The sequence below is a fragment of the Lactuca serriola genome, chromosome 4 (genome assembly GCF_051521515.1).
Source record: "Lactuca serriola cultivar US96UC23 chromosome 4, Lser_US96UC23_V15, whole genome shotgun sequence".
Classification (NCBI taxonomy): domain Eukaryota; kingdom Viridiplantae; phylum Streptophyta; class Magnoliopsida; order Asterales; family Asteraceae; genus Lactuca; species Lactuca serriola.
The window spans coordinates 139,716,885-139,788,973 of record NC_136411.1 but is presented as its reverse complement, the minus strand read 5'-3'; the positions used below and the strand labels follow the sequence as shown (position 1 = coordinate 139,788,973).

Genomic DNA, 72,089 nt, shown 5'->3' with positions numbered 1-72,089 from the left:
AAATTTATTTGGAAAATTTGGGTCATTACATTTTTGGAGTTTGATACTTGTGAATTTCTTGGATTACCGGCTTCCGAGAAGGAATCATTCCGTCAAACAAATCACAAGAAAACAAAATATCATCGGTTTGAACTCCAATCGAGCAAAAAACTTTTTCATCATGAGAATCAACTTGAACTTTTTTTCTTGAACATCAAGAACACGATGATCATCATCAAGAACATGTTCTTGCGCTCCACGACAATTTGCATAATATTCAAGTTTATTTCTTCCAGGTTTACATTCAGCAAGAAAAATTCCTTTTATGACTTCACATTCTCTCTTATTTGTTCTTCTTTCTTGATACGTTGTAATCAATTGGTCAAACAAATATTTGGTTTGATAAATTGGATGACCAATGAATTATCCCTTCTCATTCTTTTCTCCATTTGAAATGAGTGCATCTCCACTTGGCAATCCATCAGTCAAGCAATAAAGAATAGATTCAAAAGAAGTGTGTTCGTATATAAAATTTTCATTCCGAATCAAACATTTCTCCATAATTGCTTCTTTTCTTTTGAATATGAACTTGGGTTTTCTAGAGAGAGAAAGTAGAAATCAAAGAGATCTCTAGAGCGACAAAGTGAATACGAACCAAATTCTAGTGAGAGAAAGTGGTACAAACAAGTATTCTAGAGAGAGAAAATTGAATTTTGGATCGAATCAAGGAGAAATTCAATTTCTAGAACACCAAACACTCTTTAAACATGAAGCTCAATAAGAACATGAAGAATCACAAAATTGAGATTGCCATCATGGATCAATTCTTGATTGAATCAAGAACACCCGCTCTGATACCAATTGTAGTAGTGTTGATTATGATGGCATGTGCGAAATTAGAAAAGATCTAGTGAATCATCATGTAAACTATGAACACATGGAATACATAAATCTTGTTAAGCTCTCATTAGATCTAGAAAGAACATACAAATTAGTCTTGTAAAAATTCTCTCTCTAGTCTAACACTCCAAAATGATCATTACATAAATGAGTGCCTCACACTTCCTTATAAAGGAAAGATAACTCATTACACACATACAAAGGAGTAAAACACAAATACATCCAAGCGTGACTTTGCACCCTAACAATCTCGATCACTAATTTTGTTGTTTATTTGAGCAATAGATAATCCTAAGCTAGCCTATCCCTCTCTATAAACTCTAATCTAAACATCTCAGTGAACTACTCCCAAGTCACAACAACTCTCTTGATAGGAGAAAGGGCCTTGGATACCAAGCCCCACCAATCTTTCGCTCCCAAGTGAAGAAGATTTAACATGAATCTAACCTTTAGGTTATCCGGACAAGAACATGTATAGAAACATCCATCCACATATGAAATCCACATTGTAGGAGCAATTGGGTGCTTGACACCATCAAACTCCATAGGTTTTGTGTTGTTGAAATAACGAGAATTAAAGTCAAAGGGCCTTTGTGTTGGGTTTTGGTATACTACAACATCCTATGGTGCACATACAACCCTAAATACCTTGGACTATGTTTTCACTAATTATACATGCAAATGGTTTCCAAGGTATTACTCTTACAACTAGCATGCATTTAACATAAAAATATAATATACTAGTTAGCATGACATACCTTTTTATGGAGCTTGAATTCTTGGTGTATTTGGCCTTAAAGAGCTTAGCCCCAATAGTGTGGAAGCCTAAAATGGAATCACAACACACCATGACAAATGATGAACTTGAGAGAGAATTCCATGCACACAAAAGACACCATGAACTCCAAGAAGATACAAGTGGCAATTTTGGGCAATGAATTATCTATTTATATGTGGGATTTCTAGGGTCATGGTATAACCCAAATCCATACCCGTGGGTTTTATGATCCATGGTTCATGTAGCCCAACTCTTTATGTATCCATACATAAACTTGGTCCAACATGGATCATAAGCCCAACACCTATAAATATAACTAATTATCATAATTAGTCCCCATATATTTAATTAGCCTATTTTGACCACTAAATTAATTCCAAATTAATTCTTGATCAATACTAATTAAAGCATATGATTTCATATTAATATATTATTACTTATAATATATTAATAAACCATAAATAACCTTATCTCAAAAGTCCATCCTGACAAATTTTCCTGATGATATACGACCCAAATGGACCATGCTATTCTCGGGTCGAATACATAACAATAATAGTTATGGGCTTAGACACCTAATCCAACAGTCTCCGACTAGGATAAGTCTAAAACTATTATTCAAGTATGACTCCAAGATCCCGACTAGCAATCGTAGCTCTTAAAGCCGCTGTCAAACTCTGAACAAATCAAACGACATGTCCATTAGATAAGGGATCATATATTCCTCCATTATAGATATCATATGGACTGAGAGATGGATTATAATCATTATCTCTGTCCATTTGTTGTCTTATGATTTCAGATTTATGACGACTAACTAATTGAACAAATCAAATCAGTCCAGGCCCGGCCGAGCACTTACATTTGTCATCACCAAATCATCGAGGGGCCCACATATATCGCTTTTATCCCAAAGGTAAAAGGAATGGATAAACTTCGAATCATATGGCTTCTTCTACTACTTGTTGAATCATACAAAAAGGCACATTTTATAACATCGAGTTACTGAATGTGTTTTCGTGCAATCAATGTACAACCAACTCATAGTAACAACTCATATCTCTAGGTCTGAAGAATATAGGATATTATCGTCTCATGATCACTCGTGATAAAATCCATGAAGTGATTCAAATGAGCGTGGGTTGAATCCAATAATCGAATCCTTATTCCAGGAGTACTCATGAATGTTGTAGTAACTCTTACTATGTCCACTACCTTGGACATCTACAAACCCGATTCATGACAGTCTTGCCTTAATACCTACTTCCAACGTATTATCGACTATGGATGGTTTGAATAACCTAGTCATTCGGAAAGAATAACCTAGCTATTCTGCAAGTCCTACTGTAGTGAGCAGCAAGGTGTAGGATAGTCAATCTAGTATAGATCTATACACAAATTCAATGCTCTTCTTCTAGGAGACTCTGGATACAAAACGGGACATGACAGGTGATGTCATGCCCCGTTACGTGGCTCACATACTCTTATAATGTTCTTGTATATGTATTGTATGTACTAGCTGTATTGTATGTTCTCTCTCTATCTAGTATGTATGTATGTTCTCTCTGTTTCTCATAATAGTATGTTCTCTTGTATAATGTATAGTATGTACTAGCTGTATTGTATGTTCTCTCTCTGTCTCGTATGTATGTATGTTCTCTCTGTATGTTATTGTTTGTTTCTCATCATAGTATTTTCCATTTGTTTCTCGTTATAGTATGTGTTGACTCATGTATGAACTGACTCATTGTATGTTTCATTGCTCTAGTAATAGTATTTGAAACTTCCTAAACTATACCTATTATAGTTACTAGTAATGTTGTTTGTATGTATGAACATGTTTGTGTTCCTTTTCTACCCAAAGGTATTGAAATGAGAAAAGTAACTTTTATATCTATATACATATACATAATACATAACTAGGATTCAAACGACCTTCAGACAAATAACCAATACCCTAAGTCCACAACCAAACAAGGAACAGGAAGCAAGGCGAGCTATCAGTCCTAAGTCCTTTCAATCCTACTTATATAACTATATATATATATATATATATATATATATATATATATATATATATATATATATACATATTTGACAAAGTATAAGTTTAAAAGAGTTTAATAAAAGTATTTAACATGTAAAAGAGTTTGCAAAACAGTTTCAAGTAGTTTGTTTGATAACACAGTTTGAAAAGTAAGCAAATCCATATGTTTGATAGTTATTAATCACATGTGATTGATATAATAACTATAATAGTTCAACTTTGTATTCCCCCCCCCCATCAAAAAAGCATTTAAAATCATTTAAAAGGTTGATTAAGGGCTATAAATTCACCTGTAGTGAGTGGTTTGGATGAACGGATGGTATAGGATGCTAAGTGTCAAGTGAAGACTTGAGCACACACACACGGATCCTATTTAACATATAATGTCACATATATGTATTTAATTAGTCATTTAAGAACTAATTAACCAAGTTAAGATTCCCTAGGACATGGAAAACACTTTGATTCAAGTGCTATAAGTACCAAAGGGTTGCATCTAAGGGTTGTATGGCCTCACATTGGAGTTTACTGCCCAAATGGTAACACCATGTGAGTTTACGGCCAATGGTCATTTCCCCCATGATTTTACGGCCGTAAACTCATGGTAATTAGTACCATTTTGTGTTTTAATGTCTTATAAGTCAAGGTTAAGTATCCTATGATCAAGTCCAAGCCTTAGGAAGTAATAGTGGCACAATTGTACCACCTTTTAGAGTTTACGGCCCATGGTTAATTCCCCATGAGTTTAGGGCCGTAAACTCATGTGTGCTTGATTCTTTTGTTTGTTTAAGGTCCTATACTCCTCAAGGAAGTGATCTAGACTTGTATCCAAGGCTTAGGAAGGGACTAGGGCTCATAATGGCCATTTCATTAGAGTTTATGGCCCAAGGAGATTGTCTTGGCCGTAAACACTTATGATCTTGTGTTTCTTGATGTTTTCTAGTTGATTAACAAGTGTATCAAGCCTATAACAAGCTAAGGTAAGAGTAATTATAATATAAAATCTTGTAAGGGTGTTTAAAGTCCAAGAACACTGGTATGTGTTCTTGGTGTTCTTGGTGAAATGAAGAACACTTGAAGATCTATCAAAATGAAGCGATTTCATGGATGAAATCAGGTACAATCACTAGATGTTGTAGTATATCAACTAATCAAGGAAGGAAACACTTACAAAGTTGAAGATCAAGAAGGAGAATCGGATGATACTTGAGAGAGAATGAGTTCTTGGCTTGAAAATGGTAAAAAGTGAATAAAATGACTAAGTGTCATATTTATACTCCTTAGATTTTATGTCCGTAAACTCAAACCAACTCTAAACAGCTTAAAAGTTAGTAGAAACAATTTTGAGTTCTATGGAAGTGAATGGTTGTACATGATAGAAATTTCGAGTTGTTACATCATCCCCCTGTTAGAGGGAATTTCGTCCCAAAATTAGAGTTTAAGCAAATCAGTAGTTACAAATAACTAAGTAAAAAGATGAGGATACTTCAGTTTCATCGGATCCTATGGCTCCCAAGAGAATTCAGGTCCTCGCTTGGCATTCCAGTGAACCTTCACTATCGGGATTCGGCTTTGCTTTGTTTGCTTGACCTCTCGGACCATGATCTCTACAGGTTCTTCCACGAAGTTGAGACTCTCGTTGATCTCGATTTCGTCAAGTGGGATTACAAGAGTCTTGTTGGACAGACACTTTTTCAAGTTCGAGACATGGAATGTAGATTGTAAGTTATTGAGTTCGCGTAGTAAGTTAAGTTTGTAAGCTACCGGGCCGATTTTAGCGAGAATCTCGAAAGGCCCTATGTATCTTGGATTTAGCTTTCCACGCTTTCCGATGCGTATCAAGCCTTTCCAAGGTGAGACCTTCAATAGAACACGGTCGCCCACCTGGAATTCCAACAGTTTCCTTCGTTTATTTACATAGCTTTTCTCTCGGTCTCTAGAGGCTTTCAATCGTTCACGAATCTGAACAATCTTCTATGTCGTTTCCCGAATGATCTCCGGACCAGTGAGAGTGCTGTCAGGAACTTGTCCTTTAGCTAACTAGGTGTCACCCACCTCAGCCCAGCACAAAGGGGATCTGCACTTTCGGCCATAGAGGGCTTTAAATGGAGCAGCCTTTATGCTCGTGTGATAACTGTTGTTGTAGGAAAATTCGACAAGGGGGTAAATGAGTATCCCATGCTTTCCCAAAGTCGATCACACAGGCTCGCAACATATCCTCCAAGGTTTGGATAGTTCTCTCATTCTGTCTGTCAGTCTTTGGATGGTAGGTTTTACTCATGCCCGGCTTAGTTCCTAGGGTACTTTGTAGCAACTTCCAGAACCTCGAAGTGAATCTACTATCTCTATCAGTGATAATGGATATGGGGACACCGTGCAGTCGTACAATCTCCCAAATGTAAGTTCTTGTTAGCTTCTCCATCTTGTCTGTTTCTTTGATCGACAGGAAGTGTGCGGACTTGGTTAACCTGTCTACGATTACCCAAATGGTATCGAGACCACCCGTTGTCTTTGGTAGCTTGGTTATGAAGTCCATCGTGATCCGCTCCCACTTCCATTCTGGTATCTCCGGCTGTTGTAGTAGACCTGAAGGTTTCTGGTATTCAACCTTAACGTTGGTGCAAGTAAGGCATTTACTTACAAAGGTAGCAATTTCTGCTTTCATGTTAGGCCACCATTATAGCTTTTTAAGATCCAGATACATCTTATCTAAACCTGGGTGGACGGAATATTGAGTGTTGTGAGCTTCCGTCATGATCAAGTCTCTAAAGCTACCATGTTTCGGTGTCCAGATCCAATCCATGAGATATAAAGCTCCGCCACCCTTGACTTCCAAGTTCTTATCCATCCCTCAAAGGGATTCACTTGCCACATTTTCAGATTTTAAAGCGTCGAGCCGAGCTGCCTTGATTTGTGTGGATAAGTGTGAATGGATAGTCATAGTCAAAGATTTGACTCTATGACTAGAGTATTCCTTCCGACTTAGGGCGTCTGCTACTACGTTGGCTTTACCCGAATGATATCGAATTTCACATTTGTAATCACTGAGTAGCTTGACCCACCGACATTGTCTCATGTTGAGCTCCTTCTGGTCAACTATATGTTGTAGGATTTTGTGGTATGTGAAGATAGTGCTCTTCGTACCGTGTAGGTAGTGTCTCCAGATCTTCAGAGCAAACACAACTGCTCCTAGCTCAAGATCGTGAGTGGTGTAGTTGACCTCGTGTGTCTTCACTTGTCTCGAGGCATAGGCGATGACCTTACCTCGTTGCATTAGAACACAGCCGAGCCCTTGATTTGACGCATTGCAATAGAATACGAAGTCTTCTATCCCTTCGGGGAGGGATTGTATTGGTGCGGTGCACAAGGCTCACTTGAGCATTTGGAACGCTCTCTCCTACTTCTCTTCCCAATCAAAGGGTACGCCCTTCTGGGTCAGTGTGGTAAGAGATTTCTCAATTCGCGAGAAGTTATGAATGAACCTGCGATAGTAGCCAACGAGGCCTAGAAATTGACGAATTTCGGTAGGCGTCTTCGGTGCTGACCAGCTCTCAATGGATTTGATTTTGGAAGGATCCACGTGTATTCCCTCTTCGTTAACCACGTGCCCTAAGAATTTGACTCTTCGGATCCAAAATTTGCATTTTGAGAACTTCGCATAGAGCTTCTCCGATCGTAGCGTTTCTAAGATTTGTCGCAGATGTTGACTATGCTCCTCCTTACTACGAGAATAGATAAGTATGTCATCGATGAAGAAAATGAAAAACTGATCCAAGTAAGGACGAAACACCCTATTCATTAAATCCATGAATATCGCGAGCATGTTGGTTAATCCGAACGGCATCACTACGAATTTGTATTGTCCATAACGAGTTCCGAAGGTTGTCTTCGAAACATCCTCCCCTAGCACTCGTAATTGGTGATACCCAGATCTCAAGTCGATTTTTAAAAAGAAGTTCGCCCCTTGAAGTTGATCAAATAAATCGTCAGTACAAGGCAAAGGATAACGATTTTTGATGGTCAGTTTGTTGAGCTCCCTATAGTCGATGCACATACGAAACGATCCGTCTTTCTTCTTGACGAACAAGACTAGAGCTCCCCAGGATGAGAAGCTTGGCCTTATAAAGCCCTTGCAGAGCGGTTCGTTAAGTTGACCGGACAGTTCCTGCATCTCTGCAGGTGCTAGACGATAGGGCAATTTAGCTACTGGGGTAACACCTAGAACTAAGTCGATTCTGAACTCGACTTGACGTTGCTGAGGTAATCCTGGGAGTTCTTCTGGAAAGATGTCGGGAAAATCACGTACTACTGGAATGTTCTTAATGTCTTTCGCTTCTTGGCTTACATCGACAACATGAGCGAGGAATGCGCGACATTCCTTTCGTAAGAATTTCTGGGCTTGAATGCTCGAGATGAGGCGAAGGTTAGTGTCGGGTTTGTCATCGTAGATTACTAGAGTTTCGCTAGACGACAGATTAAGGCGAACTGCCTTTTCATAACACATGTTGTCGGCACGATTGAGACTCAACCAATCGATGCCGATAATGACGTCGAAACTTTTAATTGAGACCGGCATGAGTTCGATTGAAAATGAATGGATATCTAGAGTTAGGGTACAACCTATGTATATACAGCTAGTACTCTTTGTTCCCATTATCCATTTCTACAGTGAACGGCTCTTTAAGTGCTCGTGATTTTTGCTTAAGTAAATGAGCAAATTTTTGGTTCGCGAAACTCCTCTCCGCTCCACTATCAAACAGAATGCATTCATATGAGTTATCGAGGAGAAACGTACCAGTGACCAGTGTGAGGTCGGTAACCGCTTCCTCATGGCCTATAGCCAGAACTCTTCCCACTCCGCCAGCGATCCCTGCCTTTGGGCAGTTCCTTTTGTAGTGGCCCACCTCGCCACAACCGTAGCAAGCCTGAATTACACCAACGCCGGGGACTTGGATGATTGGCTTCGCAGGAGCCTTGTAGAAAGGGGCAGTGTTCCCCTTCATATTGCAGTTAGAGCACTGCATTTCCCGGCAGGCCTCGATGTGGTGGAAGATGCATTTGTTGCACCTGGGCAAACTTCCAGTGTACTGCTTTACCGGAGCAGCAGCGGCAGGTGCTATTGCAGCATGTACTTCCACGACCTGCTGTTTTTTGGCAGCCTTCTTGTTGTTCTTGTCATCCCAGAACATCCGCTTGGAATCAACGGTTTTGTAAGGTTCTGAGATGGCTAGGGTTATTCTTGCGGCCGGGGTATGGACCCCATGATCAATGAGCCGTTATGCCAACCGCTTGGTGCTATCGAATGTAGTGGGGTTTGAAGCTAAAACATTCCCTTGAAATGGAGGCACCAACCCCCAGACGTACTTATCTATTTTCTTTCCCTCTATGTGAACCATGTTGGGACAGAGGGCCACCAGCTCGCTAAACCTGGCGGTATAGGAAACTATGTCGGATCCCTTCATGGTTTGGCTGCACAATTCCTGTTCTAATTTCTGGATCTCGCCTCTCGGGCACTATTCTTTAATCATTAGCTCTCTAAGAGCTTCCCAGCCTATATCATTATCCACCACTAGAGATAGTGACTTGACATGGCTATTCCACCATGTTAGGGCTTTTTCATCGAAGGTGCAAGCAGCAAACTTAACCTTGCTCCCTTCTGGACAGGAGCAAATTTCGAAAACCGATTCGGTTTTCTCGAACCATTGTGAGAGGGCAATGACTCCGCCAGTCCCTCTAAAGGACTTTGGCTTGCAGTTGGTGAAGTCCTTGTAGGAGCACTCTCTCAAGCGCACATGGATTTCACCATGAGTAGACTGAACGGGGGTTCCCCCTCCAGTGGAACCGGAAGAATGATATTGAGCCATGGTTGTTGCCACAGCCGCAGCTACTGCAACATTTAGAGTTGTTGTGTCGATTTGAGGCGTAGGTGGTGTTACAGTTACTGGAGGATTGTGTCTCGTTGATCAGCACGGAGGCGTCTTTTAACTATATGTTTACAAAGATGAAGATATTGATAAGACTAAAATAGAGAGAATTGATGAGAATGACTCATGGACAAACTCTTCATAGTCCAACAACACATTTGAATAATATGGTTGAATGTAGATCTAGTACTAAAAGATGAAAGTATTTGGATAATAATTTCCATGAGATTAGATATCTGTCAATAATACTGGTATTACAGATGTAACAAGTTAGGGAAAAATGACCTAGAAGTAGGTCTTTCATCAAACCAAGATGGGAAAATTTTGACAAAACTATGACCAAATCATGACTTAATAGATCTAAGGTCTTTACAAAGATGGGAAATTAAACTAGAGTTTTTACATAATTAAGTTATATCCAAAAGAGAAAGTTGAGTAGGCTCTATCTACGACGAGAGCCACCAGAGTGAGTCCTTGATTCTGACAGACGGCGCTCCATGTCTCTCATAAGCCTTTCTGTCATTGCCTGTCGAGCTCAAACTTCCCTGACTTCAGCTCGGGTTTTGTTGGGTCAAAATATGGTTTATAATTTGCTTTTCTGGGCAATTATATTTTTATGTAATATTTTATGAGCTTATAGTCTAGTTTACGGTCAGGTGGGGTTTACGGTCAGTGTTTACGGCAGTAAACCCATTTCCAGCCCATGTCCACCAAGCCCATATTCCCTTGTATAAATATAGGTGTTAGGGTGTGAGGAACAGATTGATGAACAACAAGGAGTGTACGGACAAGAGAGAAACTAGAGAGAAGTTTGTGTGTGTGAATCTTTTGTATCCGGATCTTCATTCTAATAAATTCATACATAGATTCATCATATTCTTCTTCTTCTTCTCTTCTATTTGATCTGACATCATTCGTTTGATTGGGATTCCGCACCATCAAACGGATCTGATTGATACACAAGCATTTTAGGGGCTTACAATTGGTATTAGAGCGAAGTTGTATCAGTCAATTTTTCCAGATTTGGGGCATAATTTGATCTTATTTTCGAAATATTCTTGTGTTTTTGGATAGATCTTTGAAAAATAAGGGGGGTTTGTTCTTCGTGTTTTTCATAAAAAAAAAGGGTTTTTGATCGAGTTTTGGAGCTTCAAAGTCGAAAAATCGGTGTTTTTGGTCGAAACCTACGAGGGTGTGGCGGAGTTTGCGGCTGGCGGCTAGGGTTCCGGAGTTCACGGCCCGAGGTTCACGGTCCGGAGTTTGCTGCCCAAAGTTCACGGTCCGAGCATGCTGCCTCGGAGTTTACGGCCGGCCTCGGTTTTCGGTCCACGGTGGTTTACGGATCGCATTGCATCGCTTCGCATCGCCTCGCCTCGCATCGCATTGCCTCGCCTCGTCCTCGCAAGCAGCTTCTCGCCTCACATCAAAAATTAGACGCGCTTTGGAGGAGCCGAGAATCCAACCCACGACCGTTGATTCATCAACCCGACACCTTACCAGCTCCACCAGCAACGACTTTGTTCCTTCCCTCCCAAATTTTAAACTTAACCACTCCTTGCCGCTTCCAAGTTTCGCAAATTTTACACTTTTTGCCGAAAAATCAATTTCTTTTATTTTTAAGCTCCTTTTTCAACCCAAAATTTTATTTTTTAATTTTTGACTTTTAATTTTGACTTTTTACTTAAAATTTTGACTTTGACTTTTAAAGTTTGACCTTTGACTTTCTCGTTTGACTTTTAAATTTTCAAATTTAGCTTTTCGGTTTGACTTTTAAGTTTGACTTTTTAAAATTGACTTTTAAGGTTGACTTTTGAGGTTTATAGTCAAAGGGCATTTTTTAAATTTAAGTTTGACTTTTAAGTTCTAGTTGTGCTTTTAATAGTTTTTGAAGTTTACGAGGGAATTGAAGACATAAAAGAGAGTCGTCAAGAGATGTTAAGACAAAACTTCAACATGTTCGATTATATCCCTGGAGAAACCCTCGAAACTCAGTTACAACGATTTACTGCACTTACTACTAAGATGAATATAGCTGGGATCTTCTTGTCTAAGTTTGAGATAAACAAAAAGCTACTGAATTCACTTCCGAAATCGTGGGATATGAACGTGGCTATCATCAAGAAGACAAAAGATCTCAATCATCTTAGTCTTGTTGATGTAATTGAAGAAGTTGATGCCTTGAAGTGTAGAAAAACAATGAGTTATGAAAACATTCCGGTCACTGAAGTTGCATGTACCCCAGCTTGTGAAACTATGATTAAATTTCTTCGGGAACAAATTGATTTATTAAAAAGAGAAGTTGAGGACCTAAGATATGAAGGATATCAACTCAGGAAAGGACAGAAACCCCTGAAGGCTGAATTAGAAACAAAAACCAAGGACTTTAGGAAGCTTCAAGAAGAGTATAGCAACAAGTGTGAAAATTATGACTATATTAAGAGACAACTTGTTGCTGTAACTGAAGAACATGACACTTTAAAAATTAAGTGTGGAAAAACAGCTATTAGTTTTAAAAATTGTACTGTGTCAAGTTAGACAGTCGAGTCCTTATCTGAAACCCAATTAAAATTCAAAGATAATCAAAACAAAGGTCTAGGGTATGATAATGTTCCTCCACCTTTCAATCATAACTACACATCCATCCCTATGACACAGGAAGAAATTGACAGGGAGGCAGATCTTCAATATGGCAAACCAACTGGATTTTTGTCAGGAGGTATTCAGGTTGAAAAATACTAATGTGTCTACTTCATGTGCAGGTAAAGTAGCAGAAGATGAGAACAAGGAGAAAACCATTGAACAAACCAACATCTCTTTGAGCTCTGAGTCTGTTGCTTCGAACTTAGCTGCTTCTGATCAACCTACCGTTGAGAAATACAGGCCTCCAATTCCAGTGAAATAGAGTGCCTGTTGCAAGTGTGCATGTGGGAACAACAAGAGACAAGGAAAAGATACACCACCAGGGGTAGAAATAAACAACTTCACAATGAAGAAAAAGACATGTTTTCACTGTGGAACACATGGACACATTGCCAGAAATTGTCCAAATCGAGCATACGTTCCCTACAATGCGCAAGGATGGCAAAACATGCCAAGTGGGAGATACTTCAAAAGAAATCCTTCCAGGTCACGATTAGACAATGGTGACTGGAACGTGCAGAAGGCCAAGAATCAATCTTCCAAGGCCAAGAATCAAAATCCCAAGGGCAAGAAGGGAATGCCGACCAAGAAGTCCAACCCAAGAGATGCCCCAACAAAACCAAGACCGGGTAGGTCAAAGTCATCTCGGCGATCGGTTTCGTGTTCAAACTCAAGTACTGAGCCACGTATCGGATCGAAAAAGAAATGGGTTAAACCCGAATACAAATGGGTACCAAAGGTTCAATCTCCCAAATCAATTAATGATTCTAATATTTCTACATCTTCTGTTTGTGATAAGTAGGATATGTCATGGGAAAGAGTATCGTGCGTTGATGACAAAGGTCGACCCGGTTTTAAAATGGACTGGGTTCCAAAGACCAACTAATCCCACTCTGTGTCGAAGCAGCTATGGAGGCATATAAGAAGATTTCAGTTTGTTGATAGTGGCTGTTCCAGACACAGGATAGGAGGCATCTGTCAACTGTGCAACATTTTGACCTTTGCTTGAGAGTATGTGTTCTTTTGCGGGAAGGGAAGAAAGGAAGAGATCACTCATGGGGTTAGTTCTTAATGATGTAAAGAATTTTTGGATTTGTTATGAGATTACGCATGCTGTTCTCAGACCTTCTGGATACAAATTCAATCGGTGACTTACGATTTGCATTTTCTTCTCTATACTCCTGAGTTTTACTTAAGCTGATTCGTTTTAAAGGCTAATTTTTGTTTTAGGATAGTTTAAATTTGCGCATTTACTTTCGTTTCTCTCCTATGCACAAATTTAGGGGGAGAAATAAAAACAAAACAAAAATTAGAAAATTTTAATTTTAAAAAAATACAAAAACATTAGAAAATCATAAAATCAAAAATATGGTGTTAATGGAATGTGCTTGCAGGAGATGTTTTGGGAAGTGATATAATCATGTGATAACAGGCAATCTGAATCTGTGTAAGGGACTGAATCTGAATTGTCTAGGCTCTGTGTTCGATGTGCTGATAGGCACGAAAGATTTTAAATGGACTTGACTAGGAGGAGTTAAAACTTAAGAGATTCAAGGACTTGATAAACATTGACCTAGTTAGATTCGTTTAGCCTGTCAATACGACGCTCGGATAGGTTGAGCAGGGAGATATATATGGGAATCTACCGGTCACACTAAAAGAACCTGTATCTAGAACTGTGGATTCACTTTTCCTTGATGTGTGGATTCTGTCCTTAATTCCGGTTGGATGGGGTGACTGGGGAATTCCGATAAATTAGGTCTGTAGAAGGTTATTTTCTTTCTTTCTGTCTGTTAGTCATATGTTGCCTCCTCTGCATGATCGAGAGATCCAACCTGGACTGTAACATATGCAATTCTATCTCTCTGCATCTTCTATCTATGCAATTCTTTCTATCTGTTAGCCATATACTGTCTCTTTTGCGTGACTCAAAATCCGACATGGTACACAGTATATGCATCATTCTCTTCTCAATCCCTTTGAAACTTCAGTTAGGCATATGTTTCATCCTTTGCGTGATTGGAAGAGATCTGACCTGGATGTACAGCATATGCATTCTAAATATATCTTCTCTCTTAATAATTGTCTGCTCACCCGGTGTAAGGATTATTTTGGAAGTCCTTGATGGCTGGGGCATATCAGGAACCGGGAAACATGTTCTAGTACAATTAAAATTGAACACATACAGATTGTCTGCAGATCTCGCTGCTCAATTTAGGTGGACAACAATATCTTTGGTCGTCGTCAGCTGAATGGTCCTTAAGGAATATTATCTAGGAACTTAGGATCACATTGTCTTGTCACTTATAGTATGTCCTAATTTTGTCACAATCTCTCGCGTTTAAGTGGACCTCAATACTGGCGATTGACAAGATCTATTCATGAAGGGAGAGGTACTGATAAACAGATAAAGGTTGTCTAAAAACTTTGATCCCAAATCACTCTTAAACTTAGCTGTTATTTTTGTTTTTGTTAAGTTTGTTCATTGTGTTCTTCTAATTTAAACATTAGGGGAGAATTAAAAATAAAAAATTTAAAAAAAATCAAAATAAAATTCAAAATAAAAAAAAATAGTGTTATTTTTGTTTTACTTTTTGCTCTAAGTTTTCTTTTAGTTTTGTTTTGTCTTGAAAAGTGATTTCAGGTGAAGATGAAACTCATGGAGTTTGTGTTGAAGACTTCTAAGCCAAAGCCTCGTCCGTGAGCATCGAAGAATTCTCATTCGAAGGAGCAAGAAATGAAGATTATTCTTTCAAATTCAATCCTTCAACCCCAGAGGCAAGGTGAAGCAGAAATTGAAGATTATGTAACGGATTGCATTGAATTAAGCCTCCTCAATCAGTCTACTGCTAGCTATGAACCTGCTGAAGTGATCCAAAAGATTTGTTCTCTCTGATGTTTTATCTGAAGATTCTCAAGCTGAAAGCGCTATCTTTCAAGAATCAGTACACCAAGCCTCCTCACCCAATGTGCGTTCAGAGTCAAATCTTGAAGAAAAGTTCAAGTGCTCAAGATGAATTCATTCATTGAAGATTCATCAAGTACATCTTGAAGTTGTGAAGAATTTGAAGATAAATGCTGAAGCCAATCTCCCAATGAAGATTAACAAGAAAAGTCAGCTACTTTTTAGGGGGAGCTTGTTGGGTCAATTAAGAAAAGAAAGTTATAAACCAAGAGAGAGATTGTTGGGTCAAAATATGGTTTATACTTTGCTTTTCTGGGCAATTATATTTTTATGTAATGTTTTATCACCTTACAGTCTAGTTTACGGTTAGGTGGGGTTTACGGTCAGTGTTTACGGCCGTAAACAGGTTTACGGCCGTAAACCCATTTACGGCCCATGTCCACCAAGCCCATATTCCCTTGTATAAATATAGGTGTTAGGGTGTGAGGAACAGATTGATGAATAGCAAGGAGTGTACGGCCAAGAGAGAAACTAGACAAAAGTTTGTGTGTGTGAATCTTTTGTATCCGGATCTTCATTCTACTCAATTCATACATAGATTCATCATATTATTATTCTTCTTCTCTTCTATTTTATCTGAAATCATCCATTTGACTGGGATTCCGCACCATCAAACAGATCTGATTGATACACAGGCATTTGAGGGACTTACAGGTTTCAGTAAGTTCTCTCTGCAGGGCTGCATTATGTGTGACAACCCGTAATTTATTCCGTCACTTTAACCCGGTTCCGTCAATAAAGCCGTTACGTCCCAATTTTTCCGTTAGTTTTGCTTTAAATTAATTTAATTGCGAAATCTAATTAAATCTCATAAGTGTCGGGATACATTTTAATTCATTAAAATATTTTCTATTTTCATTTAGAAAATATTTAGTTTCATCTAAGTTACAATTACGGTAAATTAATCGGGTGCGACCAAAAGCCTCGTGTAGGGTCGGTATCGGGTAGAATTCTACCGTGTCCCAAGCTTTGAGCATATATAAAGTTGAGAGAGCCTCATTTGAAGCCTTTCCACTCTCTCTCTACTCTCTCTACTTTCTCTCTCTAAAACTCGAAATCAATCCAAAATCATCCAAAACAAGCTCCAAATCATCAAGGTAAATATCCTAGCTCCTAGTATAACACCTTTGGCCTTCAAATTCGTGAAAAATATGAGGAATAGGACCATAAACATGTGTTTACGGTCCTGGAACCTCCTTAGGCCGTGAACACATGTGATAAGGGGTTTTGAGCCTTAAAACCCTTCCAAACCTCATTTGGAGCTTAGATATGACTAAGGGACTTATTTGCATGAACTTAGAATACCTTGAACTCATCATTTGGGGGATAAGCATGAGTTTACGGCCCAAGCACATGCTTGGACCGTAAACACCTATTCATAAGGAGTAAACTCATTTTTAGGTGTTAGTTTGCCCCTAAACACCTCCATCAAGCTTCCATGAGAGTTTAGAACCTTATAATCCTTCAAGAAAAGCACCAAATCATACACAAACGGAACAAGCTTGAGTTTACGGTCCAAGAACATTATTATACCGTAAACTCATCTCCTTAGACCTTAAACTCATCCAATGGGTGTTAAAGTGCCCTTAACACCTTGTATGGTCTAGAAATGAGTCTAGAACTTAGTATGCTTGACTTTCAACCACCAAAACCCATGAATCTTGGACAAACATGAGTTTACGGTTGTAAACTCATGTGTTTAAGGTAGTAAACTCCCAAGAACATCTTCATAGACCGTAAACTACTTTTCCAAGGTCAATTCAAGTCCCAAACACTTCCTAAGCCATGGAATCAACCCTAGAACCTTCCTATGTGCATTGTAATGACTTAGGACCACCAAAACATCAAGGGATTGAGTGTGGGGGAGTTTACGGCCGTAAACTCCTAGTTTACTGTCGTAAACTCCATTAAATGGTCCATATGTGAGTTTAATCCATTCCAATGCCCTAGATTTGATCCTAGCTATTTTTCCCATGTGATATAAGGCCATTTAGCATCATAGAACACCCCACCATGAGTTTACGGCCGTAAACTCATAGGGAAAGGGTCATTAGGGCCGTAAACCCTCTTATGAGTTTACTCTTGAGGAGTAAACTCCATATCCAAGCCTTATATGTCCTTAGATGTCACCCGGGTCACTCCAAACATTTATTTTGAAGTGTTTTCGCGTCATGGAGTGTATAATCTTATCTAATTAGTAATTCAAAGTCTAATTAGATACATTTGTGTATCATTTCATATTACATAGGAACCTCATGCGTTATCAAGCCCCGATCTGACACTTAGCATCCTAGACGACACGTTCTTCGATTGGTGAGTTCATACCCCTACGCCTTTTTCCGTGTTTTTCAATGTTTTCAGGGGGGAATACAATCAAACTATAATTGTTTTCAAAACCTAAAACTGATATATTTCTATAAATATCTGGCTAACTTTTAGATATCTTTACCCCTTATGTATTATGCTGAGCATAAGGGATGTTTTATCGATTATAACTACATGGATTTCAATAAAGGAAACAATCAAATCAATCAAATTATTATGGGAATAATTTAGGATCTTTAGTTCTTATTTAACAAGCACATATTTATGTAAAGTTATTAGATAAACTATATCCGATTCCGTTTATCTCTGTTTAATTTAGAATATATTGCCAGATAATTCCATTGTATTTAACTGTTTTCACTGTATTATGTTTCTAAACGATTAGTATGTTTGATAACGTCTGAGAACACCATGAATAATTAAATACTAGCTTGTGGGATTTGTCATTACCCTTTGGGTTATCAGTAAATCCTCCCCGGAAGTGTGACCAGAGTCTCCTGGAGGGAGAGTGTGGAATTTGTGAATAGATCTATTCGGGACTGACAATCCCACACCTAAACTGCTAGCTACAGTTAGGCGGGCACGCCTGGGGTGACAAATTCTGGATATCGTCCGACGTCTGATGAACGTCAAGGAGGTCTCGGTATAGCATCAGCATGGTTACCCGACTCACAATACGTATTAATATAAGTTTATTCACGGATTTGATTTTATATATATCTTCTATTCATAGTTCTTATATCTAGTACGGGATGGTAGTCCCATGGTTTTCAATCTAAATCTAGTACGAGATGATAGTCCCATGGTTTTCAATCTATATCTAGTACGGGAGGGTATTCCCATGGTTTTCATTCTATATCTAGTACGGGATGGTAATCCCATGGTTTTCAAGCTATATCTAGTACGGGATGGTAATCCCATCGTTTTCAATCTATATCTAGTACGGGATGGTAATCCTATGGTTTTCAATCTATATCCAGTACGGGATAGTAATCCCATGGTTTTTCAATCTAAATCTAATACAGGATGATAGTGCCATGGTTTTCAATCTATATCTATCTATAGTTTGTTGAATATCAAACTATCTTATATCTAGTACGGGATAGTATTCCCATGGTTTTATATCTAGTACGGGATAGTAATCCCATGATTTTCAATATATAGTTTTACGTATTAAACTATACACAATTGTATTTAACGGAAATTCAGAACTTTATCTAAACTTTACTTTTATGAAAATAAGGGTTTTTCCTGGGATAACTGAATTGTTCTTAACTAGACCAAGTAACTAAATGGATAACAAACTACACTTATATGAAAATATGGGATTTTCTTGGATATCAAACTTTTCAGAAAACCAAAGGAAACTTGTACATTTTCAGAAAACGAACATCTTATGAACTCACCAGCTTTATGCTGATTTTCAAACTGCTTGTATTCTCACGTCCACGTTAGATAGGTACCCAGCAATCCTTTTGGCCAAGACGGAGTGCGTAGAAGACTCGTCTTTACTTTTGTTCATATGATATATATGTATGACACTCTTAACACTTTGGTTTCAAACAAATGTAATAATTCTATGTTATGTAAAGTTTTGTGTTTACTATGCTTACTATGTACATTGGTTGCGATATTCATGACGTCCTCCGCCCCGGAATGTTTCTGCCTTTGGTTTGGTCTCAGAGCCCTTGTTTATAGTGAACTATTATACCAAACGTTACATGGTATAAGACTATAAACACTAAGGGGCCTAAGTGCTCTGAACTAAAAGTATACTTTAAAATATAAATATTTTCAAAAGTATACAAGTATACCTAACCGACGAAATCTTTAACTACAAGTAGAACAGAACATAAGTAAATGGGTGTTGTTCGTTGCGGTTAAACCTGGGCAGTTATGTAGCCGAGTCTAGGACCAATATTGCCTGGCCAACTATATTCATTCGAGACATGGCTAACATGTGCTTGGGAGTGACTACAGTATGCGGCATTCCTAAAACTTACCCAATACCCGAACATCGAGTCGTCACTGCAACGAATCATGAAATACTATGGGAGTATTTCTCGAGCCAAATCCGTTATAGAAATCCTCATCCCAGCATTGCTCCTCAATCATTCCTTTAGCGATAGTTTATCTGCTTTGATAACTCTTTCCTGCTTTATCGCTTAATAGAATGCTATATCTGTCTTAATGAGATATCCTCTGTTCCATATCTCTTGATTCAATTCAGAGGACTTATGATCCTCTCTTTCCTGATCTTTTTAGATCAATATGCCTCCAAGAAAGAGACCCAGCTCAAAGAACAACAACAACCCTCCGCCACCACCTCCTCCCCAATTTGATCCTGTGATGTTCCAGGCAGCTGTTACTGCCGCAGTGGCAGCCGCCATGTCTCAAATGAACCCCGGTGGTTCAGGAGGTGGTCCCCAGCCCCAAAACCAAGATGATAGCCAAGGACACCGGAAGGAGTGTTCCTATAAAGACTTTATGAACGCGAAACCCACATCCTTCGATGGCACTGGAGGTGTCATTTCCCTAACCCGATGGTTCGATAAAATTGAATCTATTTTCGAAATCTGTGCCTGATCTGAATCGGATAGGGTGAAGTTCGCTGCCTGCACCTTCACCGACAAAGCCTTGACTTGGTGGAACAGCCGAGTCAAATCCCTAACCCTACCCGTGGCCAATGCCATGGGTTGGGAAGCCATGAAAGAACTTCTGCTCGTAGAGTACTGCCCTCGGGGCGAGATGCAGAAATTAGAACATGAACTATGGAATCTAAGGATGCAGGGTTCCGACATAGTCTCTTATACTTCAAGATTCGATGATCTGGCGTTACTCTGTCCGGGAATGGTTACCCCAGAGAGTAAAAAGATTGAAAGGTTCATCTGGGGGTTGACCCAGCCAACCAAAGGAAATGTCTTGGCTGCGAAGCCAGACACCTATGACAGCGCTAAATGTCTTGCGCAAATCTTGATCAATCACGGAGATAACCCTGATGAGGAGACCACCACTCCTGAGCTAGTTAATAGTAGTGGTGGAAGTAAAAAAGAATTCTGGAACAAGCGATAGGCCCAAAGTACACAGGGATCCTCCAAGAAACATCAAACGGTAGCAGTCCACGCTGCTACTGCCTCTACTGCTGTTGGTTCCACTGCTCAGACTCCTACCAGCAGATATACCGGTACCCTTCCTTGGTGCGACAAGTGCAACTACCATCATCGTACTCCTGGGCCATGTCGCGAACATCTCTGCAATAACTGTGGCAGGAAGGGCCACCTTGCCCGAAACTACAGAAAACCAACCCAACCAACCAATCAAGCTTCCGGAGCGGGAATCAATCCGACCTGCTACGGTTGCGGCGAAGCCAGGCATTTCAAGCAAAACTGCCCCAAGGCAGCAACAACTGGCAACACCGGGAGAGTCCTAGCTATGGGACAAGTTGAGGCAGCCGCTGATCCCACCATTGCCATAGGTATATATTCTTCCTTGACAGCCCTTATACTTGCAAACCTTTTCGATTATATTGCTGAACGAAAATATGTTATCTATTCAATCAAACATTATCTTAATTTTTGTCCTCCATTAGTAACCGAAATGCCTACCGTTGAGGTGTCTAATAACGAGAAAGAGGACGTTAGCGATAGATTCATAGGTTGTACCCTTACCTCGAACGATCATTCTTTTCCCGTCGACCTAATTCCAGTTTCCATAGAGAGCTTTGATGTTATCCTCGACATTAATTGGTTGAGTTCCAATCATGTTAATATCCTTTATTACAAAAAAGCCATCCATCTCAACCTTCCCTCTAGTCAGACTCTCACGATCTATGGCGATAAGTTTAGCTCAAATTTTCATATCATTTCGTACATCAAAGCTCAAAAAGGCTTCCTAGGAGGGAGTGCCATAAATTCCTAGTCTATGTGACTATCGAGAAACAGGAAGTTGCATCCCCGGAGTCTACAACTTTTCTGGTGTCTTTTCCCGAAAGAGCTTCCAGGAATTCCTCCCGAGTATCAAGTCGAGTTTCACATCCACCAAATTCCTGGAGCTACCCTTGTAACCAAGCCTCGTATCGATTAGCGCCAGCAGTAATGCAGGAGTTTTCCAGTCAGCTACGAGCTCACAGGAATGATGTTTCCAAAACAGTATTCAGAATTCGATATAGTCACTACGAAGATGTAGTGATGCCCTTCGGTCCAACCATTTTCTTTGATCATGTAGTAATCAAAGGAGGCATGTTACAATCTGAAACGCATATCCCGAGATACATAGAGCTTTTCGAAATCCTCATTAGGATCAATCCCGTAGCTTATAAAATCTGACTACCCTCAGAACTTAGCAGCATCCATCCGGTATTTCATGTCTCTGTTCTTAAGAAGTGTCTACCCGATGAAACCACAGTAATCCCTTTGATGAGACCGAAATCAATGGAAGTCTGAACTTCATGGTAAAACCAATCGAAAGCATAGATCAAGAGGTTAAATGTATGAAACAAGTCGTATCCCGATAAGTGAAAGGTTCCATGAAATGCCATGTGAGAATCCGAATTCACTTAGAAGCATGATGATCCAATAGAACAGAAGTATCCGTATTCTCCTTCCAAATCCGCGATTCGCATCTAAATTTTGAATTTCGGGATGAAATTCCTTCTAACGGGGGGATAATGTGACAACCCGTAATTTATTCCGTCACTTTAACCCGGTTCCGTCAATAAAGTCGTTACGTCCCAATTTTTCCTTTAGTTTTGCTTTAAATTAATTTAATTGCGAAATATAATTAAATCTCATAAGTGTCGGGATACATTTTAATTCATTAAAATATTTTCTATTTTCATTTAGAAAATATTTAGTTTCATCTAAGTTACAATTACGGTAAATTAATCGGGTGCGACCAAAAGCCTCGTGTAGCGTCGGTATCGGGTAGAATTCTACCATGTCCCAAGCTTTGAGCATATATAAAGTTGAGAGAGCCTCATTTGAAGCCTTTCCACTCTCTCTCTACTTTCTCTCTCTAAAACTCGAAATCAAGCCAAAATCATCCAAAACAAGCTCCAAATCGTCAAGGTAACTATCCTAACTCCTAGTATAACACCTTTGGCCTTCAAATTCGTGAAAACTATGAGGAATAGGACCATAAACATGTGTTTACGGTCCTGGAACCTCCTTAGGACGTGAACACATGTGATAAGGGGTTTTGAGCCTTAAAACCCTTCCAAACCTCATTTGGAGCTTAGATATGACTAAGGGACTTATTTGCATGAACTTAGAATACCTTGAACTCATCATTTGGGGGATAAGCATGAGTTTACGGCCCAAGCACATGCTTGGACCGTAAACACCTATTCATAAGGAGTAAACTCATTTTTAGGTGTTAGTTTGCCCCTAAACACCTCCATCAAGCTTCCATGAGAGTTTAGAACCTTATAATCCTTCAAGAAAAGCACCAAATCATACACAAACGGAACAAGCTTGAGTTTACGGTCCAAGAACATTATTATACCGTAAACTCATCTCCTTAGACCTTAAACTCATCCAATGGGTGTTAAAGTGCCCTTAACACCTTGTATGGTCTAGAAATGAGTCTAGAACTTAGTATGCTTGACTTTCAACCACCAAAACCCATGAATCTTGGACAAACATGAGTTTACGGTTGTAAACTCATGTGTTTAAGGTAGTAAACTCCCAAGAACATCTTCATAGACCGTAAACTACTTTTCCAAGGTCAATTCAAGTCCCAAACACTTCCTAAGCCATGGAATCAACCCTAGAACCTTCCTATGTGCATTGTAATGACTTAGGACCACCAAAACATCAAGGGATTGAGTGTGGGGGAGTTTACGGCCATAAACTCCTAGTTTACTGTCGTAAACTCCATTAAATGGTCCATATGTGAGTTTAATCCATTCCAATGCCCTAGATTTGATCCTAGCTATTTTTCCCATGTGATATAAGGCCATTTAGCATCATAGAACACCCCACCATGAGTTTACGGCCGTAAACTCAAAGGGAAAGGGTCATTAGGGCCGTAAACCCTCTTATGAGTTTACTCTTGAGGAGTAAACTCCATATCCAAGCCTTATACGTCCTTAGATGTCACCTGGGTCACTCCAAACACTTATTTTGAAGTGTTTTCGCGTCTTGGAGTGTATAATCTTATCTAATTAGTGATTCAAAGTCTAATTAGATACAGTTGTGTATCATTTCATATTACATAGGAACCTCATGCGTTATCAAGCCCCGATTTGACACTTAGCATCCTAGACGACACATTCTTCGACTGGTGAGTTCATAGCCCTACGCCTTTTTCCATGTTTTTCAATGTTTTCAGGGGGGAATACAATCAAACTATAAATGTTTTCAAAACCTAAAACTGATATATTTCTATAAATATCTGGCTAACTTTTAGATATCTTTACCCCTTATGTATTATGCTGAGCATAAGGGATGTTTTATCGATTATAAATACATGGATTTCAATAAAGGAAACAATCAAATCAATCAAATTATTATGGGAATAATTTGGGATCTTTAGTTCTTATTTAACAACCACAGATTCATGTAAAGTTATTAGATAAACTATGTCTGATTCAGTTTATCTCTGTTTAATTTAGAATATATTGCCAGATAATTCCATTGTATTTAACTGTTTTCACTGTATTATGTTTCTAAACGATTAGTATGTTTGATAACGTCTGAGAACACCGTGAATAATTAAATACTATCATGTGAGATTCGTCATTACCCTTTGGGTTATCAGTAAATCCTCCCCGGAAGTGTAACCAGAATCTCCTGGAGGGAGAGCAAGGAATTTGTGAATAGATCTATTCGGGACTGACAATCCCACACCTAAACTGCTAGCTACAGTTAGGCGGGCACGCTTGGGGTGACAAATTTTGGATATCGTCCGACGTCTGACGAACTTCAAGGAGGTCTCGGTGTCGCATTAGCATGGTTACCCGATTCACAATACATATTAATATAAGTTTATTCACGGATTTGATTTTATATCTATCTTCTATTCATAGTTCTTATATCTAGTACGGGATGGTAGTCCCATGGTTTTCAGTCTAAATCTAGTACGAGATGATAGTCCCATGGTTTTCAATCAATATCTAGTACTGGAGGGTATTCCCATGGTTTTCATTCTATATCTAGTACGGGATGGTAATCCCATGGTTTTCAATCTATATCTAGTACGGGATGGTAATCCCATGGTTTTCAATCTATATCTAGTACGGGATGGTAATCCCATGGTTTTCAATCTATATCTAGTACGGGATAGTAATCCCATGGTTTTTCAATCTAAATCTAGTATGGGATGATAGTCCCATGGTTTTCAATCTATATCTATCTATAGTTTCGTGAATATCAAACTATCTTATATCTAGTACGGGATGGTATTCTCATGGTTTTATATCTAGTACGTGATAGTAATCTCATGATTTTCAATATATAGTTTTACATATTAAACTATACACAGTTGTATTTAACGAAAATTCAGAACTTTATCTAAACTTTACTTTGAGGAAAATAAGGGTTTTTCCTGGGATAACTGAAATGTTCTTAACTAGACCAAGTAACTAAATGGATAACAAACTACACTTATAAAAAAATATGGGATTTTCTTGGATATCAAACTTTTCGGAAAACCAAAGGAAACTTGTACATTTTCAGAAAACGAACGTCTTATGAACTCACCAGCTTTATGCTAATTTTCAAACTGCTTGTATTCTCAGGTCCACGTTAGACAGGTACCCATCAATCCTTTTGGTGAAGAGGGAGTGCGTAGAAGACTCGTCTTTACTTTTGTTCATATGATATATATGTATGACACTTGTAACACTTTGGTTTCAAACAAATGTAATAATTCTATGTAATGTAAAGTTTTGTGTTTACTATGCTTACTATGTACATTGGTTGCGATATTCATGACATCCTCCGCCCCGGAACGTTTCCGCCTTTGGTTTCGGGGTGTGACATTATGGACCTGAGTCCTTTCCTAAGCATAATCTAGCTGATGAATGCGGACTGTGTTAACGCTAGAGTTGGCGTCAATCTCCACTACTCGTTCGATGGTTGCTCGACCTTGCTCGGTGTTCCGAGAAATCCTACAAACTATGATGTGTAGGACTTGGTCAGCTGAACCTCCCTCGTTTAGGTTGTAAAAGCTTTTGTACCCATTGTAGGGAATGGGTTGACCCTGTTCCTGACTCCATCTGTTCAAGTTTATGGCCCACAGAGGTGTGAGCCCTTGAAATGTTGGACGATGGTTTGGGTTTGGAGCTACTGAGGGTAGGTTGTTGACTTTAGGTTCTGAGTCAGAACCATCAGAAAAGCCTTCAGCATAGTGATCATCCAAAGGGATTGGATGATCATCCTCTGGCTTTTCTTCAAGCCATCCAACATTGTCGTTGTTGGGATAGTATGGGTCTCCGGGAAGATGGAATCCAGCCATGATATCTACGTGAGAAAAGGGGTATAAGATATAACTAATAGACGCCTTAATTTGATAATTATAAGATGATCTTTATCAGTTTCTTCAATACTTGTTTAGTGCATACCAGTTATATGTACTCAAAACAGGATAGACCTTCAAATAAGTGACCCTAACTCTAAGCCTACAACCAAACAAGGAACAGGAAGTAAAGCAAAGATCACAGATTCTAAGTCTATGACATCCTAGTTATATATAACCTTAGCGTATCCACTCAGCAACTATTGACATACTACTAAAGACCCTTTTTTTGTTTGCACATAAGTAATTTATAGTAACACAAAATACTCCTATAGTATTTTAAGTTTATGTTCTGTTCTAATGTTTTCATTGTAGTAGTATTGGTAAGTTTTTGGACTTGTTGCAATCTCACAACCACTCTTAGGCACATGCTAGTCACTCCTCAAATAATATAGTTGATCAGGCTATATCTTCCCAGGGTTGACCATATGTCTCTAAGTCTAAATGTGTTGCCCAACAATCATACTACTTTTGTTCTGTCCTAGTGACACTGATTTTAGTATGAATGCAAGTATGTATATTTGGTTAAATATTTTATTATTTAAAAGTAGAAACTCTTGGTCAGAGTATTTTAATCCCTTTGTGTTTATAGTTTGTATATCTTTTATGAGTTGATATACTCGATTCACTATAAACAATGCTCTGATACCAATCTGTCACACCCCAAAACCGGAACGACGGAAACGTTCAGGGGTGGAGGACATCATGAACAGTATCACAAAAATGCATGGTAGTAAACAAGCAACAACATCATCCATTGTATTAATAATATAATTTTAATACAAGTGTGTTCTGTGAACTTTATAAGACACCAAAAATGTATATCAAAATAAAAGATGAGTCTTGAACGAGCTCCATCTTCTTAAAATCTGGCACCGGTACCTGTCTACTGGTGACCTGAGAATACAAGTTATTTTGAAAGAGTTGATCAGCTTTAAAGCTGGTGAGTTCATAAGTATTTTAGTGTCAATGTTTGTATGAAAGTGTTTGTATGTACTTCATGTATAAGTTTGTAAATGTTTGTATCTCCTAGAAAATCCTATATTTTCTACTAAACATAGCCTTCTACCAAGGCATCAATCGAAATGTATGTTTGTTTCTTGTAAAAGTCTGTGCGTATATTTTCCCAAGTATGACCATCATTAACCAAAAATATAGTTTTTACATTACTGTTCATTGTGTGAAAATCACAAAGTGAATGCAATGGGGAAATATTAAAGTACTTTAGTGTTGTATTAAGTAACTATTGTTGTACTAATTACCTTAAACCAACTTGTTATTTAAAGTAACATGTGATATGCCTATACCATACTACCGACTATAAACACGACGATGAAAGACGTCGGAAAAAATGACATTTGGCACTCGTAGACTTGCAAGTCCCACTGTAGCGAGCAGCAAGGTGTAAGATAGTCAATCCAGTATAGATCTATGCACAAATTCAACACTCTCCTTCTAGGAGACTCTGGATACAAAACGATCCATGACAGGTGATTTCATGCCCCATTACGTGGCTCACATACTATTGTAATGTTCTTGTATATGTATTGTATGTACTTGCTGTATTGTATGTTCTCTCTCTGTCTAGTATGTATGTATGTTCTCTCTGTTTCTCATAATAGTATGTTCTCTTGTATAATGTATAGTATGTACTAGCTGTATTGTATGCTCTCTCTCTGTCTAGTAGGGCTGTTCACTAATTGGATAAAACCGAATTGTCCGATTGGACTATTTGGTTCGGATATTCGGATTTTTGGATTGGTTTTCAACAAAACCGAATTATTATTTTGGATTTCGGATTGGTTTTGATTTATAAAATATGAACCGAATAGTCCACAAAAACCGAATAATTAATTAATTAATTAATTAATTAATTATAATATATATCTATAGTTATTTATTAATTTTGTAATTTATTTTTTCAAATAGGTTCAATACGTTTTACCCGATAAAAAAAAAACATTAATATGCATTTTCTCTCAAAAGCTTTCTATCTATAAAATATTTAACTATAATATATCTTCTTAGTAGTTGTTTATAAATTTCAAATCACAACTAAATTATTTGTTTTCATTTATTGTGTAAAGTTGGATAATATATAATTATATGTCGTTTTAAAATGTCTTGGTTTTTGAAAACCGAATTATAAAAACCGATCCAACCGTATTGTAATTGGATCGGATCGGATTAGATTTGAATATAGTTTGGACTATTCGGATCCATGTTTTGAGAACCGAAATCAATTTGGATTCACTTGATTCGATCGGATCAAACCGATCCATCCAAACGAACACCCCTACTATCTAGTATGTATGTATGTTCTCTCTGTATGTTATTTTTTGTTTCTCATCATAGTATTCTCTATCTGTTTCTCGTTATAGTATGTGTTGACTCACGTATGAATTGACTCATTGTATGTTTCATTATTCTAGTAATAGTATTTGTAACTTCCTAAACTATACCTATTATAGTTTGCTAGTAATGTTGTTTGTATGTATGAACATGTTTGTGTTCCTTTGCTACCTAAAGGTATTGAAATGAGAAAAGTAACTTTTATATCTATATACATATACATATGACATAACTAGGATTCAAACGACCTTCGGACAAATAACCGATACCCTAAGTCCACAACTAAACAAGGAACAGGAAGCAAGGCGAGCTATCAGTCCTAAGTCCTTTCAATCCTACTTATATAACTATATCTATATAGATATATATTTGACAAAGTATAAATTTAAAAGAGTTTAATAAAAGTATTTAACATGTAAAAGAGTTTGCAAAACAGTTTCAAGTAGTTTGTTTGATAACACAGTTTGAAAAGTAAGCAAAACCATATGTTTGATAGTTATTAATCACATGTGATTGATATAATAACTATAATAGTTCAACTTGTATCCCCACCTAATAAAAGCATTTAAAATCATTTAAAAGTTTGATTAAGGGGTATGAACTCACCTGTAGTGAGTGGTTTGGATGAACGGATGGTATAGGATGCTAAGTGTCAAGTGAAGACTTGAGCACACACAAAGATCCTATTTGACATATAATGACACATATATGTATTTAATTAGTCATTTAAGAACTAATTAATCAAGTTAAGACACCCTAGGACATGGAAAAACTTTGATTCAAGTGCTATAAGTACCAAAGGGTTGCATCTAAGGGTTGTATGGCCTCACATTGGAGTTTACTGCCCAAATGATAACACCATGTGAGTTTACGGCCAATGGTCATTTCCCCCATGAGTTTATGGCCGTAAACTCATGGTAATTAGTACCATTTTGTGTTTTAAGGTCTTATAAGTCAAGGTTAAGTATCATATGATCAAGTCCAAGCCTTAGGAAGTAATAGTGGCACAATTGTACCACCTTTTAGAGTTTACGGCCCATGGTCAATTCCCCATGAGTTTAGGGTCGTAAACTCATGTGTGCTTGATTCTTTTGTTTGTTTAAGGTCCTATACTCCTAAGGATGTGATCTAGACTTGTATCTAAGGCTTAGGAAGGGACTAGGGCTCATAATGGCCCTTTCATTAGAGTTTACGGCCCAAGGAGATTGTCTTGGCCGTAAACACTTATGATCTTGTGTTTCTTGATGTTTTCTAGTTGATTAACAAGTGTATCAAGCCTATAACAAGCTAAGGTAAGAGTACTTACAATATAGAATCTTGTAAGGGTGTTTAAAGTCCAAGAACACTAGTGTGTGTTCTTGGTGTTCTTAGTGAAATGAAGAACACTTGAAGATCTATCAAAATGAAGAGATTTCATGGATGAAATCATGTACAATCACTAGATGTTGTAGTATATCAACTAATCAAGGAAGGAAACACTTACTAAGTTGAAGATCAAGAAGGGAAATCGGATGATACTTGAGAGAGAATGAGTTCTTGGCTTTAAAATGGTAAAAAGTGAATAAAATGACTATGTGTCATATTTATACTCCTTAGAGTTTACGACCGTAAACTCCATATTTGGGCCATAAACTCCAAACTCTTGGTGTTTTGGGACTTAAATGTTTCACAACTAACTCTAAAGCATACTGTCTATGTTTACCTCTTGAAGTACTAGGCTTTAGAACACTCAAACCGACTCTAAACAGCTTAAAAGTTAGCAGAAACAATTTTGAGTTCTATTGAAGTGAATGGTTGTACATGATAGAAATATCAAGTTTTCACACGAATCCTGGCCTTCGGGGCCTCAGCTCTCCCTTGTCGTCCATCCGTAATCCTCAGAGTAGTCGGGGCTAGTGCATGTATGGGCCTAGCAGCAAGTAATGGAGACTGGGCCTTCACATGACCCACCTGATCACATTGATAACAAATCCTAGTACCCAATAGATGAGCTTTCTTCTGAAATTCCCTTGCGAAATGCCCCTCCTTGCCACATTTGTGGCACCCAATAGCTAATCGACATGCACCCTCATGCGCATTCCTGGACTTGCCACAAGTACAGCCCCTCTGTCCTATTGATCGTGAAACAGCAAGTTTGAACCGCTTTGTTGTAGGGTATGGCTGAACCAGAGCTTGCCTCTCCTCACTCGTCTGGACCTCAATCTCAATCTCCTATCTTTGCATGACACACTGAAGCTCAGAGAGGGTACTATAATGATGGGTACACATAAACTGCTAAATCTTAGTCTTGATCATGCTCAAGTATCACGACATATAAGCCTGCTATGAAGTAAAATACTCAGGACAGAAAAGAGCTCTCTCAATAAACATCTTGATGATCTCCATCACCGACTATGTCATCTACTTCAACGATAGATACTCATGATCCAACCTCTCCATCTCCACTAGAGTAACATACTATGTGCGAAACATCTCCAAGAAATAGAAACCCTTTTCTTAGGAGTATAAGAGCTAGTTACCTGGTTCCACCAGTCCTTCACGCCTAGATGAAGCAGTTTCAAGGCACACCTAACCTTCCAGTACTCTAGAAAGGAACAAGTAAAGAAGCACCCCTACACATTAGAAATCTGTCTTACAGCCACGATCGGGTCCTTGACCCCATCGAACGCCGGGGGATTCGTTTTGCTGATGTCATGGTATTGGAATAACCCTCTCCCCTGAACCCCCGCAGTAGCAACAGCTGCAGCAACAACCTTAGTCACATCAACGTACCGCTCATTGAACCGCTCAATCATCACGGTTTTAATGGACCCAAAAAGCCTTTAGAATGACACCCAGAATAGCCACAGTCACTTGAGTGGAGATCAAATCCTAAATCTCATCATCAATCAATCCTGGCCTCGCCGAGCCGCTAGCTCTTGATCTAAAACCTCTCGTTTACACCATGATGAAAATGAACCAAAATACATCATAAATGCCACTTCATACTATCACAATCATTATGGAAAGACTAGACCCTCAGGGTTCATGAATTCCTTGCTATGTGTACGGGTCCTGTGCTTTCAATAGTACGAGCCCATACTGTCTTCCACACCTACCTGTATTCATATCAAGGGGGGTCGTTATGGACTACCCGATCGCAAGACCCAACAGGTAGGACACACATACATCGTATACATTTTCTCAATAGTGGCTAAACCTTCCCCACTCTATCCTGCTATAAATTACACTCACTCATGGAAGTTCCACCAACGCTGTAGTCGCCCGTGCATGCTAATCATACATAACGCAAGATTCCATATACAATGAAATACTTGATTCTACCGTAAACCCATAACCAGACAAAGGATAGTCAATAAGGCTAAATCATACATTCTCAGGCTATGAAATCTTAGTTATGTACAACTATGATGCATACACTAAGCAACTACGGTAATGATTTCAATTCCATCTAGCGTACAAAAAAATCTCCTAGGCTACCAGGCATCATAATTTAGGAAATTCTATCATTCAATTCCTGAAAAACCCTAGCCTACAACCAGCATGCAATTCTATCATAATCATCATAAGAATATAAAGTGTGGTTATCTTGGGGAATACTTCCTTGATCCGGTTGATCGTATACATCTCATCCTTCCATGGTTACTTTTGAAAATAATTTTGAAAACTTTTTATAGATCCTTCGTTTAAGTATGGATTCATACGAATGCTCATCAAATTCTCTCAAACCAGGGCTCTGATACCAACTTGGAATATCCCAAAAAATAATCAAGGATTTTTTTTTTCATTTTTAGGAACCATTCCAAAATTCAGAAGTTTTACAAAACAAGTTCTAAAACGTCACTATCATGAATTAGAGTATCCCAAAATCATAAAACACATAAATACAGGATGATGTGCATGGTGAAGCCTTCACCTTGCCCCTATCCTCTGAAATACCTGAAATCATAACAATTTGTAAGACAAAGCTTAGTGAATTCCCTTAAAATACCATACATACAACCACACAAATAACAACATGCAAATATGAGCCTTCAGCCTTACTGGTCCGCCTCGTAGGGCCTACGGCCTATCTGGACCGCTTTTCGGGCCTTTGGCCTGAATGGACCACCTCGTAGGGCCTACAACTTATCTGAACCACGACGGGTATCTAAGTCTTCAGCACAAAGCAGGACTGCCTCAGCCCAACCACAATATGTCGACATATACAACAAATAAACGTAAACACATATCCGGAAAAATAAAGATACCATACAGGTCTACCAATCTATCATACAACCAATATAACATCATCATATATACTAGAATACATAACCTAGTGGGCCGACATTGGTGCCTTCGACCCACGAGTACAGTGAGGAAAACTCACCATAGAGTCTGAAAGTAGCTGAACAGATCATTACTCCAAATATTGCCTCTATAGAGCACCTATACAAATAACAAGGACCCTATTTCAAACTACTATTTAAAATTTTACAAAATGCCCACACGTCAACTTGGTCAAAATCATGGTCAATTGTCAAATATCAAAATGTCAAAGGTCCTCTACAGGCTGAGTACGCACTACCTACTTAAGCTCCATGCCCAACGTTGAGGATGGTTTGGCTGTTTACGGGATCCTTTGGGACTACGCGTTACGTACCCTCAGGTACGCCCAGTGTACCCAACCAACCTCCTACTTCTTAACTAAGTGTTTAATCCCGTAAGTCCTTACATCCAAAACTCAAATCCAGTCCTCAAATAACCTCCTTAATCATAAAGTTTCCACCTTTATGACTTTTCATGGCTAAGAAGTATTTGAAATCCGAACCCTAACTTACTAACCAAAACAACAAAACCCAAGCTTCATAACTTTTGCATGGATGGGAGAAAGGGACCAATATCACATTTTTATGACTAGCAACACTCAAAAGTGTCTGAAAGGACAACTCATTTGGTCTAGAGAAAACCAAACTCATATATACCATGATCGTGGGACCAAAAACGCACAAAACTCAAGAACTAGCAAGATCTAATGAAGTATTCATCAAGTTTAGAACTTTGTACCTTCGAGAGGTTGCTAAAGAGATGAAAATTATAGATCCACAAAGATTGATGTTGCTCGAATGGACTCCTTCCTTCATAGATGAACATAAAACACTCAAAACAACTCAAAAACTCTCAATTGAGGATTAGGGTTTGCAAAGAATTGAATGTGAGAATAGAGGCTGAAGGTGGGAGGGTCTCAAGGCAACTAATGACATTATATAGGGCCCAAAGCCTAAAATTTCCGGTTTGCTCATCTAATGAATGCGCCCTATGTGCCCATGAGTACACCCAACATACTCTCATGCATCTCTAACGCTTTTACTGAATTACGTCATGCATACACCCCAAGTACGCATGACGTAAGGTCTATTTTTTGCAACAACTTTTATACTTTAGACAATAAAGGAAATACCTGATTGGCTGCGTGCCACAAAATATTTGGAAAAACCTTATTTTAGGAAATCACGAAATGTTATTAGGAAGATACGTTTTCAGCATATCACGTAGCCAATTTTTTTCAGGAACAACCTTAGCAAAATGGCGCAGTTTAGAAAGTTTAGTATCTAAGCTTAGGTGGGGCTGTAATGTAGATTCCTATTTCACCTTATGGTAACTGACAATTACCAGTAAAAAATAATTAAAGGAAAAGACGAAAAGACTCAAAAGGGTAACTATATTTCAAAATTGTTTGGAAACCCCCATCAAAGTTTGGTTTGTTCAAAAAACACCATTTAAGTAAGGTTTTTGTACAAACAACACCAACAAAACTATATGTTTTTTTCACATATTACCCACTAGTAACTGAATCTTATAGGTTAAACGATGACTTGACATAACTATTATGACATGGCATAATAATTAGTGACAGGAAATTAATTGATATATTCATCCTTTATAACTCGATTTAGGGCTTCTTCAAGAGTGAATGACTTTTTCTCCTCTGATTCCTCTTCTTCTTATAAATTGATGATCTCCAAGTCAATCTCACACATTTTAAAGCCAAATAAGATATTTGATGATACAAACCCTTATGGTTTTGGGCTTCCTTCTTGAATTCAGACATCAACCACAAATATTAATCATGTCAAAAACTTCAGGGTTTGTCCCCAACGGATAGGAACTTCAACCGAAATATTTATCATGTCTTTCTTTTATATATGTGCTTGCTTATGTGATTCATTTTTTGAATATAAATGTGAAAGATTTTGTTATGGGTAATATAATAATCTTGAGCAATACACTTTTTTGAATATGTATGTGTTGAATTATAAGGATTTATTATTCCAAACTTATAATTCAAATTGTATCCTTTTTCTATTTTATTTATGAATATATATGTATATGTATATATATATATATATATATATATATGTATGTGTGTGTATGTGGTTGTTAGAGTTTGATGCAGGGAAGTTTATTGTGAATATGTTATGAAAGTATTAGACTGGAATAATTAAATAAGAATATATGAAATACGTGGGTTTTACCCAACTCAGTTTAAGTTTTGGTGATCCGGATGTATAAATTGGAGATCTATTTAGAAACTGTAGACATACACATATACGTTCATCTTCATACTGATATTTTTCTCTCTTTCGTCATTAGGGTTTTCTGTTCTTTTATCTTGTCTATTTTTCTTCTGTTCTTAATCTATTTGAGAGTAGAATAGGTGAGAGATTTGTAGTGAGGATCTTTGTATAGAGAAGAGCGTTTTTTGTAGTGAGGTTTGATTTGTAAGTATTGCTTGAAAACCTACTTGTTCTTAATAAATTAGAGCTGTGGATGTTGTGTAATCTTGTGTGTTATTGTGTTTGATTTTTTTTGATGGTATCAGAGCCACATTATAGTGGTTTGTGACATGTTGTTCATCTAGATGGAGTTAGGGTTTCAGGTCTTTGTGTATGGGTCTGGTTCTGGCTCTGTATTCTTCCTCTCCTGGGATTCTTTGGATCTGCTTAACAGATCAAGAGTTTGTTTCTTCCGATCTGTCAATAGATTTCGGGTTTGGCGTTCATCAACCTGGTAGTTCTCTTGTCACATCTTAAGAGTAAACGATGGTGGTGGTAGTAAACGATTAGGGTTAACCTTTTGTTAATTCTAACGGTCGACAATATCGCATCGGTCAACATTAAGTTTATGCAAACAAGGTTCTAAAACTAGGTTGGTTCTAGCATTTGAATGCCCGTTTTGTTTTTCAATGGTGAATCTGATATTCAGACTCATCGGAACTACATTGCTGCTCGCTGAGCTTTTTTTATTTGTGGATCTCTGTAAGTTTCACAAACCTTTTATTTTTTGTATTTCACTTGGTGTTCTTGATAGACCAGTTATCTTCTGATCATATTGTTTCACGTCTATAAACTAGCCTGCTCTGGTCTTCTATGTGCTATGAATATTGTTTAGTTTATAGAAACTATTATGAAAGTGCATGATTAGGTGTTGGATTCATGATTTGTCTGTTATTTTTGATTAATTGTTCTTTTAATCATGTCTGGAACACCATATGAATCCTCTAGTAAGAATGATTTTTTTGAATTTGATGATTCTCTATATTTGCATCCATCGGATCATTCTGTGACAACTATTATAAGTTTCAAATTGCTTTGTACTGAGAACTTTAGGGTTTGGAAAAGTTCAATGACAAGAGCTCTTAAAGCCAGAAATAAACAAGGGTTTATTGAAGGAACTGAATTAAAAGATAATAAGGATGCTATTAAATCATTAAAATGGGACAGAGTTAATACTATTGTATGTTCTTGGATTCTAAATTCACTTTCTGAGTCCATTTATATTGGACATGCTTGTTCTGAATTTGCTTTGGATATTTGGAATGAACTTTGTGAAACCTATTATAAGGCTAATGGTTCAGTTGTTTGTAATATTCATCAACAAATTAATAATCTTACTCAGGTTAATTTGTATGTGTCTAATAATTTTAATAAGTTGGATGGTCTTTGGAAGGAATTTGATGGGTTAACTAAGTGTCCTGATTGTACTTGTAAAGCTGCTACTCAAACTAAAAATCATTCTAAGCTCATGAAACTGATGCAATTCCTTAGTGGACTTGATGACTCTTATAACCAGGGCAAGAGTCATGTTCTTATAATGGATCCATTGTCTGATGTTAAAAATGCTTTTTCTATTGTGTCCAGAGGAGAGTCAAATCAGAAACATGGAATGCTTCTATTTTGTCTAATAAAAGTCAGGGTTTGTCTGCCTTTGCTGGTAAAATTAATGATAATAAAAAATTTAAGGGTAGAAATCAGAATCTTATCTTTAAAAATTGTGGAATTAAATGTCATACTATTGAAAAATGTTTTAAACTCATTGGATATCCTAAGGATTTTAAACCTAAGTTAGAGTTTAATAAGTCTTCTACTGTCTCTAGTACTGCTTCCCATGTCACTGAAAGAATCAATGATTCTATTTTTCTCTTGATAAGTCTAATCATCATTTTAAACAAGTGATTAATACACAAAGTTAATGTCTTTTATTTAATAAAAGAAAATTGATTGTTGATTCAGGAGCAAGTCAACATATGACTGCTTCTGAGTCACAATTTACTGGTGTTGTTGATGTCTCCAAGCTTAATCTAAGAGTAGATCATACCAATGGTTCTACTGCTAAAATAGATAAGATTGGAAATATCAATCTTTCAGATTCTTTTGTTCTGTCTGATGTGTTTGTCATTCCTGATTTCATATTAATCTGTTATCTATTCATAAGATTTGTAAAGAAAATAAGTGCAAAATTATTTTTGATGAAAATAACTGTCTCATTCAGGATTCACAAAAAATTGATACTGTGAAGACTGGTAAAGAATTTGGAGGTCTTTACTATTTGGAAAATCAATTTAATGTTAAACTAAAAGTTGTTAGGTCAAATAATGGATCTGAATTTGTTAATCTAAGAATGAATGGTTTTCTTGAAAATAAAGGAGTTATTCATCAAACTTTTTGTGTTCACACTCCACAGCAAAATGGAGTGGTTGAACGGAGACATAGGCATCTATTGAATGTACCAAGGTCCTTATTGTTTCAAGCTGGTCTGCCTAAAAAATTCTAGGGAGATTATATCTTAATTATTGTCTTTTTAATAAATAGAACTCCATCTTCTATTCTAAATGGTAAAACTCCATCTTCTATTCTAAAATCTTTTGTTCTGTCTGATGTGTTTGTCATTCCTGATTTCATGTTAATATGTTATCTATTCATAAGATTTGTAAAGAAAATAAGTGCAAAGTTAGTTTTGATGAAAATAACTGTCTCATTTAGGATTCACAAAAAATTGATACTGTGAAGACTGGTAAAGAATTTGGAGGTCTTTACTATTTGGAAAATCAATTTAATGTTAAACTAAAAGTCATTAGGCCAAATAATGGATCTGAATTTGTTAATCTAAGAATGAATGGTTTTCCTGAAAATAAAGGAGTTATTCATCAAACTTCTTGTATTCACACTCCACAGCAAAATGGAGTGGTTGAACGGAGACATAGGCATTTATTGAATGTACCAAGGTCCTTATTGTTTCAAGCTGGTCTGCCTAAAAACTTCTAGGGAGATTATATCTTAATTGTTGTCTTTTTAATAAATAGAACTCCATCTTCTATTCTAAATGGTAAAACTCCTTTTGATTTAATCTATAAACATGTTTCTCTGTATGATAGAATTCGTGTGTTTGGATGTTTAGCCTTTGCCACAAAATTGAACAATAATAATAAATTTTCTGAACGTTCTAAAAAATGTGTTCTCATTGGATATTCTAATGTTAAAAAAGGATACAAGTTATTTAGTCTTGATAGTGGTTCTTGTTTCTTTTCCAGTGATGTGAAATTTTATGAATCAGTTTTTCCTTTCAAGTTGGCATCTAAATCAAATGAAAAGTCTTAGTTTCTTGAGACAACCTTTTTGAATAACAATGACCCTTGGGACCCATTTCCAATGTAACTTTTATTTTCTGACAATTTTGATGATAATCAAAATAGTAGGGTTTTAGGTTGTAATAGTCAGGATGGTGATAAAGTTTTTAATCAACCATCAAGTACAACTGGTTTTGGTATTGATGGTAGTTCTAGTTTAGATGCAACTATACCTAGTCAGGAAGGTGCTCTTGGTTGTGAAACTTCTGGTTCGCAACCTGAGACTATTACATCTGATCCCACTAGTGGTTCCGAGGAAATTTTTAATAATAGTATTTCTTCTTTAGATTCTCAGTTGTTAGAAGTTAGAAAATCTAATCGTGAGTCTAGATTTCCTCAAAAATTTAATGAGTTTGTTATAGAAGGAAAGTATAAATATAGAATTGAAAGATCTATTAATTATTCTTTCCTTAGTCTTGATAACAAGTGTTTTGCAAAAAATTTGAATAAAACTATTGAACCACAATCTTATTATCAAGCATGTTTGGATTCTAACTTGGTAAATGCTATGAATGAAGAAATCGAAGCTTTGTATAGAAATAATACTTGGGATATTTATAATTTACCTGCTGATAGAAAACCCATTGGTTTTAAATGGTATATAAAATAAAGTATAAATCAAATGGTGAAGTAGAATGATTTAAGGAAAGGCTTGTAGCTAAGGGGTATAACCATAGGGAAAGGATAGGTTTTGATGAAACTTTTTCGCCTGTTGCCAAAATGGTTACTATCATAATTGCTATTTCTCTTGCAATTAATTTTATGTGGAATTTATTTCAATTAGATATAAACAATGCTTTTCTTTATGGAGAGTTAGATGAAAAAGTTTATATGTCTTTACCTCCTGGCTATAATGATAAAGATAATAACAAGGTTTGTAATCTACTGAAGTCGTGATATGGGCTGAAACAGGCTCCTAGAAAATGGAATGAAAAGTTATGTGGTTTTTTGCATGAGTTTGGGTTTATTCAAAGTGTAAATGATTTTTCCCTGTTTGTTAAATCTTCTAATGGTAAAATTGTTATATTACTTGTGTATGTTGATGACATTATTTTGTGTGGTAATTGTGATAAAGAAATTGATAAAGTTAAAAGTTTTTTGAAATCAAAATTTTTGATCAAAGATTTGTGAAAATTAAAGTTTTTCTTAGGTATTAATGTTGTAGACATAAACAAAGGTGTTTGTTTATGCTAAAGGAAATATTGTATGGAATTGTTACATGAGTTTGGATGTTAAGCTATAAACCAGTTAAGACTCCTTTAGATTGTAATGTTAAAGTTAGAGGAGAAGGGATTGATGTTAATGATGTGATTGTTCAAAATGTTGTTCTTTCTAAAAACTTGATTGGAAAACTCATTTATTTGACTATTACTCGTCCAAATATTTCATATGTTGTACAAGTGTTGAGTCAGTTTATGCACATACAAAGGAAATGTCATTTTAATATTGCTATAAGGTTACTCAGATATTTGAAATCAAATCCTGGAAAGGGTTTTTCTATTACAAAGAGTAATCTAAATTTAAAAAGTTTTGTTGATGTTGATTGGGCCAAGTGCTTAGTATGTTATAGGTTTGTTGTGTTTCTTGGTAATACTATTATATCATGGAAAAGCAAGAAACAAGATATTGTTTCACGGTCTTCTAATGAATCTGAGTATAGAGCACTTGGTGTAATTTGCAGTGAAATTATGTGGATTTTAAAATTATTATTTAATGTTGGATTGAAAGATCTAACACGTGTTCCTATTTTTTGTGACAATGAGTCAGCAATAAAACTTGTCCATAATCCTGTATTTTATGAAAAACAAACAAACAAACATTTCTAATGTGGACACACATTTTATAAGAGACAGGGTTTCAAAAGGTGTTGTTGAAGTTCATATAGTAAGTTCAGATTTTAATTTGGCAGATATTTTTACTAAGCCTTTGAGAGTTGTTCAGCATGAATGGATTTGTAAAAGTTTAGGGCTTGTTGATCCTTTTCAGAATAAGTGCTAAAACTGTTTTGAATTATAAGTTTGTGGAGGGGTGTTGAATTATAAGGATTTATTGTTCCAAACTTATAATTGAGATTGTATCCTTTTTATATATTGTTTATTTAATATATATATATATATATATATATATATATATATATATATATATATATATATATATGTGTGTGTGGTTGTTATAGTTTGATGCAGGGAGGTTTATTGTGAATATGTTATGAAAGTATTGGACTAGAATAATTAAATAAGAAGCTATGAAATACGCGGGTTTTACCCGACTCAGTTCAAGTTTTGGTGATCCGAATATATAAATTGGTGATCTATTTAAGAACTGTAGACACACACAAATACGGTCATTTTCATACTAATATTTTTCTCTCCTTCATCATTAGTGTTTTATGTTCTTTTATCTTGTCTATTTTTATTTTGTTCTTAATTTGTATGAGAGTAGAATAGGTGAGAGATTTGTAGTGAGGATCTTTGTACGGAGAATGTATCAAACTTTAGCGGTGTTTTTTAAACGATTTTGAAATATAGTTACCATTCTAAGTAATTTTTTTCCCTTTAATTATTGTTTACTAGTAATAGTAATTGACGTTACCCTTATGAAATTTGAATAAAATGTATAGTGTGTTGATGTTTTTTTAACAAAATCTTTACTTAAATTATGATTTTTTAATATTGTTTTTTCGAACGATAGTCACATTTTATAATTTATTCTCTAAATACAAATACTTTAATTAATGGATACTTTCGAGTTTGGACTTTGGACCGCTTTATTTTGTTTTTGGATTTGGACTATTTTGCATATGTGTTCTTGTTGACTTTTAGCCGCCACGTGTACAGTGCGAAGAATGACCACCTGTACATTTCGCCACCTCCTCTTTTCTTCCCGGCTTCTACTGTTCTACATGACCATTCCCTGCTATTTCTGATACCAATAGTCATGGATTTTCTTCACAGACTCCTCAATTTGATTGCTCCTATAGTAACCCTGAATGCACTCTTCTTCCTCACTCCGCTTTATTGCGTTTTCAAAGTTTTATGCTATATCAATCGTTCCATTTCTAAGGAAGACGTCACCGGAAAAGTTGTATTGATCGTCGGAGCATCTTCAGGAATTGGTGAGGTTCGTAAATCGTAAACAATACGTTTTTACTTCGAATTTAACATTAAGTTATTTAAATTTCTGAGTTCCTCTTTCGGCGATAATTAGGGTTTATAAATTGTTAAATTAAGTTCTTCTATGTTCATCAAAATGAAGCATATCGCTTATGAGTACGCCAGAAGAGGATCATATCTGGTCCTGGCTGCTAGAAGAGAGAAGAGCCTCCGTGATGTTGCGGAAACCGCCAAGTTACTCGGTTCACCGGAAGCCATCGCGATTCCGACTGATGCTTCCGATATTGATGATTGCAAACGACTAATTGACGAAACTATCAAGCGTTTTGGACGACGTAAGTGTCATTTCTTCACCAGTTTTAATTAAATCGTTTTCATTTCCTCCATAATCGAGATCTGAGTAACATAGGGCTTCGTTCCAGACTTCCAGTTGACACTTATCTAATCGGAATTGTTAGAAGTTATTCGTTTTCAGAGGCTTTAATCAGCGAAGATGATATGAACGAAATATTAGTCACGTTCTTGTTGAATTGATGCAGTAAATCATCTGGTCAATTGTGCTGGGGTGACACCAATGTGCATGGTAGAAGAGATAACAGATATCACAAGTTTCACATCAGTCATGGTAATCACCAACTATTTTGTTCTTCACATTCTCTACAAATCCAAATCATTGAAAAAATTGTAATTTACAGGATACAAACTTCTGGGGTTACGTGTATATGACATATCTGTCAATTCCATACCTGAGAAAGACGAAAGGGAAAATTATAGTAATCGCTTCATCTGCTTCATGGATGCCTGCACCTCGAATGAGCTTCTACAATGTAAAAATAAGAACCAATTTATTATTTATTATTTTCTTAATCTTTCATCGCTGAGATCGCAAATTTCGATTGTGACTTTCAGGCAAGCAAAGCGGCAGTTGTAAGCTTTTACGAGTCATTAAGGCTTGAACTCGGTTCAGACGTCGGAATCACAATCGTGACTCCAGGGTTGACGGAATCGGAAATGAGTCGAGGCAAAATCATGAATAAAGATGGGGAGATGGTAGTTGATCAGGACATGAGAGATGTAAGTGATCGATGTATATATGTAATTTTTATTTAGAGATGAATTATTTCTATTTTTGATAGGCGGAGATGAGTATTATGCCGATTGAGTTGGCGACGGCGTCTGCCATGGCTGTTGTAGATGGTGGTTGCCGGGGAGATGTGTACATGTCGGAGCCGAAGTGGATCCAGACGACGGCGTATTGGGTGGCGCTTTTCCCGGAGATGGTGGAGTGGGTGAATCGATGGTTTTTATGGGTGAAGGTAGGGGCGTCGCCGCTGGATGCACCTAGTAAGAAGCTGTTGGATGTGTCGGGACTGAGGCGTCTGGCGCAGCCGGATTCTGTCAGATCGCCGGAGATAAAGAAAGGATAATTGGTAAAATCTAATATGTTGTGCGGACGTAAGAAGTAAAAAAATAAAAGCTCTAAAATATGTATTTGTGTAGTATGGTTGTATAATTATAGAAGAGAAAATGATAGAAGCAAAGTAAATTATAAGGTAAATTACATTATTTGTTGATGGTGAATATGTTACATTATTTGTTTTATTTGTTTATGTTAAAACGTAAACTTAGTCTCTATTTTTAAATGTTAATTCGGACCGTTCTCCATATCATTAAATGTAAACTTAGTCTTTATTTTTAAAGGTTAATTTGGACCGTTCCCCATATCATTAAAATGTGCACGTTAAGTCCCCAGTAGATATAAAATGACTATCATATTAGTATTTTTTTTTTTCTTTTTCATTTGTTTGTCAATTCTTTATAGCTTATCTTATTATTATTATTATTATTATTATTATTATTTTATCAATTATGATTTTTAGAAAATTAAACATACCCTGAAATTGGTTCAACCCCTTTGGTCGTCAACCACCTCAAAAGTCACTTCCAGCCACTACACCTCCGACTATCAGAGTACCAGTCTTTTAAGCCTAACAGTTATCTCCGGCCACCAACTCTCTCTCTCTCTCTCTCTCTCTCTCTCTCTCTCTCTCTCTCTCTCTCTCTCTCTCTCTCTCTCTCAAACAAATGTCAAACCAGAAGATGAACTAAACATGAAAACCCATCAAAGATTTAAGCCCGAGTTAAACTCGTCAAAGTTGTTCCTCCTGATTGGTGGTATGAAGACGTTTCAATCCTTAGAATCGACCCCTTTGTTTGTGTAATCATTAGAAAGGCGGATTACACATGATATCCAACACCACTACCACCATCTCTGATCTACATTTTAGATCTAAAACTTAAACACATAGATAGCTGGAGTAAGGGTTACTACTTACTAGAGAGATGAATATCGGAGAAGGACAAGATTCAGATAGAAGAAGATCAATGGTGGCGCACAGGTGAAGAAGGTTTTTAGTCGAACAGGCGTATATTTGAGACGGCGAAGGTGTAGATCCGATTGTGGAGCTTCGATTCAGATTGAGGAGACAAGGGTGGGTTAGAGGTCGGATGTACCTCCGGTGGTGGCGACTTCACTAGATCCATGACTGCAACAACATCGTCGATTGTGAGGAGCACACAAGTGTGAACTAGGTTTTCGTTGTTAAAAAATTAGGTTTCAACCTCATGGATGAGGAAAACGTTGAAATATCTAATGAGCTTCTTGTTTCCGACTTTAGATAACCACTGGTGGCCAACATGATAATGGAGGTAGTAATTTCTGGAGTTTGGGTAGTGAAGGTGGTGTGTGATGTTCTCACATTTAGAGAGAAGAGGGGGGTAAAGAATTGGGTTGGTGGAGTGAAGGTAGAGGATGATGGGTGGTGGAAGTGGGTCCCATTTTCTTTTTAAATTAAAAATAATAATAAATATTATTAGATTAATTGAAAAATAAATACAGAAGGACATTATAGTCATTTTAAATATAGAATGGACTAAAACCACAACAAATTCGTCTTTCAAGGATGAAGCGTGCAAGTATAAAACAAACGAGGGACGGTCTGAGTTAATTTTTGAAAATAAGGACCTAATATGCGTTTTGACATTTACACGAGGGACAGTTGGTGTAATTTACCCTAAGTTATCTAAATGGTCCATATGTTTGGAAATGTATCCATGTTTGATATAAGTTTTTTTTGTTTGGAAATGTATCCATGTTTGATATAAGTTTTTTTTTTTATTAAGAGTTTGTATTTGTATTATTTAATATTTTGTCCCTAATCAATATGAAAAGACAAATTTGTCCTGCTGATTAATTTACCACAATTAAATCTGAAATACATTAATAATCTCCATAATAAATATATTTAACATTTAATTATGGTAATATTTATCATAATTAATGTTTCTTATATGTGCCTTAATTAGAAAATCTCATTATTGTGACCCTTTTATTATTTCTTCTTCTTTCCTATACCTAATGATAAACATGTTAACCATGACTACATACCTCTTTTTCCTTTTCCATCCTCTCAATTCACTAGAAACCTGGATATCCCCGCACCCCATTTTTGGAAAGGCTAAATCATTGTAGAAACAATAACAAGATCTCAATTTATTGTAGCCATCATCTCTCACATGTTTCGTTCTCCCCTTTTACATATTTACCACATCTCCTTCTTCCCTTATTAAACCCATCTTCATGCATACTTACGATGCAAATAAAATCACATCTTAACCCTAATGTTAATTATGCTTTACTCGATTCACTTGTAATATTCTTGAAAAAGAGGAGGATTTCGGGATCTTGTCATATTCCCGAAGATACAGTATGTGATCTGCTAAAAAACAATATCCTGGAAAACAGTAATCATAAACAAACTGGGTTCAAACTTTTCTCTGTCCATTAGAGTTCATCGGTTTATGTTTACGAGGTACTAGCCAAATTCACTTACAATATGCTTTGGTTATTCCAAGACACACACACAAATATATATATATATATATATATATATATATATATATATATATATATATATATATAGGGAAAGGTTATATGGAAAATAAAGAATTAGGGCAACACATGTTGGAACCAATAAAAGAATGACAACACATCACTTTGGAATAACTACATAAATAACTTCCATAATACATTGCTTATGAATAAAGAAATAGACACGTGTCACTTGATCATTGGTTCCAGCATATGTTGCCCTAATTAATCATTTTCCATTGAACCTAAACCTATATATATATATATATATATATATATATATATATATATATATATATATATATATATATATATATATATATATAAACCTTTAATTTCACCTTCAATGGAATTCTTGTTCTCCGGATTATCAAACATGTACGATAGTTAAGGGGATGATGACTATTTTTTAGAACTTGCATCTTGATTTATAGTTATGCAAGCTTGTATCCACATACTTGTAGTGGCTATCAAGTATTAGGGGCGTACCAACTATACTGATGTAATCTCCTTTGAGAGTTTCACACTCACCCTTTCTGAATAACACATATGTACCACAACAGTCTGACGATAAAAGAGATTGTAGAGTTTTCTTATGTTGATTTCTATAGCGGTTGATCGTTGGTCATTTAGTGAGCATAGATTGTTGCACAAAGATCTATGCCAAGTCAGATCGAAGACGATTTACACAAGTTGGATGGTGTACACGGAAAAAGTAGGGTTCCATTTGCACATTCTATTATTATTTGAACACACACACACACACATATATATATATATATATATATATATATATATATATATATATATATATATATATATGTGTGTGTGTGTGTGTGTGTGTGTTTTTGTAATTATTAGTTTTTACACTAGACTTTCAGCATTTGATTCCAGAATGATTTTTTTTTGCAATAAATTTTTTGTTTCATTTGGAAAATATGAGTTATTTTCACTAATAGTAGTATAAAGTTAAAAAAAATACCACTAAACCATACTAAGCATATAAACATATAAAATACATACATAAATAATCATACTACAAATTATAAATTAGCATAAAACAAAAACATAAAAATGAAACTCTAGAATGATATCCAAAATTCTAGAAAATATTATCATTTTATCAAAAAAAAAATATTATTTTTTCAAAATAAACGTTTATATTTATATTGGGTAGATTACTCAATCTTTATTAATATAATAGAATAATTAAATAATTAAATACGATGCAATGTTTAATTAGAATTTTAGAGGAGATTATGTTACGATTTTTGGCATTAGCAAATGTGAAGTTCGATACAATCGATTTTGTAACGTCACAAAAATTCATGGTTAAAAATTTCATTTTTGTTTCAATAATACCATTAACCAAACATGTTTATAAAAATCATAAGGGAAATCAAAGTTTGTCAATAATCATCCAAAAGTACATCAGAATCATCATAAGTGGAAAATGATGGTGTGTGCAATGCGATCATCCCAAAAATTTTCCCCTTCGAATTGGAAGTACCTGAAACATAAACTAAAAATCATAAGCTCAAAGCTTAGTGAGTTCCCCAAAATACCACCTATCATACATAAATGTCAGCTCAAGGTTGAACCGGTTATGTTTCACCCCTGGGTCTATTTTACCCGCGAGTCTATTTCAACTCACATGATAGCTCAAGGCTGTACCAGATCTATTTCACCCCCGCGTCTATTCAGCTCAAATGACAACTCAAGGCTATGCCGGGTCTATTTCACCCCCAGGTCTATTACACCTCACATACATATAGCAAACATGCATACAAATATACAACAAGAGTCTCAAAGACAACAAACACACACTACCCTAGTATCTTACAGTATAGTGAGCAAACTTACCTCGATCCGATGATAAACAAATAGATGTTCGGGCTACTGAATTGGAGAATCCCCCCGCTAATCAATCAAATAATATCCTAATTAATAATTAGGTCATAAACCATAACCATGAATCTAATTCATTAAACGCGGCTCCTCAGGGTAAAAAGGCCATTTTACCTTTTCCTTTTATCGGCCCAAAACCGAGACCCAACCCAAAAGAAACCGAAGCCCAATATGGCCCAAAACCGTGTAAGACTATAGTGCGGAGTACATTGAATGTACCCAGTTCGTACGCCCCGCGTACTCACGCTTGACCAACTTATGGGGTTTGAACCCAGTACGTGCAGCGTACATGGAAGTATGCCCAATATACTGGTCTATGAGATAATCCTTCATTGGATGCGTTAATCTCTTCAGACCTTTTTGTCCAAACTTCAGATCTACTCTAAAACAAGGTCTTAATCCATATAGTATGAATCTTTAAGCTTATGCATGGCTTAATAAACCCTAAAACCTAACTGTAACTCTTTAACCTCATGAAATGAACATCAACCTTTGCATGGTTGAGTTAAACCCATAAAGCTACCATTTTTATGCACAAGGGACCTCAAAACACTAAGATCTAACATCCTAAGCTTCTGGAGTAGCTTATACTCGCAAGCACAACTCAAGGAGTCAAAATATGCTAAAAACTCCAAGCTATCTAGATCTAAAGGATAAATCAATAAGGTTGCAACTTTATACCGTCTGGGACATGCCAAGATGATGAAGATTCTGGATCTTCAAGCTCCACTCCAACAAATGCTTGATCACCAACCTCCTACTTCTTCACAATGCATAAAAACCAGTAAAAGTTTACTTCCAAGGCTCAAGAACACACAAGGAAAGGCTATGGTTTCATGGGGAGTCTTTAGAGGGAATGAGGCTGATGAGGGGGCAACCTTAAGGTCCATATTGGCATTTAAATAGGGGCCTAATCCTAAAAATTAGGCTTTGTCTTCTGCTTATGTACGCATGGATACGCCCAGCGTACGCCTTCAACACCCACGACCCACTTAAGGGAGTACGCCAAACATACTCAGGGACCAAAAATGCAAATTTTTTAAAATCAATTCCAATGTTAAAGAGTACCTGAAACTCGACCATTACATTTTTTTTAGTTTAAATAATCAATAAATATATAATTTTCTCAAAATGCATTTTATCGAATTAAATAGATTGTACAAAAGAACTTATGAAAAATAACAGTTATTGTATAAAAATCATTTATGTCACTTGTTATTTTCTGATATATTATGTCACATGTCATTTTTTTGATAATTTTAGAGTAAATAATATATCCATACGTCCATTTTATGATTTTATTTTATTTTATTATATTTCGTATGATGTTTAATTCTAATAAATATAATAATAAATGCATATTAAATTCATTAATATAACTTTCCTTATAATTTATAAATTTCTAAATTGAATCCAATTATTTTAAATGTTTATTTATTAAAATTTAAAAGAGAAATAAGAACTTCAATTTTAATATTAATTATTTTTCTATGTTTCCTTATAAATTCAAACTTTCTAACATTTTTAAATCTTCATATGTATTTTTATTTTTACGAATAAACTCATGTAATATATGAGTATCACAATTAGTTTCATAATATCACACATAATATTTTCGATACTAACATCAACTTAGTTGAACGAGATATTTATATATACAATTAAATTTTGTCATTGCGAAATCCGATACTATAACTTCAAGATAAAATTCAATGACTATTGAATCTTTTAAGAAATTAGATTTTACTTATTAAAATTTATAAAATTTAATACATTATTAAAAAAGTGATAAAATTACGTATAATGAAATAGATAATAATGCAATCAATTAAATGATAAATTTAATAAAATAATGAATTTAGTTTTGATTCCCCTAACCTAGATATATAAATCGGTTCATTGGTATGGAACCGAAATAAACGAAAATCAATTAAATAGTGAATGGAGAACCGAAAATAGACCAAGTACCACTAACAAGTTCCAATTCTAGTTTCAATTCGGTTATACTAAGAACCAAAAAATAAACCGAATATCACTAACTAGTTCCACTTTCGATTCGGTTCTACTAAGTTGTTTGTAGTCGGTACCGTCTCGAACCAAATTAGAACCAAAATAAATGAAAACTGAAAATGATAGATTAGAAGAACCAAAAACTAGACTAAATACCACTAATCGGTTCGATTTGGTTCTCGTTTCTTTTGAAGATCATTATGTTATCGATTCTGGTAGCAATGCCTCGTTTATCACCTTGGTGCCCAAAATAAACAGCCCACTAAACCTTGTCGATCTTAGGCCGATTAATCTCATTGGATGCATGTACAAAATCATTGCAAAAACTTTGGCTGAGAAATTGAAAAAGGTAATTGGGTCGATCGTCAGAAATGAACAAACGACTTACAAAAAGTAAGTTTATTAATGAAATTAATATTCATTTATTGCAATTATTACATTAAAATATTATGTAAATTTAATAAATATAAAAACTCATAAAATGACATGTGGAAAAAAAATTAATTAAAAAAAAAATCACAAAATAACATTTGGCAAATTGAATGAGAGTGTGACAAGTGGTAAAAAAAATATTTATTTATTAGAGAGGATCCGTTCTTGGTAGCCTTGGGTCATACATTTTCCCCCTTTATAAAGCCCCTAGTGTTGCCATCAAGCGTCTTGAAAGCATTAGATGTAACTTCTTCTGGGGAGGTAGTCATGAGAATAAAAAGATTGTGTGTGTTGCATGGGAAAAAGTGCTTAACACGAAACAAAATGGTGGCTTGGAAATCGGAAGCTTCCGAGCATTTAACTATGCCTTGCTAGTTAAATGGTGGAGGAGATTTAGAACCAAAAATGGTACCATATAGCATGACATTATGGCTACTATTCATGGTCAAGACAGTATGGTAGGAGGGGAATGTTTGGCATACCATTGGTCTCCTACACTTGTCTTTAGACAAGCTTCAGATTCATATCAGCAAACATGATCAAGACTCTTTGGAACTGTATTTGTTCCGAAAAAAGTCAACATCTTAGTATGGAAAACAAGGTTATAGAGGTTGCCCACACAGGTCAACCTAGACAGAATCAACATATCTTCAATTGACACTTTTCCGCTTTGTAACTGTAGAGATGAGTCGGAGATACACATGTTCATGGTGTGCTTGACCGCGATTCAAATTCGTTCCATACTTCACATGTGATGGGAGAAAATTCCAATTGCTTTAAGCTCTATTGAAACATTATTTCAAATGGACAACAACACTACTATCTCTTTCTCTCTCAAAAAAAAATTGTTTCTTTCATGCTCATGGCCACCACATGGGTTATTTGGAAATCCAGGAGTGAACACATATTCAACAATACCGTGAGAAACAGTCAAGATCTGGCAAGTAAGGTGAAACTTTTGGCTTTCAGTTAGATGAAATTTTGATGTTCAAAAGGGAAATTGTTGAATTGCCAGTGTAATTGTCTCACTAGAAAAATGTTTGAACTTGTTGTGATTCTAACTTAGAGCATCCATAATGCATAGTTCAATGGAAGAGTTGAATGAGGTGTCATGCCTAATTGGCATTCAATGGATTAAACTCTACCATAGTGGGGTGCAATGTTGGTATTCAATGGATATGGAATTCAATGACCATTGAACTCTTCAATGGGAAAATGAAAACCCTTTAAATATTAAATATATATTTCATTGAATTCAATAGAATTTAATGCATTGTAGGAAAATTAATGTAGAGTTGTATAGTAAGTATAATAATGAGGTGTTAATCCATTAAACTCTTATAAGCTTAATGCATTTTGGATGCCCTTATGGCTAGACTGATTGTTGTTTTAAAAAAATGGTTCATCACTACCCTAACCCATGGGCGGCCCTAAACGGATAGCCAATGATATCCTTCATATTTTCAAGCAGTATATTTTTTTTTCGAAATTACGGGATGACATATCCTACATCCACCGTCCTCTCTTCCAGACTAAAAACAACCACAATAAGGAGTTTAATGGAAGAGTTGAATGAGATATCATGCCTACTTATCATTCAATGGATATAAGTCCACCATTATGAAATACCACCTTGATATTCAATGAATTTAGAGTTCAATGACCATTAAACTCTTTAATAAGAAAAAGAAAAATATTAAAATTTTTAAATAAATATTTTTATAATATGTTCCATTGAACTTTTAGAGTTTAATTCATTGTGGGATAAAAATGAATAGAATTGTATGGAATAGTGAATGATGATACGACACAAATTGTGGATGTCCTAATCAACCTTCAAAACTACATTTGTGGATGTCCTAATCAACCTTCAGAAACTACATTTGATAATATTATGCACAAAAGGTCTCAACTCATTCAGCTTATCGGTTTCTTATTTATACACAATAAAACCACACACAAACCTAAACGACTGTAACAAAGTCAACACATTTTATTAACACAGACAACCCGCATGCAATATTTAGTCCACCTTCATCTCCGACGACTGAATGCTCTGCGGATACAGAATGTTCTGAGCTCCGGAGATATCAAGAACCTTCTTCCCAAAAGTGTCATCGCGAGAATCCCCACCAACTGTCGTCATACACATCAACCGGTTAACCAACTCCATAGCCTCCGGCCACAATACCTTCCACACGTAACTCATTTTCATCCACCCAGGTTCAGTCACATAGCGTTCTCCTCTAAGAGCTCCTTTCACTATCGACCTTGCACATCTTTCAACTTTCATCACCGGCGACAAGTTCACTTGCATCTGATCATCGTTCAGTATGTCAACAATCAACTTCCGGCGACATTAATCAATAGATAGAAAAAAAAAATTAGATGCTAACTTACATCTCGAGCATCATAGTCGACTACTAATTTGCCTTCGTGGGAAAGGAATTTGCCTTGAGTAAGTTCAGACTCTATGAATCCGGGAGTCACAACAGTGATTTTGATATCCGACCCGAATTCAACCCTCAACGTATCATAAAACTGTGCTAGTGCTGCTTTGCTTGCCTACATTAATTCATCATCCCAAATATTAATTAAAAGCATTAGATAAAATCACCATTTTGATGCAATATTGTTGTGAAAGAGAGGAAATTACATTGTAAATGCTCATCCTTGGAAGAGGAATCCATGAAGCCGAAGAAGAAAGTACGATGATTCTTCCACAACTGTTTCTCAGGTGAGGAACTGCAAACTTTGTGGTGTAAACCGAACCCCAGAAGTTTATATCCTGTAAAAATCCGAAATTTTTTAGATTGTTCATGATTAGTTTAGTTCAAGATCATGCGAAGTTTACCATAACAGGGCGTAAATTCGTGATATCATCTGCTTCTTCCAACATGCAGACTTGAGAGATTCCAGCGTTATTCACCAAATGGTCCACTGCATTCATCTAAAAGATTAGATCTACGGCAACCAAAATAATCATAGAAATGGTGTTTTGAAATTATTCATAGAATTTGTATATGAAGTATATGTATACATCGATTGAAGTGATTAACAGTTTCATCAACAATCCGTTTGCAGTCATGAGCGTGGGAGACATCAGCGCGGATAACTATAACATCAGGCGATCCTATATGCCGGCACCGGTCAGCTACTTCCCGGAGACGACTCTCTCTCCGAGCACACAGAGCCAAGCAGGCTCCTCTGCTAGCATATTCGTATGCGAGATGCTGCATCGTGAAATTTTAATTTATTGATTCACTTAATTAGTTATTATGTCGATGGCTATAGTCTAAATTAAATGGAGATATTCGTTTAAAGTACCTCGCCGATACCGGAGGAGGCGCCGGTGATAAGGACGACTTTGCCGGAGATATTTTCAGAGATGACGGAACGAAGGATGCCGAGGCAGAATTTGAAGAAGATCCATGGAGGGAGGAAGAGTAACATGGTGAAGAAGGTGAAAGGAGGTGCTACTAGATTCAAGACTCCATTAATCAAATCCATGGCTGCTTCTGTGTGTATGAGAGTGGGGTGAAAAACTGAAAATGAAGAAGAGGTGGTGGCGAATGGTGATATTATGTTTGAGGTGATGAAATTGAGAAAGTGGAAGGAGGTGATGAAAATGTTGCATGGACACAAGAGAGAGTGCCACGTAGAAGTCTCTTCAAGCGGTGCCACCGTTTCTATAAATTTTAAATTTTATCCAATTCTAAGCTAAAAATATTAGATATAAAACAATAATATTTCTTTCAGATAATTGTTTGGGATAAGATGGATTTCACGTTATCAAAATAATATACATTAATTTGCAAAAGAGGTTTATGAGTGCTTTTACTTTTCATTTGATTTATTATTTCGATATTCATATCGACTAAATTCACATAAACTTATAAATTTCACATCATATGGTATAAGAAAAATATTTCACATGGTATAACAAAAATGTCACACCCCCGAATCAGAAGGCGGAAACGTCTGAAGACTCGCGTGACTTAAATTGAATATCGTTACAATGAATATACATGAATCATAACATAAACGTCATCATGCATCAATATATTACAACTGAAATTGTTCACATCAAGTACATTGTTTTAACACTACACATTTATAACCTACATAGTTTGAATACATTTAACAACATAACATCTAACATTACTTCTTATAACTCTTCCGCTTACCTGTTACCTGAGAATAAAAGTTATTTTGGAAAAACGTCAACATATGAAATGTTGGTGAGTTCATAAGCAATGTTGCGATAAAATGATTTATTTATTTTGTAAAACCCAGAAAATCCGATATTTTCTAAAAAGACTTTTGTTTATCAAAGTGTGAGATTCATAAGTTGATGCATGAATGATTTTAAAAACATATATATATATATATATATATATATATATATATATATATATATATATATATAAAGGGTATTTTGTATTATAGTTATAATATTTCGAACGAGTAGTATTGAATTCCCCGGAAAAACCCAATGTTTCCCGATGCTGAAATGTATTCGTGATTACTGACTTTTGTATTGTCTTAACGAATGAATATTGAATTAATCCATATTGTATATTGTCCTAATTTTGTCTACTTTGATTTCTCGTGAGCCTTAACAAATGAAGAGAAGGGGAGTATTATGTCCCCTTACTATCGTAAGTTCCTTAGGCTGTCGTGGATGCAAAAGACACGATGGTCCAACTCGCATTTGATTACTATGACCTTACTAGCTTTTCTAGCGGGAAACTTTGGCCCACTAGCACACAAAGCTATTGAAAGTCCTTTTAAAAAATATTGGGTCATTGAAGGCCCAATAACATATAAGCGTTATCCCTTTGGGCCCAAAGATCATGTTGGTGGGCTTGGAAGACCCAACAAGCATAATTTGAAACTCATAAGCCCAAAGTTTGTAAATTTACTCATTGTAGTCATCACGTATCTATTGGAGTGTTTTGATTTAACGTTTGTTGTTTTCTATTGATTCGAGACCGAATCAATTCGTTTATAACGATATTTGGTATTGAAGGTGTATTTGTTTTTCGTTTTGTCGCTAGCCGAATATCTTGTATTTTTGTCTTAATGAATTAATTTGTTTAGAAGTATGACTTTGACCCTTTTCACTACCTTTCTTTTATAAAAATAACACTTTTAGTCCTTTATATAAAAAAATTTCATTTTTAGTCCTTAAAAACATTTTCTTGACACCTTTGTATCATAAAATTGTTGAAAAGACATTTTTAACCCAAATTATATTCAGTAAACAGTTTTAGCCCTTCCAGAATGGTGTTTCTCGGTGAGAACCCCAACTTTTGCAATTTTTACAATTTTGGCCCAAAATACAAAAAGTTTATATTTTTTATCCTTCTTGGAGTTTAAAAGCATTTTTGACCTTAGAAATAGTTTTATTTCACTTCATGTCCCCTGTTTTACAGAATGTTACAATTCAGCCCCTTAAAAACTTCAATTTTCGCAATTTTGGGCTTGTTGGGCCGAAAATCCCATATTTAGCCCAATAACTCAAAATTTTGCATTTTAAGTCCTTGGAAAATTCTAATATTCAGAAAAATGATTGTAAAAACTTTTTTGACCATCAAGAAATCGTGACTTGGCAGCTTTTACCCCAAGTTTTGTATTTTTAACATTTTAAGTCCTAAAATGGGTTTTATGTTAAAGTATGTTCCTCATAACCTTATAAGCTATTTTTCTTAACTAGCTTAGTGTAACAGAACTTTGTTTTTGTTTGTTTCCTTTCTCATGTCATAGATCTCGAATTATCACCTCTTTTTGTTACATATTCATCACAAAAACACATAACATCACACCCATATATGCATAAAATCACACATAGCATACACATACACATAGATCTACATATTTTCTTGTATTCTCCCCAATAAAACATATGAAAACCAAAAATAGAGGGGTATGAAGCTCACCTTGAGCTGTAGTTTTGATTTTGAAGAAGACTAGAAGAAGTTTGATGCTATTTCTCGGCTTTAGCAACCTTCCTTGGAAGATCTCGAACTTAGATGATTTCTAAGAGAGTGATCATGATTTTGTATGGATTAGGAAGAGGTTTTTGATAAAAAAAAAAGAGTCTAGGTCATAGATCCAAGCATGAACTTACCTTAGATGATGAGTTTTGTGGAATAATCTCTTTGAAAGCCTCTTAGATCTTGAAAATTTGGAGAGGAGTGGAGAGAGTTTCCTTGAGAGAATTTTGAGTGAAGTGTGTGTGTATGTGTGTGTGTATGAGTGAAGGGATGGTTGCTTGGATACATGAGTTATTTGCATGGAGAACCAAGAAACAATGGTGAGGTGGCAAGCAAAAGTCAACTTCTCCTTCCTTGTGTAGTTGGACTGAGAAGAGGAGAGGGAAGAAAAGAAAATTTGGGCCTTGAATGCTTAAGTCCATTTTATGGTTAAGTTAGGTGATTTTTGGCCCAATAAAAATCAAGGAATGATTTTTATGATCTATTAGGGATAATATACATTTGTTTTGGTCCAATAAGACGCATTATAGTTAATCTAAATTATTTTGGGTTCATAAGGCCCAAACATGTTAAGTTTCATGTATATGGGTCTAATTAGGGCCCATTTGAAAGTCCTAGATTTAAGATGGATAAATTGGAAGCTTATTAGTCCATTAGGCCAAATAAGGAAATCCTAGTCCAAAGTGAACTCAAATTGGAATTTCAAAGGTTTTCTAATTCTTTGTTGACCATTTGTAGGGCTAGAATGGTGTATTTGATGAAGTTTTGTTGTTATAGAATAAGCATCATGCATGCTTTCATGTTATTGATTCATAGTTGTTATAAGTGTTGTGATTACAAGGCACCAAAATTTCTAGTTGTGACATCATCCCCCCGTTAGAGGGAATTTCATCCCGAAATTCTTTTGAAAGCTAGATTTGAGAATGCGAGAATAGATGAGGGTATTTCTGCTTCATTTGATCTTCGCGTTCCCATGTGAATTCTGGTCCGTGTCTCATGTTCCATCGAACTTTCACAATTGGAATGTGGCTCTGCTTGGTACGATTTACCTCTCGGTCTATGATTTCAACCGGCTCTTCGATGAACAGAAGGTTCTCATTGATTTCGATTTCCTCTAATGGAATGATGAGAGTCTCGTCGGATAAGCATTTCTTCAAGTTGGAGACGTGGAACACAGGGTGTACACTGCTGAGCTCGACGGGTAGTTGCAATCTATAAGCCACTAGACCGATTCGGGCAAGAATCTCGAAGGGTCCAATGTATCGAGGGTTCAGTTTTCCCCGTTTCCCAAAACGAATCACTCCTTTCCAAGGAGAGACTTTTAGTAACACCCTATCTCCGAATTTGAATTCCAAGGGCTTTCGTCGTTTATCGGCGTAGCTCTTATGTCTGTCTCGTGACGATTGTAGTCGTGCTCTGATCTGAATTATCTTCTCGGTCGTCTCACGCATGATTTCCGGTCCCGTTAAAGCCTTGCCTGATGTCAGTTCCCTTGGTAGCTGGGTGTCACCTACCTCAGCCTAACACAACGGTGATCTACATTTACGCCCGTATAATGCTTCGAAATGAGCAACTTTGATACTCGAGTGATAACTGTTGTTATACGAGAACTCGATCAAAGGCAAGTGGGTATCCCATGATCTTCCAAAGTCTATTACACACGGTCGGAGCATATTCCAGTGTTTGAATGGTTCTCTCGCTTTGACCATCCGTTTGTGGGTGGTAGGCAGTGCTCATATCGAGTTGTGTTCCCATAGCTTTCTGAAGCGATTGCCAAAAGCGTGAAGTAAATCTACTATCTCTATCTGAGATGATGGATACTGGTACTCCGTGGAGTCTCACAATTTCTTTGATGTAGATTCTTGTCAAGCGCTCTATCTTGTATGATTCTTTTATAGGCAGGAAATGGGCGGATTTCGTTAGTCTATCAACTATTACCCAGATTGTGTCCAAACCGTCCGGCGACTTGGGTAGTTTGGACACGAAATCCATGGAAATCCTTTCCCATTTCCACTCGGGAATTACTAGCTGCTGTAGTAATCCAGAGGGCTTCTGATATTCAACCTTTACTTTAGCACAAGTGAGGCACTTGCTCACGTAAGTGGCAATCTCTGCCTTCATCATTTGGCCACCAATAATGTTGTTTAACATCCAAGTACATCTTGTCTGAACCCGGATGGATGGAGTATCGCGTCTTGTGAGCCTCGTTCATGACTACCTCTCTAAATCCCCCAAGTTTAGGGACCCATATGCGGTTCATGAAGTAGTATGCTCCATCTTCCTTCACCTCCAAGTTCTTCTCCATTCCACGCAGGGCTTCAATTGTTTTGTTTTCCGCCTTCATGGCATCTGATTGGGCCGTTCTGATTTGCGAGGTCAGGTGGGATTGGATGGTTATCGAGAGAGTTTTCACACGGTGACTTGAGTATTCCTTCCGACTCAAGGCATCGGCTACTACGTTAGCCTTGCCTGGATGATACTTGATTTCGTAGTTGTAGTCGTTTAGCAATTCGACCCATCTTCGTTGCCTCATGTTTAGCTCCTTTTGATTCGAGATGTGCTGGAGACTCTTGTGGTCAGTAAAGATAGTGCACTTGGTACCATACATGTAGTGTCTCCAAATCTTCAGAGCGAAGACCACTGCTCCCAGTTCCAGATCGTGGGTCGTATAATTCACTTCGTGTGTCTTTAGCTGCCAGGACGCATAAGCTATCACCTTTCCACGCTACATGAGTACACAGCCTAAACCCTGATTTGACGCATCGCAGTAGACTATAAAGTATTCTGTTCCTTCGGGTAGTGATAGCACTGGCGCACTACAGAGTGCTTGCTTTAGAGATCGAAACGCGGCTACCTGCTTGTCCGTCCATACGAAGGGTACACCTTTTTGTGTAAGCAAGGTAAGTGGCTTGGTGGTCTTAGAGAAGTTCTGGATGAATCTTCTATAATAGCCTGCGAGACCCATAAATTAGCAAATTTATGTGGGTGTTGTTGGGATTGCCCATCCTTCGATGGCTTTGACCTTAGAAGGATCCACATGTATTCCTTCCTGACTAACAACATGACCCAAAAAGTTCACGCTTCGGAGCCAAAACTCGCACTTGGAGAGTTTTGCGTACAACTTTTCGGTTCGCAGGGTTTCCAGGATTTGTCGAAGATGTTGGCCGTGTTCTCCTTTGCTTCGGGAATATACTAGGATATCATTGATGAAAACGATTACGAAATTATCTAGAAAAGGTCGGCAGATTCAATTCATTAGGTCCATGAATGCAGAAGCATCATTCGTTAGAGCAAAGGGCATTACGACAAATTCATAATGTCCGTATCGAGTTCGGAAGGCGGCTTTTGGAATATCCTCCTCCCGGACCTTGAGTTGGTGATATCCGGATCGCAGATCTATCTTTGAGAAGTAACTAGCTCCTTGGAGATGGTCGAATAGGTCGTCGATTCGTGGAAGTGGATATCGGTTTTTAACTGTGAGCTTGTTAAGTTCTATATAGTCGATACACATCATGAATGTACCGTGTTTCTTCTTGACAAAGAGAACTGGAGCTCCCCAAGGTGAGAAACTGGGTCGGATGAATCCTTTATCCAAAAGCTCACTGAGTTGGCTGGACAACTCTTGCATCTCTGCAGGAGCTAATCTGTAGGGCGATTTGGCGATAGGGGTAGCTCCTGGTACAAGGTCGATTCAAACCTCGACTTGTCTTTCTGGGGGTATCCCCGGAAGATCATCAGGAAAGACGTTTCGAAATTCACGAGCTATTGGAATGTCTTGAATTTTGACATCTTTCTTGGATTTGTCTACTATGTGAGCTAGGAACGTCGAGTCCTTCTTTAGTAGGTGCTTATGCGCCTTAATGCACGAGATAAGACGAAGGTTCATACTGGGTTTGTCTCCGTAAACAACTAGGGTTTCATGATTTGGGAGATGAAGGCGAACGACCTTCTTGTGACACATAATTTCAGCATGGTGGGGGCTTAACCAATCCATGCCAATAATCACATCAAAACTCCTAATGTAAACAGGCATTAAGTTTATTTGAAAGACGTGATAATTTAAGGTTAGGGTACATCCGATATAGATTTCCCCAGTGGACTCTGTCTTCCCATTAGCCATTTCCACCGTAAATGTTTCATTAAGCTTCTGGGGTTGTTGATTTAACAGGTGTTTGAATTTATTGCTCACATAACTCCGTTCTGCCCCGATATCAAATAGGATGCATGCATAAGTGTGGTTTAAGGAAAACGTACCAGTAAAAACAGTGGGATACTGAACTGCTTCTCCCTGACCCATAGCTAGCACCCTTCCTGTTCCTGCGTTCCCAGAGTTGTTGGCGTTGGGGCAATTCCGACGGATATGCCCTGTCTTTCCACATCCGTAGCATGTGGGGCTTGACCCCGCGTTATTGCTGATGTTGTTGGTGTTGTTGCGGTTGTTGTTGTTGTTGTTGTTGTTGTTGTTGTTGTTGTTGTTTCCTTGCGGTTGATTCTGGGGAGGATAGGTCCTACAATACTTTGTAGTGCGACCCTTCCGATTGCAGCTGGTGCAATGCATTTCCCTGCATTCGCCGTTATGGTGGCAGTTGCACTTGTTGCACTTTGGGAGAATCCCAGAATACTGCCTAGGAACACTTGGATTAGCTAAGGCTGGAGCATGTGGTGTGAAGGGTACTTGAGTGGTTGCAGCATTGACCGCCACCGTTTTTTGCTTCTTTGCTGATTCTGAGCCTTGTCGCCCTTTCCTCTTATTGTTCTTCCCTTTCTTGTTGTCATTCTCTTTCTAGCCCTCGATTTCTGCTGGCTTCTCGCCCTTTTTGTTGTTGTGGTTGTACAACTTCTTGGCCAATCTCTTGGCGCTGTCGAACGTTTCAGGTTTTGCAGCGATCACATTTCCTTGAATTGGGGAGGTCAGTCCCCAGATGAATCGTTCGATTTTCTTTCCTTCAGATGAAATCATGCCAGGGCACAATAATGACAGCTCGCTAAACTTTGATATGTACGCATCTATATCAGAGTTTCGGACGATGAGATCCCACAGCTCTTGCTCCATCTCCAAAGGTCGATACCCCAGGGGGGTGTAGGACCAGTGGGGCCTACCCGATAAGCGGGCACCCTAATCGGATAAGGGGGGTTGATGACTTTGGACTTTGCATCCGAATCACCATCTTCGTCTTCGTTGGGTTCTTCCTCGAGATCTCCTTTGGCTTCCTCCTCCTCCTAGTCCACCACTGGCTCGGCAGATCCGCCTTCGGCTTCCGCCTCAGGTTCCCCTTCGGATTCCTCCTCGGGGTCTTCCTCGGGTTCCTCTTCAGACTCCTCCTCGGGGTCCTCTACAGGTTCTTCCTCTGATTCTTCCAGCCATTTATCATTCCCCTGATTAGGGAAATAAGGATCTCCATGGTGATGGAAACCAGCCATGCTGTCTGCGAGGGTGTATAAAAATGCTAATATCATTCCTAAGACGTATGGATTGAGTCGTTGTTCTCTTTTTGGTGCTAAAGGGGTATGCTTTTAGGTTCTCTAGCCATCACGATTTCCTCGGGACATGTAATAGTTGTACCTTGGATGAATGTAGTTGATCAGGCTACATCCACTCCCTGATACGACTATGAACAGTCCTGGCTTAACCGAGATGCTAGCATTATCTTGTTTGGTTCGGTTTTATGTTATGTTTCCTAATTCATAGAAGCATAGATGTTTTATAGTTGTGTTTATATTTGTTTTGTTTTGTTCAGAGTTGGGTTAGTCCCCTTTTTGGTTTATAGTTTCATATCAATGTGTGGTTAGATATGCTAGTTCACTATAAACAATGCTCTGATACCAACCTGTCATACCCCCAAACCAGACGGTGGAAACGTCCGAGGGCTCGTGTCATTTAACAACATAACATCTAACATTACTTCTTATAACTCTTCCGCTTACCTGTTACCTGAGAATAGAAGTTGTTTTGGAAAACGTCAACATATGAAATTTTGGTGAGTTCATAAGCAATGTTGTGATAAAATGATTTCTTTATTTTGTAAAACCCAGAAAATCCGATATTTTCTGAAAAGACTTTTGTTTATCAAAGTGTGAGATCCATAAGTTGATGCATGAATGATTTTAAACACACACATATATATATATATATATATATATATATATATATATATATATATATAAAGGGTATTTTGTATTATAGTTATAATATTTCGAACAAGTAGTATTGAATTCCCCGGGAAAACCCGATGTTTCCCGATGCTGAAATGTATTCGTGATTACTGACTTTTGTATTGTCTTAAAGAATGAATCTTGAATTAATCCATATTGTATATTGTCCTAATTTTGTCTACTTTGATTTGTTGTGAGCCTTAACAAATGAAGAGAAGGGGAGTATTATGTCCCGCTACTATCATAAGTTCCTTATGCTGTCGTGGATGCGAAAGACACGATGGTCCAACTCGCATTTGGTTACTGTGACCTTACTAGCTTTTCTAGCGGGACACTTTGGCCCACTAGCACACAAAGCTATTGAAAGTCATTTTATAAAATATTGGGTCATTGAAGGCCCAATAACATATAAGCGTTATCCCTTTGGGCCCAAAGATCATGTTGGTGGGCTTGCAAGGCCCAACAAGCATAATTTGAAACTCATAAGCCGAAAGTTTGTAGATTTACTCATTGTAGTCATCACATATCTATTGAAGTGTTTTGATTTAACGTTTGTTGTTTTGTATTGATTCGAGACCGAATCAATTCGTTTATAATGATATTTGGTATTGAATGTGTATTTGTTTTTCGTTTTGTCGCTAGCCGAATATCTTGTATTTTTGTCTTAATGAATTAACTTGTTTAAAAGTATGAATTTTACCCTTTTCACTACCTTTCTTTTATAAAAGTAACACTTTTAGTCCTTTATATAAAAGAATTTCATTTTTAGTCCTTAAAAACATTTTCTTGACACCTTTGTATCATAAACTTGTAGAAAAACATTTTTAACCCAAATTATATTTAGTAAGCAGTTTTAGCCCTTCCAGAATGGTGTTTCTCGGTTAGAACCCCAAATTTTGCAATTTTTATAGTTTTGGCACAAAATACAAAAAGTTTACATTTTTGATCCTTCTTGGAGTTTAAAAGCATTTTTGACCTTAGAAATAGTTTTATTTCACTTCATGTCCCCTGTTTTATAGAATGTTACAATTCAGCCCCTTAAAAACTTCAATTTTCGCAATTTTGGGCTTGTTGGGCCGAAAAGCCCATATTTAGCCCAATAACTCAAAATTTTGCATTTTAAGTCCTTGGAAATTCTAATATTCAGAAAAATGATTGTAAAAACTGTTTTGACTCTTTTGAACATCAAGAAATCATGACTTGGCAGTTTTTACCCTAAGTTTTGTATTTTTAACATTTTAAGTCCTAAAATGGGTTTTATGTTAAAGTATGTTCCTCATAACCTTATAAGCAATTTTTCTTAACTAGCTTAGTGTAAAAGAACTTAGTTTTTGTTTGTTTCCTTTATCATGTCATAGATCTCGAATTATCACCTCTTTTTGTTACATATTCATCACAAAAACACATAACATCACACCCATATATGTATAAAATCACACATAGCATACACATTCACATAGATCTACACACTTTCTTGTATTCTCCCCCATAAAACATATGAAAACCGAAAATAGAGGGGTATAAAGCTCACCTTGAGTTGTAGTTTTGGTTTTGAAGAAGACTAGAAGAAGTTTGATGCTATTTCTCGGCTTTAGCAACCTTCCTTGGAAGATCTCAAACTTAGATGATTTCTAAGAGAGTGATCATGATTTTGTATGGATTAGGAAGAGGTTTTTGATAAAACAAAGAGTCTAGGTCATAGATCCAAGCATGAACTTACCTTAGATGATGAGTTTTATGGAATAATCTCTTTGAAAGCCTCTTAGATCTTGAAAATTTAGAGAGGAGTGGAGAGAGTTTCCTTAAGAGAATTTTGAGTGAAGTGTCTGTGTCTGTGTGTGTGTGTGTGTGTGTGTTTGGGTTCGGCCGAGAGGAAGAAAGAGATGAGAGAAGAGAGATGAGTGAAGGGATGGTTGCTTGGATACATGAGTTATTTGCATGGAGAACCAAGAAACAATGGTGAGGTGGCAAGCAAAAGTCAACTTCTCCTTCCTTGTGTAGTTGGGCTGAGAAGAGGAGAGGGAAGAAAAGAAAATTTGGGCCTTGAATGCTTAAGTCCATTTTATGGTTAAGTTAGGTGATTTTTGGCCCAATAAAAATCAAGGAATGATTTTTATGATCTATTAGGGATAATATAAATTTGATTTGGTCCAATAAGACCCATTAAAGTTAATCTAAATTATTTTGGGTTCATAAGGCCCAAACATGTTAAGTTTCATGTATATGGGTTTAATTAGGGCCCATTTGAGAGTCCTAGATTTAAGATGGATAAATTGGAAGCTTATTAGTCCATTAGGCCCTATAAGGAAATCCTAGTCCAAAGTTAACTCAAATTGGAATTTCAAAGGTTTTCCAATTCTTTGTTGACCATTTGTAGGGCTAGAATGATGTATTTGATGAAGTTTTGTTGTTATAGAATAAGGATCATGCATGCTTTCATGTTATTGATTCATAGTTGTTATAAGTGTTGTGATTAGAAGGCACCAAAATTTCTAGTTGTGACAAAAAAAAGCGTTTAATTCAAAACGAAGATTTTGTTTTATCATAACAGGTTTTTATATTTATATTTTTTTTCTATCAAACAGTTTTCTATAATTTACAATTTTAAATTTAAATAACTTTTATATTATAAATTACGATTAAGATCCGTTATTATATTTTAAGTTATGTTTTTGTTATTTATATAATTTCTTTTTTTTTCTGATAATTTTCGTTTTCGTTAAATTCTTTAAGATACACTTTCATGTTTTATTATATGATACGTCTTTTATATATACATGAAACTTTATTTTAATATTTTTATGATTCATTTTATATGACGTACCATGATATATGTTGATTTTTGATATTTTTAAATTGTATTCTAAATACGAATTGTAAAGGAGTTATGCTATAATATAATTTACATTTTCGCATCTTACATAATTTTTAATAGTGTTTGTTTTTATTAATTTTCTTAGGATATACTGTCAAGCTTGAACCTTCTCATCATTTGTGTCTTTCAATTATTTTGAGAAGCTTCTTTTCGAATAGTTATTCTCTTGCCAGTAAGAACAATAGCTTCATTTAGGTCATGGTTTGGAGAAATGTCATGATATGATCTTCTCTTTGGCCCTTGATAAAATGATTAATCACATTTTTCTCATTTTCTTTTGGAGGAGAAAGTTTTTCTTGCTCGTAATCATTACCATTCTCAATAACTTTTGGAACAAGATTGGGTTGCCCCTTTAGTGACGTGAGCTTCAATGGCTCCCAACAGTTCAAAACCTTCCATTAGGGTCACATCGAGAATTCTTATATGAAAGTTCATTATGAACTGACTATATGAATCTTGAAGCGAGTAGAGGACAAAATCGATAACTTGCTCCTTCAAAAATTCGACACTCATGATACCCAACCTGTCAATATACGATTTCACTTCGTTGACATATGCACCCACATAAGTTCATTCTTTGTATTTTTCATGCAAGTAAAGCCTTCGTGATGTCGAACCTTTCTAGGCTCATAAGAATGGAGAGGAAAGATGATTCTAAGTTAAGGGGAGGTGGTGGGAAAGAAATTAAATGACATGAAGGAGAAGGACGAGGGGAAAGAGGAAATTCATTGTGACTCGACATCTATTAAAAGGTAGAGAGAGGGGGGGAGGGAGAGAGGGGGGGGGGGAGGGGAGGGAGTTTAGTTGGTTGATATAATCCTTTAAATAATTACCCAATTTATATTAAGGTTAGAATCCATATTTTCAACTATTTTGATGAATAGGGAAACTATAATCATATTACAAATTATTTTAGGTAGATAATTCACTTTACCAATTTTAATCACTATGAAACTTCTATGTCTTTGAGATTCAATGAACCTATTCAATGACATGTTAATCTCGGATTTGCACATCTTATATTTGTGTCTAGGATACCAAGGTCTCACAAATATGATGGAGAACCAACCATGCAAGAACACCTAACCCGTGATTATGTCATGACTCTTAAATTGATGTGTCAGTAAACCACACACGCTCCATCAATAAGCCACAACCACAAGTCCACATCACTTCCTTTTTGCGTCTCAAATTTATGACTTGGCTAACCATCTAGGCTGCACAAATAGGCTCGTAAACGAATAATGTGTGTTAATCATGGATTAACAACTATTCATATTTTCCTAAAATAACTAAGAACAAGTATTTTAGTACTTATACTTGTTATACTTTTAACGAGACATCGTCATGCCGAACCCTTTCGGCTAACGAAAATTGACCACACAAAGAAGCGTAGAATGAAAATAACACTCATTCAATGGTCATTTTGTAGGTTGTTTCCTTATACCTCTTTTATAGTATGGATTCATAAATGAGACCTAATCTTGATTCGACTAACGATCATTAATTAAACATGTGAGAGCACATGTTGTAATATTTTCTTTTACATATAGTAAAGGTATTATATATATATATATATATATATATATATATATATATATATATATATATGTTCTTGTATAAACCTTTATAATAATATGGGGGATGAATTTTAATTTAACTAAATTATCTTTAATTAACTTTTAATTAATAAATTTTTAAGTCGTTATCAATAAATTCATATAAAATAGACATATTTATCTTCCTAGTTTTATTATTCAATTTTAACCAGATTAATACAATCACTAAAAATAAAGGTAAACCCTAAATTTGAACATATTGCATAAAATCTGAAATCACCAAAAACTCGGCGGCGCGTGTTGCTTTCTGCGGTTAACATGTTTTAATTATTTTTTATTTTTTTATTTTTTTTTGAAATTCTTCAGTTTTAAATCTTGTGCATATAACAAAAACTTAAGGATCTGATACAACTATTGGGTTTTCTTTGCAATTATACCCTATATTAAGGCAACGATAACATATGAAAAATCATCTTAAGTGTAAATGCACCACAAGATCGAAGTTTTACTATTATAGAAACATATTTTTAAAACTTACATTACAAGCTAAATAAGAATGGATTACTATATTAACCTTTAACAAATCCAATTTGTCCCTTGTAGCTTTGATCTCTTGTTACTCTTGGAAATACTAGCACCCAAAGTAGAGTGCATCTAATGGCTCATACCCGAAAGACAAAAACCCTAGAAACTTTAGGAGAGAGATAGGAGAGAGGTTGGGATTGGAATTTTAATCTAGATTCAAATCATTTCTTTATCTATTAATTGGATTGATTCTGGAAGCCTCCTAAGAGCCTCTTAAAACCATCCACCGTATATGGCTTCTAGATTGTTCTCATTGTTCAACTATTGAACAATTAACATCTAGTCCATGTACCTTTAGATTAATTTCAATTAATCACAAATTAATTATAATTAATTTCAATCGGTTCCTAATTAATTTATTAACATTTAATTAAATTATTAAACTATTTTCTCAATCTCCTAAAACCATTTCTAGCTATTCTTGCTCTTGAGGGAAACCTAGAAATGACTTTTCCATTATTCCCAAAGTTACACCAATTAGTTATGATATTTGACACCTATTTCCAACAAAACTCTGCTAAAAGGAAGGTAGGTATCCAAACTCCCACCAAAATCCAATACACATGCCCTAAGCATATCCTCAAGATTCTGAACGGTCTGCTCACTTTGATCGTCAGCTTGCAGATGATAATCAGTACTGAAATGTAGTTGGTACCCAAGTCGTCATAGAACCTCTTGCAAAACCTGGAAGTGAAACGAACATCTTTTTCGGAAACTACATATAATGGTACCCCATGTCGTGTTACAATCTCCTTGATGTAGATATCAACCAATTTATCGGCTGAAGAACTCTCGTGAATAGGAATGAAGTGAGTGCTCTTCGTCAACCTGTACATAACAAACCAAATCAGATCAACCCTTCATATTGTCTTTGATGGTTTTGTGATGAAATCCATGGTAGTCTACTCCTATTTCCACATCGAATATCCGACGGTTGTAACTTGTTGTGAGGCCTCTGGTGTTCGGCCTTGATTTTCCAACAAGTCAAACACCTCAACACATACCAAACAACATCCATCTTCATGCATGTCCACCTATAATCACACTTCAGATCCTGGTACATCTTGATAGCACATGGGTGAAACGAGAGCTTCAACTTATCAGCCTCATCCAAAAAATCCAATCAAAGTCTACACGAATATGAAACCTATACCCATTTGTACAACGTCAACAATCGTCGACTATCATAATCGAATACATGAATCTTCCCCATAACCCTCTAACTATTCTGATTCTCCTCCTTGAGTGCTTCAGCATGCGCTCTCCTAATCACATCTAGAATCGGAATCACAATAGTCAGCCTAAAGTAGAGATCTCACAATGTGTATGCTAGTCGTCTTGTAACTGAACGCATCAGCCACCACATTGGCCTTACCTAGGTGGTACAGAAACTCATAATCGTAATCCTTCACTACATTAAGCCATTTATGCTGCCTCATGTTTAGATTTGGCTTATCCATTAGACACCTTAAGCTCTTGTGATCCATGTAGATGGTACACCGAACTCCATATAAGTAATGATGCTAAATCTTGAGGAAGAAAACCACTGGACCCAACTCTAAATCACGAGTAGGATAATTTACCTCATGATGCTTCAACCGTCTTGAGGCATATGCAACAACGTGTCCCTTTTGAAGGATTACAACTCCCAACCCAACGATCGAAACGTCACAATAGACCATAAAATGCTCAACAACCTTTGGGGGAGTCAACGCTGTTGTCTCATATAACTCCCACTGTAAAGTCTCAAAACTCGCATGTTGCTTAGTCCCCCACCAAATAGTAGCATTCTTCTTCGTCAATCGGGTAAGAGGAACTGTAATCTTAGAGAAGTCTTGCATAAACCTCCTGTAGTATTCTACTAACTCAAGAAAACTACAAATCTCAAATGGATATTTCAGAACTTCCCACTACATCGTTGCCTCAATCATGGAAAGACCAACCACAATACCATTTCGATTGACGAGGTGTCCCGAGAAATGAACACCATGCAACCAAACTCACACTTGCAGATCTTGGCGTACAACCTGTTCATCGTCAAAACCCCCAAGAAGCTATAGAAGGTGATCCTCATATTTCTCCTTGGTATTCGAATAGACCAAGATATCATCAGTGAATACTATCACTGACCAATCAAGCATCGTCCTGCACACTCGTTTCATCAAATCCACACACACTGCTGGTGCATTGGTGAACCCAAAAGGCATAATGTGAGAACAATAAATATGATTGATAGATTCTATAATAAAGAATATGAATTAAATGACAAGAAAGAAAAGATCAAAAGTGTGCCTAATGCTTTGATGAATCGACTCTAGAAGAGTTCTCAAGAACTTCTCTATAAGAGCGTATAAATGACATTTAGGGTTTCAAGACGTTTACCCTAATGTTATATGCATGCACTATATATAGTCTAAACTACAGAGAGAATCTGAGAATGGACAGGCCAAAACCGGAATAAAATAAACTATATTAAGCATACATTTGGAACAATACAATTAAACCCAACAATATCCCCCTCTGTGTCAAATTCAGAAGGAGAGTCTTTATTGTTGTCTTCTCCGCGCGTTGAATATTTTGGGCATTAAATTCAGAAGCAAATTTCGAACACCGAGATACCATTTGATCATATCCGAGAAGAATTTCAGATCCGCTGTTGTGTTCACCTTGCATGTTTCAACCATTAAGAGAATAGTCTTTAGAGCGGTGGTTGAGTAGAGATGTTTGTCTCTCAGAAAGAACATACTCTTCTTAACTGTATCACCAACCTTTTGATTATACACAATGAATCAATGCTCTTTCCGAATAACTCCCAACTTTAGCTTCTAAAAGTCCTTAGGCTCCTCTTCGGGATTCAGAGTGGGCCTTTTCTACAAAACCAACGCTACCTCTACATCCATCTTCGTAATTTCTAGGATATAGCAGATAAGCATCCTTTTCAGATGGGCAACGATGGGATCATATTTCTTTTCATCTTTCAGGATAATGTCGAGCAAAGAGATCTAGTCCTACGGATTCATATATGGCAAGTTTGCCAAAGTGAATTCATCCAACACTTTATTGGTTCCCCGAAATCCGATGAACCTTATATTCACAAAATCTTCAATAGGCACATCCGAGCAAACCTTCAATCCCATAATCCTCTTTAAGCTGCAAGTCAGATACTGAGGCTTGGCATACTTCAAGTAAAAATTGAAGAGTTTCAGATTCACTGCTTTTTCAGAAATCAAATCCTTTTCTATCACCTCAAAACACCAAAACAGAAAAGCCCTGTGAGTAATGGGAAAATCAAGTTGAGAATATGTTTCGTTATTCAGATCGAAAGATAGTGTGGGTTCAATCTAATAGATGCTCGGATTATCAATGGCTTCTTTTTGAATCCTATCAATCGAACATGGAGGAAAGTATGACTTCTGAGTTTCAAGCGTAATCTTTGCAATCTTAGCCTCCGCTCTTGTGCTTCCAACTCCTTACGAAGATTTAGAAGATCATCAAGTTCTTTGTCTCTCATCTTTCGCACAAGCTTCTCAGATTCATAAAGCTCTTCTTCTTCCTCATCATCATCAAAAATTTTCTCTTTTCCATTGTTTGATGTAGAAGCTTCATTACTCTTCTGATCATTATTCTTCGGTTTTTGTTCATGTTCTTCCGTCGTTTGCTTTGCTTCGGGGTTCTTCTTTGTTTCTCCCTTGTTTCGGACGAGCATCGCTTCCCGAAACACCTTCAATCTGATTCAGCATTGCAAGGTGTGGTTGAAATTTGTTTAAAATTTGTTGTCGAACTGAGACTTTGAACAAGGAGTCATGAGTCTCTACAATCCATTGCAAGTATTGATTTATTTCAGAAACACAACTTTTAACAATAGTTTTCTCGAATTCTAGATCATCAACACGCTTGTTAGTGTATTGCAGTTTTACCTAAAGGACCTTGGCCTTCTAAGTCTTTTCAACCAATTGATCCATAATGTTGTTTTCAGCTGCCAAGTCCTCCTGCAGCTCTTCAATCTTCGTAAGAACAAAGGCGTTGAGTTCAGCATTGTCAACTTTGGTTGCTGAACGAACAACTGAGAGGGCCTCCTTCTCAGCTTGTAAGGAATTATGAAACCCTACAATAACTTTATTCATGGATTTGGTGTTGGAATCAGATGATGCTCTTAGCTTATCCATAAAGTCTTTCACTTCTTGAGATAGTTTTTTTGACTTTTACGGTCATATCTGAAATAGTCTTCTTCGATGCTTTAATTTCATTGGAAGAATCTTCAAGGACTTTGGCATTTTATTTCGTTAACATTCCACTGTGGCGTTGTGAGTTGACAATAAATACTCCCAGTTGGGTGAAGATGAAGATTTGGAAGGCTCTAAAAGAGAATCCAAATTTTCATTAAGCTGCTTGAACTGCCCTTTCGTCATCGGGGCATCATCATCATCATCACTATTAACATTGATAGCGAAGGAACTAAAAGGAAATACATAAAGGATCCTAGATGATCTTCATACATAATATCATCATATTCTTCTGTAGGAGGAACAATGGATGTATTCGGTTCTGAAGTCACGCCAGTATGGACATTTTCCCCCGTATCAGATACATTGACATGAATGCCTGAAGTATGTACCTCCTCCGAAACGGACTTGGTAACAGAGACTTCTGGTGTATTAGTGACTGATGAAGTAGGAGCAGTAGTGGAATCAGTAAAGATGGTAATGGATAGAGGGATAGAGAATTGAGGAAGTGAAATTCCAACAGAGATTTTTGGTGGTAATGGAGGAGATCCAAATTATGGTAGTAACAGGTGGAGAGGTGGAGTATTTACCATAAAGTCATCTATAAGAGTAACAGAAGTAGGTAGTGGAGTTGATACCTTTGGAATTGATTCAATAAGGGTTGGTTCCGAAGTAGCAACAGTGTCTTCTTCCGCATGTTGAAAAGTAGCATCCTCACGAATTTATGAGACAATCCTTGAATCCGAGTTCTCATGAGAAACCAGAGATGGAGATTTTGGTTTCTTATCGAGATTCTTGATTTTCTTTAGGTCCTTAACTGTTTACGAAGGTACAACTTCTCTTTTCGTAACTCATCCGTCATTAGGCGAATACTAGATGAAGGTGACTTCCGATATGCGTTCACAATTGCATTATCATGAGGAACTTT

The 72,089-nt window shown here is 36.7% G+C and overlaps 2 protein-coding genes across 2 annotated transcripts; one reads left to right on the top strand and one right to left on the bottom strand.

Annotated features, from left to right (window-relative positions):
- The first annotated feature begins 41,283 nt into the window (after positions 1–41,283).
- On the top strand, positions 41,284–43,060 carry LOC145100370 (11-beta-hydroxysteroid dehydrogenase A-like). The gene is made up of 6 exons (XM_079037668.1): positions 41,284–41,493; positions 41,629–41,821; positions 42,026–42,111; positions 42,182–42,313; positions 42,396–42,560; positions 42,623–43,060. Exons 1-6 carry the CDS (start codon positions 41,311–41,313, stop codon positions 42,911–42,913), a joined length of 1,050 nt encoding a protein of 349 aa, XP_078893794.1. The 5' UTR covers positions 41,284–41,310; the 3' UTR covers positions 42,914–43,060.
- An 8,570-nt stretch (positions 43,061–51,630) lies between these two features.
- On the bottom strand, positions 51,631–53,375 carry LOC145100369 (11-beta-hydroxysteroid dehydrogenase A-like). The gene is made up of 6 exons (XM_079037667.1): positions 53,095–53,375; positions 52,808–53,000; positions 52,622–52,707; positions 52,424–52,555; positions 52,168–52,332; positions 51,631–52,084 (listed from the first exon to the last, which is right to left on the bottom strand). The coding sequence occupies exons 1-6, from the start codon at positions 53,275–53,277 to the stop codon at positions 51,791–51,793; spliced, it is 1,053 nt and encodes a 350-aa protein (XP_078893793.1). The 5' UTR covers positions 53,278–53,375; the 3' UTR covers positions 51,631–51,790.
- Positions 53,376–72,089: the final 18,714 nt, after the last annotated feature.

What these genes read in the sequence shown, in the direction of transcription:
- LOC145100370 (XM_079037668.1), top strand. Translation starts at nt 41,311, where the DNA reads ATGGATTTTCTTCACAGACTCCTCAATTTGATTGCTCCTATAGTAACC. An exon ending in CAAGTTTCACATCAGTCATG is followed by an intron (nt 42,112 to 42,181) that starts GTAATCACCAAC and finishes TGTAATTTACAG; the next exon opens with GATACAAACTTCTGGGGTTA. An exon ending in TTGATCAGGACATGAGAGAT is followed by an intron (nt 42,561 to 42,622) that starts GTAAGTGATCGA and finishes TATTTTTGATAG; the next exon opens with GCGGAGATGAGTATTATGCC.
- LOC145100369 (XM_079037667.1), bottom strand. Translation starts at nt 53,277, where the DNA reads ATGGATTTGATTAATGGAGTCTTGAATCTAGTAGCACCTCCTTTCACC. An exon ending in TGTTAATCACTTCAATCGAT is followed by an intron (nt 52,708 to 52,807) that starts GTATACATATAC and finishes AGATGAATGCAG; the next exon opens with TGGACCATTTGGTGAATAAC. An exon ending in TCGACTATGATGCTCGAGAT is followed by an intron (nt 52,085 to 52,167) that starts GTAAGTTAGCAT and finishes AACGATGATCAG; the next exon opens with ATGCAAGTGAACTTGTCGCC.